Source organism: Peromyscus californicus, unplaced genomic scaffold (genome assembly GCF_007827085.1).
Source record: "Peromyscus californicus insignis strain IS unplaced genomic scaffold, ASM782708v3 Scaffold_7__1_contigs__length_154581171, whole genome shotgun sequence".
In the NCBI taxonomy this organism is placed as follows: domain Eukaryota; kingdom Metazoa; phylum Chordata; class Mammalia; order Rodentia; family Cricetidae; genus Peromyscus; species Peromyscus californicus.
Genome location: NW_026294595.1, coordinates 139,481,424 through 139,542,371, shown reverse-complemented (window position 1 = coordinate 139,542,371; position 60,948 = coordinate 139,481,424). Strand labels below are relative to the sequence as shown.

Here is a 60,948-nt window from a genome sequence, read left to right as displayed (position 1 = left end):
CCATCTGTGGGGGACCTGGGTCCAGAGCTTGGGCCTACTGCACAGCAACTGAGCCTCCCCATCTATGACATGTTAGAAAGTAGGTGTCTGGTGCTCCCCCCCACTACACATTCTTGAGCTTATGGGTCTGCTTTATCCCCATCTGTAACCCAACTGGCACTGTTCTTGACAGTCACTGTGTGTTCACAGTTCATGCTGTAACTCCCCGGAATGGACATTATTTCTGGTGCTGGAATTGAACCCAGGACTTCACAGGTATTTGAACACGCTCTCTGCCAGGGAGCTGTACCTCCAGGCAAATAAGCATTAATTATTGTGACAACCATTTTATAGGTGAAGAACATATGCAGAGTGATTAAGACACAGGTGGCATCCTAGTGACCTGCCACTCAGCCCCACTGTCCATCAGCTGCTTCCAACCCTGTAGAGAACAGGCCAGAGCCCAGATGTTAAGCTAGCCCATTTCTTGTCCTGAGTACCTCCAGCCGAGGGGAACTTTTTTTTTTTTTTGAGACAGGGTTTCTCTGTGTAGCTCTGTAGACCAGGCTGGCTGGCCTAGAACTCACAGAGATCTACCTGCCTCTGTTGGGATTAAAGGTGTGCCCCACCCCTCCCACCCCCAGCTGAGGGCAACTTTGAGGCAGCAATTTATACAAAAACAACCAACACGTATTTATTTAATATACATTGTAAGGGCTCAAGCAGACTTAATTTAAAAAAAAAAAACACAATAAAACAAAAATAACAGCACAGCTCAGAAATCAAGGAAAGGACAGACCACCTAAGGAAGACGAGGACACACGAGAGAAGCTGGACATCTTGCGTCAGGGCTCTTGACTGGAGACCTGCTTTGAATACGTTTCTTGCAGGTACTTCTTAAATGCTGGAAGAGAACATGCAGGTCTCAGGTGAGTGATGGGATGGGGAGGTGGGCAGGGCCAGTTCTCCCTGTACAGTAGATACACCCCCGCCCCCTTGCCATCTAGTTAGCTCCTTGATAGACTTATTTATTTCCAGAGTTCAGGAAAGGTACAGGAGACAGCTTCTCTGTGTAGCCCTGGTTGTCCTGGAGGAACTCTCTTTGCAGACCAGGCAGGCCTTGAATTGAACTCAGAGACTTGCCTGCCTCTGTGTGTACACCCACCACACCCCCACACACCCCTCCCCTGGGTCAGGAGATACTCCTAACCCAAAGATCCCTTAATCTATCAGAGTTTGGAGGAAGCAGCAGGGCGGATGCAGAAGGAGCCCAACTCGGTCTGTAGGGCCCCTTTGAAGGCTGGAGAAGAACCTACCTGTGGGGTTTTTCCAGAGCTCAGCAGCATGTGTGTTCAAAGGGCTATCGATGTTGGGTTCTGTGGAAGAATTCAGAATGGTCAGAGGGAAAAAGGAGGTTGATTCAGGGGAGCCCTAGCAAACTGGTGGTCTCAGAAGTTACCTCCTAGCAGGCTCTGGATAGAGAGCAAGATGGTTCTGACGTCGTAGAGTGCGGACCACTTGTCCTTGAGGATGTCCAGGCAGATGTTACCCTGGGTGTCTACGTTGGGGTGGTAGCAGGGCGTGAGGAACTTGACCGTGGGTGCGTTGTACGGGTAGCCACTGGGGAACTCGAGTGAGAGCTTATACCTCAGGTCTTCATATACCTGGCATTTGGGGAAAGAAGGGCAGAGTAAGTCCCTTGCTCACCTTGTGCACCCTCCCCCAACCCACCCCTCCAGCCCCACATTCCATCCAAGTCCCAAATAAGGGCCATGGAGGCAGTAACTTTTGAGTCTGAATCTGGCCAGCAGACAATGTGTTAAGTTGGTCCCTGGTGCTTCCTTCCTATCTGGGGGATATCAGTGACCTTCTGGTCAAAAGACTGAGACCCGGCATCCTGAGGGCTACCAGAGTGTTGCCATTAGTATCTTAGTCAAGAAAGTGAAAATTCAGATTTGGCTCAGATCCAATTTCTGACTTAAAACCAGATCTGCAGCAATGGGAAACGCTTGTTGTACCTTCCCTCCAGCCTTGTGGCCTACAGAGGGCGCTGCTGCCTCAAGAGCCCCTTTCCATTGAACTCGAAGAACATTGGCACAGGCACAGGGAACTGAAGCCAACCTAGTCCTTGGAGTTCATCTCCTCTGCCACACTCAGCAAAGTGACACACCCACTCCCACACCACACTTACTGTGCCGGCTGCTCCATGGATGGTCCCTACCCATTTGAACAGGTTGTCTGATTCAGGGAAGGCGGAAATCCCTTTGTCACCAGACATCTGGGGGGAAGAAAACACTTTCAGGCATAGCAAAAGGGATCACCGGGTGAGCGCCGGCCCTAGTATCACTATAGCCAGGCCCTAAACAGAGCAGCTACAGAGCCAAATCACAGGTTGGTCACTAGGCTAGGAGGAAGGAATGGAACAGGGAAATACATGGAATTCAAATATTTAATAAGGCATTAGAATATGTGGATTAATATTTAGAGTAATGTAGCAAAGAACCACCAGAAGTGAGAATTCCAAGGTCTGATGAGACTAGAAATTCTAAGAAGGGTGGGATGGGTGAGGTTAGAGCTGAGGCCCAAAGTAGGTAGGGATGAGACCAGATAAGCCTTCTATGACGGAGAAGGCAGCTGCTGTGATCAAGGGAGGGTGGGTGTTTAAAGGATTTCCCATAAGAGAGTAAGTTACACCCATGGGATTAGCAAGGAGCCTGAAGTAGGAAAGAAGGCTACTGATAATTGGGTGGGGGATGGGAGGGTGGGCCAATTGGTCTTAGAACATGCCGTCACTCACCATGAGGGTCATCAGCTCCTGCTGTAGCCTGAAAAGAGAAGTAGAGGTCACTTGAGGGTATCCCGAGGAGCTGTCACGGAGGCCTCGCCCCTTCTTCAAAGGCAGGTTAACCTGGGGCACACTTATCTACAGCAGGACCCGGGTGAACTTTCCGCTGCATGTTAACCCCAGCGCTCCTAGGGCGTCTTCTGAGAGCCGCCTGGCAGCGCCCCCAGCCTTTCATCTATCTCCTGCGTTCCTGGTGCCCCTCTTGTATCCCAAGTCTCACCGACTACCGGGGGTGAGGTGTTCCATGCAAGTCTCACCGACTACCGGGGGTGAGGTGTCCCAAGGCTCACCGGCTACCGGGGGTGAGGTGTCCCAAGGCTCACCGACTACCGGGGGTGAGGTGTCCCAAGGCTCACCGGCTACCGGGGGTGAGGTGTCCCAAGCAAGTCTCACCGACTACCGGGGGTAAGGTGTCCCAAGGCTCACCGACTACCGGGGGTGAGGTGTCCCAAGGCTCACCGACTACCGGGGTGTGAGGTTGTCCCAAGCAAGTCTCACCGACTACCGGGGGTGAGGTGTCCCAAGTTTCACCGATTACCGGGGGTGAGGTGTCCCAAGGCTCACCGGCTACCGGGGGTGAGGTGTCCCAAGGCTCACCGGCTACCGGGGGTGAGGTGTCCCAAGGCTCACCGGCTACCGGGGGTGAGGTGTCCCAAGGCTCACCCACTACCGGGGGTGAGGTGTCCCAAGGCTCACCGGCTACCGGGGGTGAGGTGTCCCAAGGCTCACCGACTACCGGGGTGACCTCCGCATTGCTCACCTCTTGCCCACAGGGCCCCGGGCGGCGCCCCCGCTGGGCTCGGCTCCCTTGCGAACGGCGGCGACGCTGGCGGCAGCTGGGTCGCGGTTCTGCGAGGCCATCCCGAGACGCTGGGACCTGTACAGGAGGTGAAGACGAAAGGGCAAACTGCGGGGCTGCGGGCCGCCGCCCGCGTTTGAATCGCAACCCTCCCGCAGCGAGAGCCAATCACAGGCTCGCTTGGGTTTGATCCAGCCAATGGGACGCCCTGGAGCGCTCTGCCTCCGCGCAACCGCTTGGCCACCCAGTAACGCGCCGCGATTGGACAGCGGGGCCTATGTCGGACAGCCGATTGGCGGAGAAGACTGCCATTAACTAACGAACCGGTAGCGGATTGGTGGCCTTTGGACGACGCCGACCATTAAAGGGCCAAGGACTCGTCCACGTGGATACAATCCCCCCCCCCCCACACACCCAGATCTTTTTGGGACCCCGACTCCTGTTGCTATCCTGTAATTAGGCTGCACAGCCAGGTATGAACTTGACTTCTTGATCCCTCTTGCCTTCACTTCTCAAGTGTTGAGATTACATGAATGAGTGCACCACACGCCCGGCAGTGGTTGGACCTCTGTCCAAACCCCTGGTCCCTCAGGCACACGCCCAGCAGGGCTGTTTTTCGCCCCCGCGAAAAGGGTGTCTAAGAGCTTGACAGTATTGTCTTCCCCCAAGCCAGAAATCTTTTCTCTTCACCCTACTAAAATAACTTAGTTGCCTCTGTTTGGGTCCCAAGGATTTAAAAAGCCTAGGAAGGCAGGTGAACCTAAGGCTGCCGGTTGGAGCAGACTCCCTATTAGAAAACGTGGGTTCAGGTGGTGCATGCCTGTAATCCCTTGGAAGGTGGAGACCCTCAGGTCATCTCTAGGCTAGCCTGGGCTATATTAGACTGTGTCTCAAAGAAACAAAAATGCCTTTAATCCCACCACTCGGTAAGGAGAGGCAGGCATATCTCTGAGTTCGATGTCAGCCAGGGTTACACACAGAGATCCTGTGTCAAATACCCTCCTCTCCCCAAATGTAACTCATACTATGGTTCTCCAGCAGGTTTGCTGTGCTACCTCTGCAGGTCAGTGTGTTAGCCTGTAACAGGGTAACACAGGGCGAGTGCACCTGTCCTTGGGTAGGTCATCAGACCCCCATGGTGCTAGACGACACACTGCAACATTCCTAATTGAACAAGGATGGGGAGACGGGCAGGTGCTCCTTTTCTGATGTGCCTAGTACTTCAGCCTTTGTTCCATCAGCCCCCACAAGGCAGTTATTACAGCAGCTCACCATCTGTGTTTATTACAAACTGTTTAATTGCCCCGTAGTCCAATAACTTTAAAAACATAGAACCACATGCCAGTCTGGGTGCTCTGCAGTGAGTCACTACAAACTAGGTCATGGACAGCTTAATGCTGCTAAGATCCAACGAGACCCAGTCCCCAGATGGCCTCAGCCGGTCGGCGAAAGAGGTTCTTGGAGGCAGGCTGCCAAGTGTAACCAGAACACCTGGCTCAGGTCTGGGGAGGAGCTTCAGCAGCACGATGCTCATTTTCAGTCCGTAGTGTCTCCATGTACTTCCGCATCTTCTCAACCATCCAGGATGGCAGGACAAACGATTTCAGCTCCTCCAGCTTCAGGTCCAAGCATCCCCTGGGAGAGACATTGGGGAGGTGTTAAAGGGAGGGTGACGGCCTCATCCGTGCCCACTGGGGCGGATGGGAGGATAAGGAAGGGCCCCTCCGGTTTTTTACCTGTAGTCATCACTGGCAGCCAAGTCTCGAATGTCCTCCTCAATGAGAAGGTAGGCCTGGAGGCGAGGGAGAGTCATTAAGGCCTCTGAAGCATTTCCCACCAGTTCAGAAACACTCTATTAATGTGTGAGGCCTGCTACTAGGCAGACTTGGGATGCAGCTTACAGCTTGCCTGGGAAGAGTACGGAGGAAGACACTGGGGGATGGCTCCTTGAGAGCATTTTACTCAAACAGAAACTCTACAGGGGAGGAATAGATACCAGTGACTAAGGAAAATAAGTTACTCAGGCTGTCCCTGAACTTCATGACTCAAAATTGACCCTGCCTCCTCAGTCTTCCGAGTAGCTGGATTTCAGGCATGTGCCATGGAGCCTGACTTTGGTGATTAATTTATTTATGTCTCTCTGTCTGTCTCTGTCTCTTTCTCTCTCTCACACACACACACACACACACACACACACACACACACACACACACACACACACACACGACTTGATGTGGTTTATGACAAACGGTGAGAGCTGGCAGAACACGGAGGAGACAGGAAGAAGTGGCGTTCCCCCGGGGACTCCGGTCAACAGGCTGCTGTGCAGAGGCTGTAGCACTGAGTCTCCTGGGTCTAACAGTGCCATAGCCTCCACTCCTTGCGCTCACATACAGTATCTGTTTTTGTTTCTGTGGCTGGGATTGGCCTGGAACTCTTGTAACCCAGGCTGGCCTTGAAATTGCAGTACTCCTGCTTTATCCTCGAAAGTGCTGGGATTATAGCATGTGCCACATACATAGACAGACAAAACACACTAAATAATGGGATCAAAAAATTTTAAATTAGTATTGGAGACTAAACCGGGTGTCTCTCTCACACACAAACCAGGCAAGCACTCTACCTCTGAGCCATATCCCCAGCAGCCTGCCTCATCTCCTTTAATTGCTTTTTTGAGATATGGTTTCACGAGGCTAGCCTCAAAAGTTGTCAGATAACAGAGGCTGGCTTTAAACTCCTGATTCTGCCTCTACTTCTCAAGTGCTGGGATTACAAGTGTGGTACACCATTCCTGGCCTTTTGGAAAAAAACAAAACAAAACAAACAAACAAAAACTATTTTAAAAATTTGAGACAAAGCCTAGCAGTGGTGACGCTCACCTTTAATCTCAGCACTCAGGAGGCAGAGGCAGGTGGGATCTGCAAGCCTGGTCTAGAGAGCAAGTTCCAGGACAGCCAGGGTTACACAGAGAAACCCTGTCTTGAAAAGTCTTGTAAACAGTCTTTCCTATGGGCATCTGATCTGACTGAAATCTTGTTGGAGTAGATGAGAAGGTGAGAGGGAGAGCAGGTGCCCTAGGAACAGGACTCTCAGTCTGCTCTTCAGCATGGAGAAGGCTTCACAGATCTCCCTTTCCATATTTTTTGCTCTTAGGGACTCTACCAAATTTGGAGACAAGCTGTGGCCAGGAGCTGGACTCGTGGCTCCTGGGTTGGACGGGTCTTTGGCAGTGGTACATGTGAAGAGAGTGCTCACCATTTTTCCACCTGTGGCTCTCATATGGTGCTGCTCGGCTAGCCAGTGCTTGTCCTGAGGATCTGCTGCATACTGTGAGGGGTAAAGTTAGCGGGGGACACATTAGCTCTTGGCCCTTTACTAGTTCTTCCAACGAGACTGTCTTAATTAGGGGTTTTATTGATGTATTGATGTGCAGAGACACCACGACCATGGAAGCTCTTACAAAGAAAACATTTAATTGGGGTGGCTTGCTTACACTTTCAAAGGTTCAGTCCATAATTATGACCGGGAATATGGCGGCATGCAGGCAGATGTGGTACTGGAGTTGAGAGTACTACATCTTGCAGGCAACAGGAAGTTGACTGACAGTCACACTGAGGGAAGCTTGAGCAAAGAGGCCTCAAAGCCTGCCCACATAGTGACACAATTCCTCTGACAAGGCCACACCTCCTAATAGTGCCACCACCTTTAGGGGCCATTTTCTTTCAAACCACTATAGGGACCCTGTCCTAGACAGGTGTGTATGCCCAAGGGCTCATAAATCTCTAGAGAGCAGGCTGAGCCAAGCCCAGAAAGCCAGGGGTTGCAAACTAGTTGTTAGAGATTGGGTACGTGTCCATTCTCTCTTAAGTCCCTGAGATAGTTTAAATATAATTGGCCCCCACATAGGGAGTGGCACTATTGGGAGGTGTGGCCTTGTTGGAGTACATATAGCCTTGTTGGAGGAAGTGTGTCACTGTGGAGGTGGGCTTTGAGGTCTCATATAGGCTTAAGCCATGCCCAGGATTGCAGACCACTTCTTGTTGCCTGTGGGTCAAGATACAGGACTCTCAGCTCCTTCTCCAGCACCATGTCTGCCTGTATGCCGCCATGTTGCACCATGATGATAATGGACTGAACCTCCAAACTGTAATCCAGCCCCAATAAATGTTTTTTCTTTATAAGAGTTGCTGTGGTCATGGTCTCCTCACAGCAATAGAAACCCTAACTAAGACACCTTTCTTAAAACATAGCGTCCCTGGAAACAAGTGACAGTTGTTTTAGAGTCTGTTTAAAACCATCACAGTGCCTTATAACACCTGTAGTTATCATGGGGTCAGTATTTTCGTTCTTTCTTTTTGGTTTCTGACAGGGTATCACCATGTCGCCTGGGCTAGGATTAACTCTGGATCTCCCTGGCTCTGCCTCTGAGTCCTGGGACTTGAGCATGTGCTAATACCTGGTAGGACCATATTTCCTAAAACAAAAGGCAAGAAATAGCCTCATGTAAACCACCTGATTCTAGAGTTTGACAAAGACAAACAAGGTTTAAATTAAACTTCTCGCCGGGCGGTGGTGGCGCACGCCTTTAATCCCAGCACTCGGGAGGCAGAGCCAGGCGGATCTCTGTGAGTTCGAGGCCAGCCTGGGCTACCAAGTGAGTTCCAGGAAAGGCGCAAAGCTACACAGAGAAACCCTGTCTCGGAAAACAAAACAAAACAAAACAAAAAAAAAAAAACAAAAAAAAAAATTAAACTTCTCACCACTTTGTAGATGATAGACGTCTGGGTGGTAACTTCCTCCAGACTCAGTTTCCTCATTTGTCTTTTGTTTTGTTTTTCATTTTTCTTTCTTTCTTTTCTGGTTTTTTCGAGACAGGGTTTCTCTGTGTAGCTTTGAGCCTTTCCTGGGACTCACTTGGTAGACCAGGCTGGCCTTGAACTCATAGAGATCCGCCTGCCTCTGCCTCCCAAGTGCTGGGATTAAAGGCGTGTGCCACCACCGCCCGGCTTTGTTTTTTGTTTTTCAAGACAGAGTTTCTCTGTGTAGTTTTGGTGCCTGTCTTGGATCTTGCTCTGTACACCAGGCTGGCCTCGAACACACAGAGATCCGCCTGGCTCTGCCTCCCCAGTGCCGGGATTAAAGGCGTGTGCCACCACCACCCGGCCTCAGTTTCCTCATTTGTAAAACGAAAAGCAGTACAACCAAGCATGGCTGTCTTAGCTAGGGTTCTATGGCTATGAAAAGATACAATGACCATGGCAACTCTTAGAAAGGAAAACATTTAATTGGGGTGGCTCCTTATAGTTCAGAGGCTTAGACCATCATCACTATGGCAGGAAGCAAGGCAGTGTGCAGACAGACATGGTGCTGGAGCTGAGTGTCCTACATCTTGACCCAAAGGCAACAGGAAGTCAACTGTCTTACTGGGTGTGGTTTGAGCATATATAAAACCTCAAAGCCCATATCTACAGTGACACACTTCCCCCAACAAGGCCACATCTCCTAACAGTGCTGCTCCCTTTGGGGGCCATTTTCTTTCAAATCACCACAATCCCAGTATTAGGTGGAGGTAGGAGGATCTGGAGTTCAAGGTCACCCTCAACTTTATGGTGAATTTAAGGTCAGCCTGGCCTAAGACCTTGTCAAGAGAGAGCCAGTATTTATTTTACAGGGTTCTTTTTGTTTTTTTTCAGACAGGGTTTCTCTGTGTAGTTCTGGCTGTCCTGGACCTTGCTCTGTAGACTCACAAAGTACAACTGCCTCCTGGGATTAAAGGTGTGTGCCACCACACCTGGATTTTCTTTCTTTCTTTTTTTAAAAACAGGGTTCTTGTTAGGAACAAATGATAGTGCAAAGTGGTAAATGCACACACAAGTGCTCCAAAGAGCTAGGTCATAAAGTGGGCAGGCTGTTGAAAGAGAGAGGTGGGGATCTCAGCTACGTGGCTGCTTGCTTGGAGGTGGGGTCTTGCTAGATGGCCCAGGTTAGCCTGTCCAAGAATTTATGGCAATTCTTTTGCCTCTGCCTCTCAAGTGCCTGGGCAACATAAGACCTACGGAAAACGTCTGGAAAAAGTCCTATACATTCTATACCGTTGTTAAAAGTAAGATGAGGGAGAGCTCTTCTAGTATAGATAAGCTACTAAAATGTCATCTATCAGATTGACAACAAGTCTTTCTGTAAAAATACCAGTCAGTTGTCAGGTGGTGGTGGCACACACCTTTAATCCCAGCACTCGAGACAGGTGGCTCTTTGTGAATTTGGGGCTAGCTTGGCCTACAGAGTGAGTTCCAGGATAGCCAAGCCTACACAGAGAAACCCTGCCTCAACAAACAAACAAACACCCTCATGCCAGTCAGTAAGTAATTTAGGCTTCCTAGTCTCATCCTTCTGTCTTTTTTTTTTTTTAAATCTTTAACTGGGTGGTGGGGGCACACGCCTTTAATCCCCAGCAATCAGGAAGCAGAGGCAGGAGGACCTTTGTAAGTTAGAGGCCGGCTTGGTTTACATAGTGAGTTCCAGGACAGTTAGTACTATAAAGAGAAACCTGCTTCAAAAAACAAAACAAACAAGTAATTTTTTTTTTTTGAGACTGGGTCCCATGCAGCTCAGGCTGGCCTCAAGGTCACTAGGTAGCTGAGGCTGGCCTGAATCTCCTGCTGCCTCTTCCCAAGGGCTGGGACTATAGGCATGTGCTACCAGACTCACTATTTTCTTGTTTCCCCTTTTTGAGACAGGGCTACCACCTTGGTTCTATTCCACTCATTGCTTTATGTCCAGCATTGTGTGAGTGTTCAGCACTTAATATGCACTCAATACATATTCACCCAATGCTTGTAGCAGAGCATGACCTTGAACTCCTGATCCTCCTGCCTCTGCCTCCTATGTGCTAGGATTACAGGTGTATATGTATCATACCAGGTGAGAGGGGTCTATATTTCCATGATTAAAAAACTAAAAGCAGGGCCAGACATGAGTGCATACCTTTAGTCCCAGCACTCAAATGGTGAAGGCAGAAGGGTCTCTGAATTTGAGGCTAGCCTGGTCTATAGAGCCAGTTCCAGGACAAGTGGACAGACAGGTCTACATAAACCCTATCTCGAAAAACAAACAAAACAAAACCCTACAAAAAACTAAAAGTAGAAAAGAAGTTGGGCAGGGTGGATCGTGCCTGTGTTCCCAGCCTTAGCTTGAGTACTGGAGTGCAGGCTATTGCTGTGGGATGGTCTGTATGTCAAATTATTCTGATTGGTCAATAAATAAAACACTGATTGGCCAGTGGCTAGTCAGGAAGTATAGGTGGGACTAACAGAGAGGAGAAAAAGAAAGAACAGGAAGGTGAAGGAGTCACTGCCAGCCGCCACCATGACAAGCCACATGTGAAGATGCCGGTAAGCCACAAGCCACGTGGCAAGGTATAGATTAATAGAAATGGATTAATTTAAGCTGTAAGAACAGTTAGCAAGAAGCCTGCCACGGCCATACAGTTTGTAACCAATATAAGTCTCTGTGTTTACTTGGTTGGGTCTGAGTGGCTGTGGGACTGGCGGGTGAGAGAGATTTGTCCTGACTGTGGGCAAGGCAGGAAAACTCTAGTTACAAATGTAGGCAGGAAAACTCTAGCTACAGGCTATTATACTCCTATTTCAGGGATAATCTCATCAATCAGACAATGGAGTTCTCCAAACTGGGCTTGGCACAGCTGGGCAAAAGGTATAGGAGATGGCTAAAGGGAACTAGAACCCAGATGTTTTGACTAGCAGGCCAGTGTATGTCCACGCTTCTCTGACCCTTGCAGTTTCTAAGCCATCTACAACCATGCAGTGGTATGTCTCTGTCCTACCTTAAAAAGGTGTGGGTGCTTGATGTAGATTCTCCCTCTGGTGCCTCCCATCCCTAAGGCCCTGAAAAATGAAAGATGAGTGGTAGCAGGTGCAGATCCTATTAATGGATCCTTGAGCTAATCCCCTCCCCATTAGTACTGAGGGTCTCAGACTTACTTGTTGGCTCGAGACCCCAAAACAAAGGTGGTAGATTCGTTCAGCCGAGCTGGGTCCCACTGAAAGAAACAGGACAGCGAAGTGGGGTTTAATGTGCTGGGCAGGGCAGAACCACCTCTCCCACCCTTCCCTCCTCCCACCTTGTCCACTGTCAACAGCTTACACTGGAAATAGAGTAGTTACAATATGTTAGGATAGAGAGGAGTTAAGATACAGACTGTTCCCCAGGAGTCCCAGACACATAGACTGAAAGAACACTGTCTCATGGGGCCATGATGTGGCTGGGTGCAGGCCATGAGAGGTGTCAAAGGGAGGGATGGAATAGCCACAAAGTCTCTCTTGAAGAGATAATGCCTGAAGTTACTTCTGGGAGGGTGAGTGCAAATCAAACAGGTAGTGGGAGGAAGGAGGCACCCGAGACAGAGTGTGGTACATAAAACGCTGATGAGTGTCAGTTTGGAATACTGGAGAGACTGTACTTTCTGTGTCTGAAGGAGAAGTGAGTGGCAACCAAAGAGGCTGGAGAGAGAAGCCCAGAGAACTGGAGGCCCTCAGCCACACTGATGTTTGTGTCGTATGATCCAGAGCCCACAGGGAACCACTCAAAGTGAGAGCCCGGTGTCCTTTCCTGACAGTTTACTCTTTCAGCAGTGTGGAGGATGGACAGGAGTGCTGCTGGGACAAGTCAGAACTTCCAGTAATTAGGGGCCTGAGCTTCGGCAATAGTAAGGAGGAGAAGAGGGGACAGGGACTGTAGTACATCCACAGGGGAAGGCTTGCCTGCATGCAAAGAGGGAAGACAGCAGGCAAAGATGGCCAAGACAAGGAATAGGAAACAAGATTTGGAGAGTGGGCTGGGCTGTAACTTAGCAGAGAACCGTTCACCTAGCATATACAAGGCCCTATGTTCAATCCCTAGCACAATCATCACCACAAAAAGTGGAGCCTTTCATGGTAGTACACATTTATAGGCCCAGAACTGGTGAGGCTGAGAAGGATCCTGAGTTCAAGGCCAGCCTGGGCTACAGTGAGATCCTATCACAAAATAACAAAACAACAACAAAAACCGTTTTTGAGGAAAGATCCTCATTACAATTTTTCTTTTTTCTTTTATTATTATTATTATTGTTAATTTATTTAATGTGCATAGTTGTCTGTGTGAGGGTGTTGGATCCCTGGAATTGGAGTTACAGACAGCTGTGAGCTGTTGTGTGGGTGCTGGGAATTGAACTCAGGTTCTCTGGAAGAGCAGCCAGTGCTCTTAACTGCTGAGGCATCGCTCCAGCCCCTCTTACTACAATTTTGGATCTGCCGTGTTGAGAGCTTGTGGGGGGCATAGCTACTGAATGACCTTCCTCTGCCAAGGAAGGTTGTCCTCTTGGAATGAGAGTGCAGCTTCAGGAGGGGTGCACATGGAGTGGTGAGCGTGGTACAGGCCATCTGCCTAGCCTGCCAGATCACCTTAACTCCAGTGACCAATGGGGTGACATATGTTGTAGCCAGATTGCCCTGGCTTCCTAGATAAGCTGTGTTTGACCCGCCCATGCAACTTCAGGCAGAGAGGACTACAGACAGGAAGATACACAAGGTTTAAGCAGACAGGTATGAGAAGGACAAAGAAACTTGGGAGATATAAGACCTGAAATCACAAGTGTGGATGATTAAGATCCCTGTGTCCACCTGGAGAGATGGCTCAGGGGTTAAGAGCACTTGCTACTTTTGCAGAGGACCAAAGTTAGAATCCCATCACTCATATCAAGCAGCTCACAATCACCTATAATTCCAGCTTCAAGGGAATGTAACACCCTCTTCTGACCTTCATGTGCATCCATGAACATACACATAAAAATTTATACTAAAATAAAAAAGACAGAGAGCCAGTGAGAGGGCTCACTGGGTAAAAGCACCTGCTCTGAGTCTGATGACCTGAGTTTGATCCCCAAGACCCACAGAGTGGAAGGAGAGAACCAGCTCCCTTGGGATGTCCTCTGACCTCCACACGATCATCTGTGTGCACACTCAATAAATAAACGTACATCATACAGAGCAGCTTTAGGTGAAGTGGGCTAGGGAGACAGTTCTGGGGATGCCTATTATATAGGTCATGCTGAGGAAGAGCTTGGTCTTAGGACCAAGAAGGGGGGCTTAGAGAGAACAAAGTTTCGGGAGAATGTAGTATCAGCAGCTCTAAGTTTTAGAGTTCTAGAAATTTCTTGAAGATTTTAGAAGAAAATTCATGACCACTATAGGGAAGTAAAGGGCTATATGAGATGGCGGTGTTGGCTAGATAATGTCAACTTGACATAGGTTAGAGTCTTTTGGGTAGAGGGACTCTTGAACTGAGAAAACGCCCCTATCTGCCTATAGAGCATTTTTTTAATAGTGATTTATGTGGGAGGGCCCAGCCTATTGTGGGTGCTGCTGTCCCTGAGCAGGTGGTCCAAGGTGCTACAAGAAAGCAGGCTGACAGGCATGGTGGCTTATGCCTTTAATCCCAGTACTTAGAAGGCAGAAGCAGGTGGCTATTTGTGAGTTTGAGGCCAGCCTAGTCTATATAGTGAGTTCCCAGACAGGCAGACCTACACAGTAAGACCTTGTCTTAAAAAAAAAAAAAAAAAAAAAAAAAAAAAAAAAAAAAAGCAAGCAGTCGCAGGCCACAAGGAGCAAGCCATTAAACAGCACCTCTCCATGGCCTCTGCATCAGTTCCTGTCTCCAGGTTCCTGCCTTGAGGCCTGACTTCCCCTTGATGATAGACTGTGTTGTGGAAGTGTATGATGAAATTAACCCTTTCCTCCCCAGGTTGCTTTGGGCCATGCCATTTTACCACAGCAATAGACACCATAACTAAGACAGTAGCTAACTTTTTTTTTTTTTAAATAAAGTTCTAAAAAGGAGAGGGGATACCTTTACCTACCTCACTAGGTTTCCACATTTCAATAAAGAATTCTGATCATAAAAGGAATTGCAAAAATATCCTGGAGTTAGTAGAGGTTAAAGGTGTCACCAGATTTTGGGTCTGAGACTTGGCTCCATCACCCATTAGCTATATGACTCGGCAAACCTCAAGTGTGTTGGGAGGACGAGATAACTCTAGAAAACAAGCTCACTTCTGCCCACGGGGTTGGCAGGAAAGGAAGCAGATGTCCAGAACAGGAACGCAATCTGTATCTCTAAGACCATCGCAGAGAGTAAGTGAGACAAGAGACAAGAGATTCTGGATGGTGCCCTCACATACGAAGTAGTGCTAGTGGCTAAGTGAAGACTCGACCCTCTCACTCAGAGACTCAGTTTCCCCCTTGAACTTGCAGTGCTCCCCTACCTCTGCCTCCCACATGCTGGGATTATAGGTATGCAGCACTGTGCTGACTTTTACATCTCACTCTGGGCCTCATGCATGTCAGGCCTCCAGCCCAGCTTTTTAGTTGCTGGGAATTGAACTCAGGACCTCTGGAAGAGCAGTCAGTGCTCTTAACCTCTGAGCCATCTCTCCAGCCCCAGCCCAGCTTTTTAGTTTCCCTCTAATTCCAATAAAGAATGAAGTCATGTCATCTGCAGGAAAATGATGCAGCTGCAGCTTATGACATGAAATGAATTAAGTCAGTCTCAGCAAGATAATACTGCATGTCTTCTCATGTGCAATTCCTAGATTTTATATAGATACATCAAATCACGTATGTATAAATGACAGGAAGAATGTAGAAGAGAAACTGCTTAGGGGAACAGAGGGGCAACCGGGGAGGGGTCAGACAGAGAAAGGCAAAGCAGCAGAGTATGGAGAGCGGCTTGTTCACAGTATATCATACACGTGTGCAACGGGTAAAAATAGAGCAGAACAAAAAGAACTATATTTTCTTTTCTTGGCCATGCTAGGGATTAAACCTAGGGCCTTCCATATGCCAGGCAAAGTATTTTACTACCAAGCTATCCCAAGTCCAGCTCTTCATTTTGCTTCTAATTCCAGCTCCTCCGTGGAATACTGTCTGGAGGCCAAGGTGGCTAAAGGCAGAGATGGGGAAGACGGCTCTGGAGTGGTGTGAGCATAGCATGTATCACCTCCGACTTCTTTACCTCACAGCGCCCAGAGCCTCACCACTGTCACATCAGACAAGCATACCTTGGGGCCTTCTCGGCGAATTGGTTCACAGGATTTTGGTTTCCATCTGCTTGGGAGGAAAGAAGACAGGTGAATGCTCCAAGCGATGGAGGGAGAGAAAGAGCCTGGAAGTTTACTAGGGGTGAGGATGGCGCACTGTTGTCTGGCAACTCATTAGAAATATCTATCTATAAAAAGCCTGGACTAGAAACCACTTTAGAACCTAGTGATGGGCAAGTCCAGGATTCTCCAAGTTGCAGCTTTCTCATCTGTCAAAAGGAGATAAGGGCAGCAGCTGCCCTGCCCACTTTGTGTTCAAGAGGAATGAAAATGCCTGGTCTACTTAGTGAGTTCCAGCTCAGAAAGGGCTACAGAGTAAGACCCTGCCTCCAAGACAGGACAAAAAGGCTTCAGGAAGGATGCTGTAACTGGATACAGATCACGCTAACTTTGTGCAAACTCAGACTCACAACACCAGGAATGAACCCTGCTTTAGCCCAGAGGCTGGATGATGGCGTTAAGACACGGTAAATTCATCAACTGTAACAAATGTGCCACTCGGGTGTCAGGTGTTGTCAAAGAGAATCTTTACCCATGTAGGGGGCAGGGAGGGTTTCAGATAGCTCTGTATCTTCTACTCAGTTTTTGATGTATCTAAAATGTTCTAATGTTCTATAAATAGAATTTAAAAGTGCTTTTTGATAATGACCAATCTGTAGTAGTGCTTTGCCTTTTAATAATTGTATGACTAATTCTTTTTTTTTTTTTTTTTTGTGAGTGTCTCATGTAGTTCAGGCTAGCCTTTAAGTCACTATGTAGCTGAGGATAACCAGTAACTCCTGCCCATCCTGCCTTCACTTCCTAAGTACAGGGATCTCAGTAGTCTACTACCATGCCCCACTAGGGTATATAATCTGCTAATTGCCCTGTTCTTTAGAGACTAGCTATGAGCTGGTACCTAGACCAGCTCTAAACGTTCAAACATGAATCAGGTCTGGTATTGAATCAAGCTGGAACTGTTCTGGGTTGTAAAAGCAGCATAAAACAACTCCATCTCGCAGCCCCATCCCTAACCTATATTGGACAACCCTCTCCCACAATACCTTAGACCAATGGACCTGCGTCCACCACTTTCACCTCTGGTCTCTTCCCACTCATGGTCACTCCCTCCCTCAGTTCCCTTCAGCTCTTACAGCACTGGTGGCCCCTTACTCACACCATGCCAGCAGCTGCCCGGTCATTTGACAGGACGTGTCCAGGAGGCCGACCTTTCCTCTGCACAAAGAAGAGCTGTCAGAGCCCTCACCCATGGGTAGCATCCCTGCTCTAGTGTGCTGGGCCAGTCAGTTAGTGGAGACAGTTGTCCAGAGAGAGTAGAGCCTTGACCATGGGTAGCATCCTCGCTCTAGTGTGCTGGGGCTAGATCAGTTAGTGGAGACTGTTTTCCAGAGAGTGTAGAGCCTTGACCATGGGTGGCATCCTCGCTCTAGTGTGATGGGGCTAGATCAGTTAGTGGAGACTGCTGTCCAGAGAGAGTAGAGCCTTGACCATGGGTAGCATCCTCGCTCTAGTGTGCTGGGGCTAGATCAGTTAGTGGAGACTGCTGTCCAGAGAGAGTACAGCCTTGACCATGGGTGGCATCCTCGCTCTAGTGTGCTGGGGCTAGATCAGTTAGTGGAGACAGCTGTCCAGAGAGTGTAGAGCCTTGACCATGGGTGGCATCCTCGCTCTAGTGTGCTGGGCCAGTCAGTTAGTGGAGACAGTTGTCCAGAGAGTGTAGAGCCTTGACCATGGGTGGCATCCTCGCTCTAGTGTGCTGGGGCTAGATCAGTTAGTGGAGACAGCTGTCCAGAGAGAACAAATGACCTTGGGAGTGCCCTGGAAAGCAACTGTTTTTCACCTTGCCGCGCCATGCCTGGAAAAGCCCAAGCCTTCTTTTGAAACAGAAGGGTCCTTTCCCAGCTGTAAGCTCCAAGGACATGCTTGCTCACCTTTTTGGGAATAGGGCTTCCTCGGTGGGACTCCTCTTCTGCTTGCCGGCCACGCTGAAGGGAACAAATGGAAAGGAGTCAGTATAAGGCCAGTGCCTGGGAGCTGCAGGGCCCTTGGACCCCACCCTCTAGCTAACACGTGACCCAGCTCTCAGAAGTTCTTTGGGACCTGGCCCTACCTGTGATGGTGTGACATTTCCTGGGTCCACATAGTTTACCTGCCTCCCACCGGACTCTCCCCTCCCAAGGCCTTAGGGCACAATGATTCTGACCTTGATCCCTGGAAGTTCATGGGTCAATCTGGGTATTACTTTTTCTCCATCTGAAAAGAGTAGCTTTGCCTGAAAGGGAAAGACCAGTGTTGCCAGTCATTAGCTTAGGGGGGAAGTACAGCAGTTTGTAACCACAACTCCAGAATGGTTAACTTGCCCATAATCAACACAAAGGCATGGACACTCACATTTATGTTCAAAGATGAACAAGCCAGAAAAACATTAGCACATGTGTCCATTTATAAAAAGTGGCTATGAAACACATTCTGTTTCTGCTTGTTGACCATGGAGGAAAGGGGAAGGAGCTGGTGAGACTCCTACTTACCATCTTTTGTCCTGATCATCGCTGAAGAGCTAGTAAACAAAGGCTGGAGTGTGCTCAGTGTATGTGTGCTCTGAACCTGACTCGAAGCCTAACAGCCAGCTCACATTAACATCAGCACTCAGGAGGTAGAGGCACGAGGATTGCTGCATGTTCAAGGCCAGCCTGGGCTACAGTGAAGCAGTGTCTAAGAAAACCAAAGAGGGGTGTGTGTGTGTGTGTGTGTGTGTGTGTGAGTGTGTGTGTGTTCTGGCAGGGAGGGGTGAAAAACCCCAAGGAGAGAAGACTTGGCTTGACAAACAGGGAGAAAGAAAGGCATAAGAGCCAGAGTTACAGATGGTTGTGAGCTGCCATGTGGGTCCTGGGAATTGAACTCAGGTTCTGTAGAAGAGCAGTATGTGCTCTTGACCACTGTGCCATTTCCCCAACCCCCATACTTTCACATTCTTTTAAAGAAAGATTTGTTTTTATGGGTGTTTGTCTGCATATATGTCTATACCCATGCCTGATGCCCCAAGAGGCCAGAAGAGGGTATCAAATTTCCTAGGGCTGAGGTTCTAGACAGTTGTGAGCTACCATGTAGATACTGGGAATTGAACCTGTGTCCTCTGGAAGAGCAGCCAGTGCTCTTAACCTGAGCCATTTCTCCACCCTCTACTTTTACATCTTAATGCAGAAAGTTATTGCTTCTCAGTCTTTTGGCTAAGATCAAGTACAATATCTACTCTATCAGTAGGATGCAGTAGGGAGCTCTTCCTGAGTTTGTTAATCCCATCAACACATTTAATCCTCACAACCTTTGGAGACAGAACCTTTATTTACAGCTGAGCAAACAGTAAGTGAGGTGAGTGAGGGAGTGCCTAAGGTCACAACTAGTCAATGGATTTGTACTGGGGGGTCTAAAGCAAGAAAACGTTTGCACTCCTTTTTGTTATATTAATTCACTGTGTGTGTGTGTGTGTGTGTGTGTGTGTGTGTGTGTGTGTGTGTTCACGCAATGGAGTTATGTGTGGAAGCCAGAGGACAACTTACAGCTGTCAGTCATCTTCTTTATCATGTGTTGTCAGGCTTGGGCAAGCACCTTTAGTTACTGAGCCATCTTGCCAACCCTTGTTTTGAGACAGGGTCTTTCCATGAAGCCAAGCTCACCTGGGACTTAGCCAGGCTGGCCTCCAGGTTAAAACTGCCATGCCTCTGCCTCCTCATTGCTGGGATTATAGGCTTGGAATATGCCCAGCTTAGCCTATACTCTTAATCATCTTGCAAACATCTCGTTATATAAACCAGGCTGGTCTCAAACATATAAACATCTGCCTGGCTCTGCTTCCTAAGTACTGAGATTAAAGGCATACTGAGATTAAAGACATGTAGAAACATCTCTTAATGAACATATGCTACCTGAAAAAAATAAAACCAACAATAAAAGCAACTACCTTCTAGAAGAAAACCAAACAATTAAGAGAAAACTCAAGGCAACACTTGGCCACTGAGCTCAGCCATTTCCCCCTAAGGAACCCGGGAGGAAGGGTCAGGGAGGTTAGGAAACACACTGCAAAGGGCAAGGTGGGGCACAGGAAGTCGAAGCAAGTGCACCAGTACCCACCCACCAAAGCTAAAGCTGGGCAGGGGAGCTGGCTGGGTGGGTAAGGGTGCTTGCCATTCAACCCGACCACCTGAGTTCACCTTGGAACTCACAAAGGAGAGGAGAGCTGACTCCCGCAAGCTGTCCTGACCTCCTGTCAGTAATATAAAATCAACCACCACCACCACCAAAGTAAACCAGTCCTAGTGTGGCCGCCAGGGTTAGTCTGAAGAGTCCCCTTCTCTCTCTCTCTCTCTCTCTCTCTCTTTTTTTTTTTTTTTGGTTTTTCAAGACAGGGTTTCTCTGTGTAGCCCTGGCTGTCCTGGAACTCACTCTGTAGACCAGGCTGGCCTCGAACTCACAGACATCTACCTGCCTCTGCCTCCTGACTGCTGGGATTAAAGGAGCACACCACCACGCCCAGCCATTTATTTATTTATTTGTTTGTTTGTTTATTTATTTATTTATGTGTGTGGGTGGGTGTTTTGTCTGCACACCAGAGGAGGGCATTGGATCCCATGGGACTACAGTTATAGACTGCTGTGAGCTGCCATGTAGGTGCTGGGAATTGAACTCAGGACCTCTGGAAGAGCAGCCAGGGCTCTTAACTGCTGAGCCATCTTTCCAGCCCATTTTTGTTTTTTTAAAGACAGTATCTTACTGTGTAGCCCAGGCTGGTCTAGAACTCACTATGTACACCAGGCTGGCCTCAAACTCACAGAGATCCTCCTGCCTCTATTTCCTGAACCCGGGTACTACATGTATATGCCATCACATCTGGTTTTGTGAGGAAGAATCCTTTCTGATATGACTGTAACTGCAATGTAGTTAGCATCTTGTATGTTCGTGTTGTCTGTGCCTGTGCCGGGCTGTGAGTTTAAACACATGTGTGTTCCATCCAGTGCCCCAGCAAAGCCCTGATGATAGGGCGTGGCTCTATTTCCTGCTTCAGAGATGAGAAAAATGAAGCTTAGATGCTGAAGGAACTTGTTCTAACTTTCCTGTGCCTTCTGCTCTGACTCCAAGTGATCCAAACCTCCTGGGTTCCACATCTGTGCTTCTCAGCACTTCAGCACTGCTAGGCCGATCTGGAAAGCAGCAATGCAATGATATGGATCAGGACCACTTTTTAAAAAAAATTATTTCAGCCGGGCGGTGGTGGCGCACGCCTTTAATCTCATTGCTCGGGAGGCAGAGGCAGGTGGATCTCTGTGAGTTCGGGGCCAGCCTGGCTTTTCTTATCATTTGTGTATGTGTTTAGGCATATATACTTTAACACACATGTGGGTCAGAGGGCAACTTTGTGGAGTTAGCTGGGTTTGGGGGTTGAACTCAAGTTGTCAGGCTGTTGTGAAGTGCCTTACCCACTGAGTCATCTCTCCCATCCCTTCATCTTTACCTCTTATCTAAACTCCTCAGGAGTCTCCAAATCCTTCTCCAGTCTTCCTTTTTCCTTCTGTAGTGCTAGGGATAGAGCTCAGGCAAGCACCGTGCTGCTGAGTTACACTCCAGAAGAGTCTTGTGGAAATGCAGACCCCCTCAGGCCACTCCTGTGGTCACACATCCACATCTTCCACTGGGCTTGAGTGCTCTGCCTACTTCTGCAGCCCCTCATGTACTACCACTCTACCCCGTGAAACTAGCAACACCTGCCGCTCCTGCTCCTTAGATGCACTAGACCCCTTCTGGCCCTGGACTCCTCATCTAGCACTCTCACCAGACAACCATTGCCAAGTACTATCAAGGGTAAGGACTGTGCCCATTCTGCACATTGCTGGGGCCCGATACTAAGACACACAAAGTAGTTCCTCCATAAATACCAAGTGGAGAGAGAAATAAAAAGATGGGGACCAGTGAGAGCTCAGGAGGTAAATGCACTTGCTGCCAACCTCATGAGCTGAGTGAGTTCATGCTCAGGACTCACCTGGTGGAAGGAAGAACTTCAGAAAACTGCCTTCTGACTCTATGTACTTGCCATGGATCATGTGCACATGCACTCAGCACTTCCCATGGCGCGCGCATGCGCGCACACACGCACGCGCACACACACACACACACACACACAAACACAGGAGAGGGATTTGAGAGCCACATAAGTGAAGATCTTCTCAATTTAGTACTGCTTTGGCTCAACCTTATGAAAACACTATTAGCAAATGTCTGTTGTTAGCAACTGTTACAATTGCTCATATTCAACACTCCTTCCCGGGGTAAAGAAGCTAGCTTCTCAGGAATTTGGTAGCTTAGACTTCAGTCTCTGAGAGGCAGGTCTGTTTTCACTGTTCTGCAGGGTAGAGCTGTGCCCTTCCAGAGCTCAGGTCCAGGCAGTGGCTTTGCTCCTTTCTGAGGTTCTGAGTAGCTTGTCTTTCACAGTCAAGGAAAGCATGTGGTCCATGCTGACAGTCCCTATTAATAGCAGCAGCTGACAGATGAACAGGTTCTCTAGTGTCTTGGAATACAGTCATTTATAGAACTGTGGTCAGCTCTCCTGACCACACCTGAGATACGGAAGATGCAAAGGGTGCTAGATCCCACAGGCCCTGAAGGGACTAAGACTACTTCAAGGGACCCACCAACCACTTGCAGAGACGAGGTGCAACATGAATTACAACTTGTTTTCCTGACTTGCCTTTTTAAAAAATGTTTATTTACTTACTGTGTGTGTATATGTGTGTGGGTATTCATGTGTAGGTCAGAGGACAACTTCCAGAAGTGGGTTCTGGGAAATTAAACTCAGGTCATCTTGCTTGGGGGCAAGCATCTTATTGGCTCTGGTTTGCCTTTTAAATTTTTTTCTAGCTTTATTGTGGTAAAACTGACAAACAGATATTACATACATGAGGGGTACAATGTGTATGAAATGACTATCACCGTTTTATATCATCACCACACGCAGTTCCCACTGTGTGTGGGCACGTGTGTACACTTAAGAAGTACCTTCTTAGCAGGCATCAGGTAAACAAGAATGTCCACAACTACTGTCACTATTCTGCGTATCAGCTCCCAGAATGAACCCACATGAACCCACCCTACAAGTGTCAGCTTCCTCAGCTTCCCAGGTAACCACCGCGTCATTCTGTGCGTCTGTGAGTTTGCTAAGCACAGTTCCTCATGTCAAACAGGGCTGGACACACAGTCCTTACAGGGCTTTTCCCAGACCTAAGGAGATGATGCACGGGGCACACACTTGAGCTACTCTTCCCCCCCCCCCCCCCCCCCCCCCCGCTGCGTCAGCAACTGTCCTGCGCTCTTCCTGGGTAAGTCTTCCTGACGCCCCAAGTCCCACTGGTGAGGGAGCACTTTTCTTACTGACGTAGTGACGTACCCCGTCCGCACTCCTTGGCCCTCACCTGCTCCAGGCAGCTCCGGCAGGCCTCCTGAATCAGCTGCTCTGCGTCCACTTCTTCCCCGACATTGTCTCGCACATTCAGTGCTGCCTTCTGGAAGAACTAGGGGAGGACATCAGGACAGGGTCAGCAGACCTGAAGTCGGCATTAACCAGAGGGAATATATGTCATGTGCTAGTACTGTGGGTGACTGTTGGCTTTGCTTATGCACAGCCTCTCAATTTCATAATCACACCTAAAGAAAGAAGGCTGTGCCTGGAGCAAATGGGTCAATGCAGGCACAAAACATCAAGACAGTGGGAAGTCATGGATTTTCAGTACTCAGTCTCTCATCTGTGGGACAGGGAAGGTGACCTGTCCAAGAATCCCAGGATACCCGCAAAACCAGCAGAGGCTTTCTCTGCTGGGTGAGGGTTACAGCGTGATTCTAAAAATACCAAGGATCACACGATGAGGCCCCAAACATCTGAGAGGTGCCTGGGAACACATTTATTTAACTGTCCGATCAAGGAGATGCTTCAGTGGGTAAACACACAAATACAGCTTTTTTTTCTTTTTTTTTTTTGGTTTTTCGAGACAGGGTTTTTCTGTGTAGCTTTGCGCCTTTCCTGGGACTCACTTGGTAGCCCAGGCTGGCCTCGAACTCACAGAGATCCGCCTGGCTCTGCCTCCCGAGTGCTGGGATTAAAGGCTTGCTCCACCACCGCCCGGCGACAAATACAGCTTTTTAAAAAACACCCAAATTGTATCTCTAAGAGAAAGTATCGGTTCTCTCTTGGATACAGGAAAATTCTGGAAACTACAAACAACACCTTTAGTCCCAGCACCGGGAAGGCAGAAGTGGGTCTCTGTGAGTTCCAGGCCAGCCTGGTCTACAGAGTGAGTTCCAGGCCATCCAGGACTATGCAGAGAGGCCCTGTCTCAAAACAAAGCAACAACCAACACAACCAGGGAGAGCACATGAAGTGACTGCACATGGCACCACCATCTGGAGAGCAACTTCCTTTCCCTAGTACTCCTTAATTCCACCTCGAGGAACCGACCCCTCAGAAACGCTCTCAAGTGACTAAAGATGAATAAAGATGTGTCAGTGCAGTATATTTTTAAATTGAAATTACATTATCTATTTATGTATTTATTTAGTATGCATGTGGAGATCAGAGGACAGAGTGCAGGAGTTAGTACTTTCCTTCCACGATGTGGGTCTTGGGGATTGAACTCAGGTCTTCAGTGTAGTGGCAAGTGCCTTTACCTGCTGAGCCATCTCATTAGCCCCACTGTAGTATTTCTTGGACATGAGAAAAACTGTAAACAACCGGAATTTCCTAGGAACTAGCTAATTAAGTTACGGTATATTGACGAAAGACAGACTCTGTAACTATTATCAAGAAGTAGGGTGAGCTACTGTGACGATCTAGAAACATTACCAACATATATTAAGTGAAGTCAGTCAAGAGAAGAAGGGTGTGTGGAAGAGACATAGCTGGAGGACTGTTCGGTCACTGTTGGCAGTTAGCTATTCCTGGAAGGCGAGTCTTAGTAACTTCAGCTGTTATTTTTAAAATATTTAGATTATTCCAGGAAAGGCGCAAAGCTACACAGAGAAACCCTGTCTCAAAAAAAAAAAAAAAAAAAAAATTTAGATTACTTTGTAAGGAATCTTTTCTCTTTTGCTTTTAACATCTAAAAATCAGTACTATTGTGCATGTGTTTTGGAGCACGCTGGTGCGACAGTGTGCACAGAGGGCAGAGGGCAGTTCTGCGGAGCTGGTGCTTTCCTTCCACCATGTGGGTTCCGGGACCCCACTCTAGGGTGTCAGGCTTCAGGACAAGTTCCCTACCCACTGGGCTGTCTCAGTGGCCTGTTTTCTGTTTTAGAACAGGGCATCACATCGCCCAGGCTGACCTCCAACTGGACATGTAGCTGAGGATGAGTCTGAACTCCTCATCTTCTTGTCTCTAACACCTTCCAAGTGCTAAGATCACAGGCATGCACACATCCGGCTTTAGAGAATATTTTATCAAAAATTTGAACTAGAAAAGTTGAATTATCCAATAACTATCTAATACCCTTCCATCCTACACATACACAGTCCAAAGTCTTTTTTAAAAATATCTTTTTAGCCGGGCGGTGGTGGAGCAAGCCTTTAATCCCAGCACTTGGGAGGCAGAGCCAGGCGGATCTCTGTGAGTTCGAGGCCAGCCTGGTCTACAAAGCGAGTTCCAGGAAAGGCGCAAAGCTACACAGAGAAACCCTGTCTCGAAAAACCAAAAAAACAAAACAAAACAAAACAAAAAAACCCAAAAACTTTTTATAACATTTTAGATTTATATGTTGTGTATGAGTGTTTTGCCTGCATGGATGTCTGTGCACCACATGTGTGCCTGGTGCCTGAGGCATCAGAAGACATTGCTGGTCTCCTGGAACTGGAGTTATGAGAAGTGAGCCACCATGTGAGTGCTGGGAATGGAACCTAAGTCCTCTGCAAGAGCAACAAGTGCTCTTAACCACCAAGCTGTCTTATGGTGATATTTTATTTGTATTAAAATGTTATTTGTATGTTCATAAATAAAGTTGCCTGGGGGTCAGAGCTATTAGCAAGCCATAGGAAAGCAGGGCAGTGGTGGCGTACGCTTGTAATCCCAGCACTTGGTAGGCAGAGCTAGGTAAGTCTCTGTGTGTTCAGGGATACAGCCAGTATTGGATACACATGCCTTTAATTTCAATACCAATCATAGAAAACCTGGAGGTCTATACAGACAGGCCGTGAGGAGGCGGTCATGTGGTTGGGTTTACAACCAATGAGAAGGCAGAACAGGAACTCTATATAAAGACTTTAACACAGGGGTAGTTCTGGTTCAGAGAGGTAGGACCACCGCAGGAGGAAGGGTAAGGTTTTAGCTCTTAGCTCTGACCTCTTAGCTTTCTTCTTTGCATTGGTTCTGTGTTTCTTATTTAATAAGAAGGTTGGTTACATCTATACTGTCTCTCTAGCCCTGACTTTTTTTTTAATCTTAAATTGATTTATTTTTATTTCAAAGGTATTTCTGGCAGTTGTAGGGATGGTAGGCTTAAAAGAGGAAAGAACAGTCATATCTGAACAATAGCAGATGTAGACCAGACTGGCCTCGAACTCACACAGATCTGCCTGCTGGGATTAAAGGCGTGCCTGGCCTTTTCTTTTTAAGATTTTCCCCCCAAATACTTATATGTACATATCTGTGGAATATACACTGTGTGTATATCTGCAGAGGCCAGAAGAGGGCACTGGATTCTGGACCTGGGGTTACAGGTAGCTGGGAGTGGCTGGATGTGGGTGCTGGGAACTAAAATGAGTACTTTGCAAGAGCAGCAAACACTACTACCCACGAAGTACCTTTCCAGCCTCCACTCCTTTCTTCCTCAACCAAGGGGTCTTCCCATGTTGTCCCAGCTGGCTGTCAACTGCTGCAGCCTCCTGAGTAGCTGGTCCCCCTGACCCTGGCTGTACTGTTTGTTTTAGCAGTGCTGTTAGCTTTAATCCCACGCTCCTCTCACCTTCATGTACTTGTTGAAGACACTCTGGATCTCCTCATTGATGCTTGGCTGCAAGACCGCACGGAGGAGATCCATAGAGATAGCGGGATCTGTGAAACTGCATTGAGGAGGCAGACAGAGTTAGGGGGAGTGTCCCAAACATACTCCCCAGATTGTCCAGCAGTACTGGACAAAACCAGCTTTGTGCTCAGATTCTGGGCAGATCACAAAGACACATCATTTTATTTCATCATAACTCTCTCTGTGAAGTGAGAATTACTTTAAAAGTGTTTAATGAGCGCTGGGCGGTGGTGGCACACGCCTTTAATCCCAGCACTGGGGGGAGGCAGAGGCAGGCAGATCTCTGTGAGCTCGAGGCCAGCCTGGTCTACAGAGCGAGCTCCAGGACAGACACCAAAACTACCCGGAGAAATCCTGTCTGGAACCCACCGCCCCCACCCCCACCCCCGGAAAAAAAAAAGTTTAATGAAATACATATATTAAGACAGGGTCTCCCTGTGTAGATCAGGCTGGCCTCAAACTCAGAGATCCATCTGCCTCTGCCAAGTGCTATGATTAATAAATGATTTTCAATACCCCAGGCCAAAAATACAACTAGAATACCAAAGGCCCATCCTGGGTTCTTTTCCTTCCCTAGGCTAGACACTTAACTAGTAGCCCCACATCACAGCTGAGAAAATAGAGGCTAAGAGAAATTAAGGGATTGTCCAAAGTTATCCGGTTAATAATCGTCAGAGCCTGCATTACAACAGTTGTCTGAATCTTGGTTTTATGTTCTCTGACTTACAGATCTCAATCACAGAGACGGGAAACGTTAGAGATCTTAGTAGACGGTTGTTTTTCTTTTGGAAGTGGAACTGACTTATGGTCACAGGAAGAATCACAGCCCTAGTTCCCCCCCCTCCCCGCCCCCCAGTGCTCTTTCTGCGGGTTGCTGATATCAGACTCCTGCAGTGGGATTCCCAAAACACTCGCCCAAGTCCACATAACCGGATACAGGTCTTGCCCAGGGCCAGCCTTACCTTGTGGTCATCTGAGAGCGGCGGCCCCTTCGCTGCACCTGCCGGTGTTTTATCATTATGTTCCAAGGGTTCTGCGGGGACCAAGTGGGCAAATGTCACCGAGGCCCCTCATAGTGGGGACGAGGAGAAAGTGGATACAAAGCTAAACCTAGATGTTTTTGCTTCTCACTTTTCCCACCATGGGGTGAAATGGAATTCAGTGGCTGGAAGACCTTGTCAGGGTGGGGGACCTGGGAAAATGTTTTCTGCCTCAAACGTCCAAAGCTCGCTTGTTCTGGAAGGGCAAGAGGAAGAGCAGCAGTGTTTACCGAAGGTCTGCTCTGTGGCGGGTGATGCTAGGGCGCTCTACCCGCCTTTATCAGCCCATCCCACCACAACTCCATCAAGCTGGGGTTACTGCTGTTCATTTCACAGAAGAGAAACCTGGCGCTCAGAGATGGTCACATCAGGCCCACGTCACCTAGCTAGAATCTGAATCCAGGTCGTCGCACGGAGAAAACGGCACCCCCAGGGCCGCACAGCCGCCGCGTTCTCTTGCCCGCGGGCCCGGAGCCCGGGGGGAGCCCGAGGCCCTGCCCGGCCCGAGCCCCGGCCTCGCCCGGGCGCCCTCACCGTAAGAACCGGCTGCCCCGCCGCGCCCGCGTCGCCCAACTCCAGGCCGCCTCGTTCCGCCACGCCGGGGCCCCGCGGCTGCTCGGTGTCGCCAGTCGCCCCCATGGCGCCCCCGGCCCACAACAACCTCAGCTCGGCTCAGCCACCGGAAAGCGGCGCCGTGACGTCACGGGAGCGCCCTGGCCACCCGGCCGGAAGCGCGACGCGGGTGCCCAGTGCAGTTGCTATGGGAACCGAACTGCCGCCGGGGAGCCGCGTCTCGGTGGATTTCCGGATCTTGGGTGTGGGGGACGAGGTTGGGGCTTCCAAACCCCTGGAAGACGACGGCTGGGGACCGAGTGTGGGTGTTCGGGTACCATCCAGTCAAGGGACCAGTGCGGGTGTGAGGAGCTTAGACTGCAGCTGGGGAGCACCGGGTTTCGGATGGGGGCTGTCCGAAGTTCAGTCGTGAAAACTGCAGGAACGTCTGATGATTTGGTACAAGGCCCCAGAAAACCAACAAAAGGAGGGCCGCTCGTGCCGTTCCAAATACCCATTAGCCTTGGGGGTCTGCCTCTTTTGTCTGAAGACATCAGAATGAAGGTTGAGTTTTGGCTTGTGAGCTAACTTGCCCTGTTCCGGAGAGCTGGCTCTCCTTTCCCTAGATGGTTGATTCTGGGATAGGTTAGGGATGAAGGGTTTAGCAACTGTGGCGTTCTCTAGAGCCCCGCTTAGCACTGTCTCAGAGGTAAGCTGTGTCAGTGAGAGAACTGGATTTATTTATGGGTGATAACGTTACTTTGTGCAGGTTACAGTAATCAGGTAGTGTAAAGTGTTTGAGTTTTGCATTAGGAGAGATGTAGGTTCAAACCTGTTGTGATATGATTGCTAACCTTGTCTATGGGCAGGTGTGATGTTGTACATAATCCCAGAACTCAGGAAGAAGTAGCAGGAGGCTGAGGAGTTTGAGGCCAGTCTGGGCTGCATAGCAAAACCCTGTCTCAAAGCAAAGGGCTAAGAACATTGACTGTGGGACTGGATCTTTGTTCTCCTGCATACTAATTGCACAGTCACTCTCACTCTCTTCCACAAGCACCAAGTTATAAACTGTTTGTGCATTTTTATTGATGCTGGAACACTTGGATGCTGCTTTTCTGTCGGTTCTGACAGTTCCCAAGGATGGGACAGAACGCTCCAGTTACAACACTAGCTTAATTATTTTCTTATTAAGTTGTCTTTCCAGTTCTTTCCTTTGTCAGGGGCTAGGTAGGACCAAAGGCCCTTCCAGATCCTGTGGACAGAAGGAAGAACACTGAGCTTTTGTTCCCTGCCAGGGCCATTCTGGTGCCAGCAATGGTCTGGTGCCAGGGCTCTGGGGGGCCGAGGCCAGGGCCCAGAGATCGACGGTTCCATGTAAAGTTGTAGTTAAATATTACAGACCCTGAGATATGAAATATTTTGCTTACTGTACCAGAATGTACCTTGCAAAAGAGGAGCTAGAGTTCCCTGTAATTCTCCTGCTAGGTGAACTTCACTGATTTGTTTTCTGCCTCCCCATTTGAGGGGTATGTAAAGAGCTATGATACTAATAAACTGGCTGGCTTGAGTCATCAGCCCTCACAGCTCTCCTGACCCTGGACTTTATTTTTCTCCTCTCTGGTCTGCCCCCTCAGAGTCCCAGTGTGAACCCAGGAAGAACAGGTGGTCTAGTTTACCCTCTGTCATTTTCTTTCCAAAGGTCTCTCTTTGACCTTTAACCCAATAGCTACCTCTCCTTTTTTCTAGCTTCCCATTGGGATCCTCATCATTGTCTAAGAGTACTATGCATATTGTATGGCAGTATTTGGTCCCTCCCATCACATGTGCCCTTTGGCAGTGCCAGGAAAATTTCCACACTCCCGCAGCCAATCACTGTTCTTACTGTGGAGGAGAACACATTCCTGGGGGGTTATTATGTAAGAAACCGTTGGGATTGGATTGTCAGCAGTTGCCCAGTCCTGTCCTTTCCTCTGCTGCTCCCTCTGCTCTGAACTGAGCTCTCAACTCAACATCAGCAGGATGCTAAGCTACTTCTTCCTCATGAAGGCACTTCTTGCTCTTGGGTCCCTGGCGTCCTGGGTAACAGCAGGAGAGCACGGTGAGCTATCATTTGGGGTCCTTGGCTAAAAGTAATAGAAAGTTTCTGCGGGAGAGATCATCTCCTGCCTTCTAAGGTTTCTCATTTGTGGAGCCAATCATCACCTGTAGGAAGAACTGGATGGAAAGCTTGTCGGGACAGTGAGGATAGGTTGGCTTGGTTTTTGGTGCACTCTGCAACAAGGAGTTAGGTCTTATAAGGATATACTTCCAGCTATCTTCTAGAGCTCATAAAATGAGGACAGGGCCACACAACAGCCCCCTTTGTCTGTTTGTCTGTCTGTCTCTGCAGCACTACTGGTTTGCCTGTTTTTTAGTAATCGTGGGGTGTGTATCTGCGTGGCAAGGAGAGAAGGGGCTGCAGAGACAATCTGCATAGGAATACATGGAGATGCTGAGCTCCTCGACATATGTTTGACTCTCATTCCCTATTTTTTTTTTTTTTTAGATTTGAGTAGATGGCCGGGCGGTGGTGGCTCACACCTTTAATCCCAGCACTTGGGAGGCAGAGGCAGGTGGATCTTTGTGAGTTCGAGGCTAGTCTGGGCTACAGAGCGAGTCCCAGGACAGGCTCCAAAGCTACACAGAGAAACCCTGTCTCGAAAAACAAAACCACAACAACAAAAGATTTGTGTAGATGTTTCTCTGTATGTATGGCATGTGTGTACGGGTGCCTGCAGAGGTTGGAAGAGGAGTAGGATCCCCTTGAACTGGAGGGATAGGAAGAACATTAAGTGTTCTTAACAGCCGAGCCATCGTTTCGTCAGCCTCCACTGGTAGAGGCTGATCCCCATCTCCTTAGGCCTGGCCAGTTATCTCAATTTCGTATGAAGTCTCTTTCAGTGAAAAAGGAACAGTGCCTTCCTGATCAGAACCCATGCAAATATCTGTGCCAACTTGATAGGTCATGTCCTACTGGGCAGGAGTGCCGCAGCACAGGTGTTCCAAGGCCCACCAAGCAGACCTCATAGGGGTATGTTGTCACAAGGGGCAAGATCCCAATGTGTTCCCGGGCCTTATCTCTTAGATGGATAGAACCAGAGAACTTTCCACATTCTAGATTGTCTCCAGACACCTAGCTATGTAGGTTACCCCTTTCCCCTTCGCAGTCTTTGTCCATTCCGTACCTCAGCTCTCTGTCTCCTATCAGGAAAGAGAGCCCCCTTGATGATCCACATCTTTTACTTTGGACAAGCACTGTTGTGAAGGAAAGCCTGCTTAAGATAGTGGTGAAGACATCCTGGGAAGGTGGGTTGGGGAGATGGCTCATCAGGTAAAGGTGCTTCCTGCCTGATCTGCAAACCCAAAGACTGAGTTCTGTCCCCAGAATCTGTGCAAAGGTGAAAAGAGAGAACCCATTCCACAAAGCTGTCCTCTGAGCCCCATGTGCATGCCATGATGCACGTGCCTCCCCTAAAATAGTAATAATTTAAAAAAAGGCACTAAGGACTTAGGGACGTAGTTCAGGATCTCACTATGTAGCTCATTCTGACTTCATACTCAGGATCCTCCCGCTTTTGCCTCCTGAGTGCTGGGATTGCAAGTGTGCGCCACCATGCCTGGCCTTCTTTTTTCTTCTTCTTCTAAAGTCAGGGTCTTTCTGTGTAGCTCAGGATAGCCTGGAACCTGCAGTCCTCCTGCCTCCTCTTTCCAAGTACTGGGATTACAGGTGTTAGCTCACAAAACCTCTAGCTGCTTTTCTCACTCTCAGAAAGCAGGCCACGTCTCCCCTGTGGCTCTGGTCCCTACCTCCTTTTGGTATAGCAAGGACTTGTATACAGATGTTCCTCCTTGTTTCTATAAACAGCTCTGATGCCTTCCCTGAAACTGGCTTTGAGTTGTGGTCAGGCTCCCCACTCCCTGGGAACACTTCTAAAACCAAGAGGTTTCTCTGAAGAGCCCTCCTCCTCCCTGCATGCTGTTAACTACAGCTGTCTTGTCTTGTTTTTCACTTTAAGCTGTCCCTCTTACCCCTCCCACTCCCATCCCAAGGCCTGATCATGGCCTCCATGGTCCTAGGTATTCCTTCCCAGTGGAGCTCATTTTGAAGAGTAATTGGTCTCAACTTCTTCCCCCTCTTTAAAAAAAAATTAAAAACTTAATTTGCTTTTATTTAGTGTGTGTGCATCATCTAGGGCATGCATGTGTAGGTCAGGCAACAACCTGTGGGAATTGGTTCTTTCCTTCCACTGTGTGGGACTTGAGGACTTACCTACTGAGCCATCTCACCAGCCTGCTTTTTTATTTTTAAAATTATTATTATTATTGTTGTTGTTTTCAAGACAGGGTTTCTCTGTGTTACTGCTCTGGCTGTCCTGGAACTCTATTTGTAAACCAGACTGGCCTTGAACTCACAGAGATCCTCCTGCTTCTGCCTCCCAAGTGTTATTATTTTTTTAATGTGAGTGCTGGGGATCCAAACTCAGGTTCTCAAACTCAGTTCTTCATGCTTGTTCAGAAAGCACTTTATTGACTGAGTTATCTCCCCAACTTATGCCTTTTAAAAAACATATTATTTTAATCTGTATGTGTGTGTGCTTGCTCAAGTTTATATGCACCACAGGTGTGTGGGTACCCTCATAGGCCAGAAGAGGGCACCAGACCCCCTTGAACTGGAGTTGCAGACAATTTGGGAACTAAACCCAGGTCCTCTATAGGAATAGTAAGTGCTCTTACCCATGAGCCATCTCTCCAGCTCCTGTGTGTCTGTTTTTGAAACAGAGAGGAAAAGAGGTAGTCACAAAGTTATTCAGAGACATTCTGTTCTAACATGTGTACCACACATACGGCATGTCCAGTGCAAAGATCAAGTCCTTGCTATACCAAAAGGAGGTAGGGACCAGAGCCACAGGGGAGACGTGGCCTGCTTTCTGAGAGTGAGAAAAGCAGATGTTTGGCTGCAACAAGAGATGTGTAGTCTCACTCTTCATACAGAAGCTGGGTAAGTCCCACTCTTCATGCTCCATGGGTAGATTAACTTGCTCCTTTGTCAAACACACACACACTATCTGCTGCCAGGGTAGTAAATCATTCCCTGATAACTGGTTTTAGTTTACTTTGAGAAACAATACAAATGCCAGCTGTATTCTGAGAACTGAACAAAGACATGCAGAGTACCCAAGTCACGAGCACTTGTTGGATTAGTCCTAGCCAAGCGGAGCAGGATGCCAAGAGGCCATGCCACATATTCTGTGGAGGCCGAGTAGGAAGTTGCTGACTAATTCCCAATTCCCATGTCAGTTGAGAGACTCTACTAAAATGTACCCCAAGAACCTATCCAGAGACAGCAGAATAGAATCTTGATGTCTGCAGAAGACAGCACACACTCTCCTATTCACCTGCTTCCGAGACTTTCTGCTCTCTCTGCACACATGCAGGCTAGTGTCTTGTTAATAGTCGAGGCAGATTTTCTTTTATTCTGCAGTGTTAGGGAGGCTTCGGAAAGAGACCCCTTCTTCCTCTTACAGGGTCATCGTGACCTACTTCTCTTCTTATATATTTTATCTTTTCCCCACAAACATCTATTGGATGTTTATTGTTTGCTACATCCAGTGATGAGTTCTGGGTACACTGTGTTGGACAAAGCATGCAAATAAATACATGATTTTGAATTGTGATAAGGACAACAAAGAAGCAATGAAGGATGCTGAGAGAATAATGGGCACTCACATTGGGTTGGGGGCTTAAGGAAAGTATGTCTAGGGTAGTGACACTTAAGCTGAAGCTGGGAGGAGTTAAAACCAGCCAAGGGAAGGGTGTGGCTGGATATTGAAGAGAGAATCCTATGTAGAGATCTTCAGAGGACAAGTCACCTGCATGGCTAGGGACAGAGACGGAGGATAATGCCAGTGGAAGACAGAGACCTTTGACACCAGGGAGGTGCCAGTGGGAGTGGAAAGATGACGCATTTCTGCTGTGGCCATGCTTCCTTTACCATTTCTTTAAGAGTCACTCAAAGTTATTAGAAGTTGGTGGTGTCACTGGGTGGTGGTGGTGGCAGCATCGGCGGCGGCGCACGCCTTTAATCACAGCACTTGGGAGGAAGAAGCAGGAGGATCTCAGTGAATGCAAGGCCAGCCTGGTCTACAGTGATTTCCAGGACAGCCAGGGGCACACACAGAGAAACCCTGTCTTGAAAAACCAACCAACCAACCAACCAACCAACCAACCAACCAAACAAACAAACAAACAAAAAAAGAAAAAAAGAAGTTGGTGGTGGTGTCTGTGTGGAACTAATTGTTTTCCTGCTATTTTAGATTTTTCATGGCTACTTGTGCTTGTTTATACTTCTCAGTATTCTCATGATCACATTTCCTGTCTCTCTTCATTCTCCAAACTCCTTTTCTGGGAATGATGTTAGATGTATACAATGGCTTTTGGAGAGCTAACCCAGATATAATATGCAACCTTATGTCTGCCTGTTGCTCAGACTTTAGGGTGTTTTATAGATTTAAAATATTTCTTGATACATTTTTTCTTGGGTGGCTTATTTTCTGAAATGAGGTCATTTATTACTTTACTTTTGTTCTGAGACAGAGTCTCAGGTAGCCCAGGTTGGACTCCAATACTCTGTATAGCCAAGGCTGGCCTTGAACCCCTGGTCTTCCTGCCTCCACCTCCTGAGTCCTAGGATTACATGCATGCACCACCAAACCTAGCCCTTTTCTTCTTTCCTTTATGTCCTTTCCTCTTTTGCAGACAGAGCCTCACTGTTTGGCTCAGGCTTGCCTGGAGCTTGTGACTCCCTTGCCTCTGTCTCCTGAATGACATTCTGTTGTCTGCAGAAACTGGAGTCAGTCTCTCACCTGAGAACAGCAGTGTGTTAGGGTTGCGAGCGTAGATTTGGGTTGTCTGAGCCAAGCCGGTCCTCAGGCAAGCCTCTTGTGCTTCTCTTTCTGTTTCTTTCCCTGTGAGGTGGAAAGAGCCTGGAGAGTTGTTATAATGAGTTAAAGGGTGTGTTAGTCCTTCAGTATACATTAGGTTCTTTTCTTTAGGCTCCTAGGGCGGGCGGGGGGGGGGCTGGGGCTGGGCCATAACATTCTCTCCTCCTCCTCTTCATGTCTGACCTTCCCTCCTCCTCTTTAATAGTCTGTCTATGTAGCATACTGTGGCTTTGAACTTTTAGTCCTCCTGCCTCAGCTTCCCAAATGCTGCACTTATGGGCACATTTGACACTGCAGCTGGCCCAGGAGTACAACAGTCCCTCCTCCCCACCCTGCTGATCACCCCCTCTCTGAGATCCTGAAACTCCACAGCACATGTCGTCTTCCCTTCCACCGTATCTCCCTGGTGACAAGCTCCTTTGCAGTACCTAGTGGTGTGATCTGTACCTGGTTTAGGCAGCTGTCTTGGAGAGACTGCCCAGAAGAGAGACTAGAACATTGTAGTCCTTGTCAGGACGCTCAGTTCCCGGCTCTCAGAGCAAGCCTGGGAGTCTGTTGTGGACAAGGCACTCACTGTCCGCTTGTAGTGTCTCATACAGTCTTCTCAGTGTTGGAAGCTCAAGTCTGAATTGTGGGGCTTGAGGGTGAGGCTGCTTCCCAGGTGTGGTACCTTTGTGAGCTACCCTGGCCTTTGGCCAGTAGAGGTGGGACTTCCTTTTCCCTTGGGGTTAGGCAGGCAGGCTGGAAGTAGTCTGAAGATCCCAGGGAGCCCACAGGCTGAGCAGGACCTGGTGGAGTTAAGTCTTTAACAACTACTTCAGCATCGATAGCTCCTGCTGTAGGGCAGGGTTGCTCTTGATGAGACTGATTCCCGGGAAGCTCTCCTTCCTGAGCTGTGACAAACCTTTGACATCCTCACAGGTATACTGCAGCAGAGCTGGTCTGTTTGACGAAGGCGGAGTGCCTGTCAGCTTGCCTGAGGCAGACCTGGACTGTGCTCTCAGGGATAAGTTCTGGTCTGAACGTGGCCTGTGGTGACTCTTCTGTTTGCTCAGTGGGCTTTGGGCAAGTGTCTCATCTCTTTGAATCTCCCTTTGTCATCTTCATAGAGTGATGACGAAGTTTGCGGGAAATGTATTCGAAGAGTCTGCATTATGGCTGCCAGGTAATGCTCAGGACCTCCAACAGTTAGTCCAGCGCCAGCTGGTCTGTTTCCCTCTCCACGCATCTGCATTTTGACCCGCCCACTTACTCATCAATCACTCATTTACACCACGTACAGAGAGTCAGCCCTACCTGGCATGTGGGTGTCGATGGTGAACAAGCCCCACCTTTGGGGGAGGGTTGTGAAGAGGGAGCCCAAAGACAGAGGCTGTGAGGGAGGGAGAGCTTTGTTCCTAACGAAGTGAAAGGCTATTGTGAGAAAATCAAAGACGGTGGGTCCAGTTGAGGTTGGGGAGGTGGCAAGGCTCAGAGTCGGGCAGCTTTGGGCTTCCTTCCCAGATTTTATTCTAAGCGCAGAAGGAAGTAATTAGAGCCAGTGAGTTGGCTTATCGGGTAAAGGCCTCACAAACCCGAGGATCTGCGCTCAGCCTAGTGGTGGGAACAGAAGACTGACTAGAAGTTATTCTCTGACCAGCACAGGCACACTGTGGCATTCATGCCCTCACAGTCACACAGATCACACACACACACACACACACACACACACACACACACACACACACACACACACAATAATAAACACGAATTAAAAAATATTTGTAAAGAAGTACCTGTTGTTTGAATCTTAGATGGTCTTTTAATTAAAAAAAACCCAGAGCCAGATATCAGGGTGAAAGCTGAAAGATCAGAGAAGCAGAACAACCAGCCACTAGCTCTTACCTCTACGAAATCCTCAGCCTAAAGAGAGCGAGTTCCTGTTTCCTCACGCCTTATCTATCTATCTCTGCCCGGTCATATTACTTCCTGGGATTAAAGGAGTGTGTGCTTCCCAGTGATAGGATTAAGGGTGTGTGCTACCACTGCCTGACCTCTATGTCTAATCTAGTGGCTGCTCTGTTCTCTGATCCTCAGGGAAGTTTATTAGGGTACACAATATATCACCACAAATACCTAAGCCATGTGTGGTGGAAATGCTCATAATCCTAGCACTGGGAAGGCAGAAGCAGGAGGATCAGGAGTTCAAGGCCATTCTCAGCTATATGGTGAGTTTAAGGCAGTCAAGGCTGCATGAGATTTGTCTCAAAAAGCCAAAAAAAAAAAAAAAAACATCATTGAGGGGAGTCTAAAGAGGGAGAGGTCTATTCCAGTTTTCACTTTGAAAAGGCTGTTCTGGTGTGCAAAGAATGGATGAGGGCAAGTGAAGGTGACGGAAGACCAGATGAGCAGCCATCATGGCAGACTGGGTGAGAGATGACCATGGTTTAGGCCAAGGAGCTCACCATAATGCTGACATGGAAAAGCAGAGACTAAAGGCCGTTGACAGGACCAGGTAAAAAAGTAAACGGCTGTGGACACTGAGGTGCAGGGTGTGTCAAGGATGGTGTGAGGTATCCATCTGAGGGACAGGGTGGCAGTGATGCTCTTTGACAGAAGGGGATTCTTGGGGAGGTAAAACAGGAAGCTGATGCAGGACTAAAGCCCGTTTACTGACTACAGCTTTCCTGCTTTTTGGTGATAGGTGGGGTGTTGGGAGAGGTGAAGATGGAGGGTGGGGGTGATCATCCCAACTCTAGCTACCAGTCCTGTTTCTTGTCCTGATCCCTGGCAGCGTAATTAGCTGTTTGTAACGGCTGAGTTCACACAGGTCAGAAGAACCAAGACATCGAGGGCAGAGCATCCTATCCAACGGCATCACAGGCACCACGTTTTACAGGGTTCCTGGGGACAGGACAAGGATGGGCGATTAGTATGTCTCAGGAATCTGGTTTCAGGAGAGCATGAGGGGGTACAAACACTGTCTAGCTTAAAAATGAAGGTGGAGGCCAGGAGGCAGAGGCCAGGCTGGTCTACAAAGTGAGTTTCAGGACAGGTTCCAAAAGCTACACAGAGAAACTCTGTTTTGAAAAAACAAACAAACAAACAAACAAACAAACAAAATGAAGATGGTAGGGCTAGAGAGATGACTCAGCTGTTAAGAGTACTGGCTGTTCTTCCAGAGGACACAGGTTCAATTCCCAATACCCATATGGTAGCTTATAACTGTCTGCAATCCCAGAAGGGATCTAATACCCTCTTTTGGCCTCTTTGGGCATCAGGCATGTGTGTAGACATACATGCAGACAAACACCCATACACATAAAAATAAAAACGCCTGTGAAAGTATGGGGGCTGGGGAAATGGCACAGTGGTTAAGAGCACATACTGCTCTTCTAGAGAACCTGAGTTCAATTCCCAGCACCTACATCGGGCAGCTCACACCTGTCTGTAACTCCAGTTCCAGGGCTTCTGCCACCCTCACACAGACATACATGCAGGCAAAACACCAATGAACATAAAATTAATAAACAAAGCCCCAAACAAACGAAGATGGCATAGTCTGGCTTAGAGGTAGTGAAGTCCCATTGAGTCCATGTGTTTGAGCTGACAGGAGTTGTTTGACATGGATTTGAGTTATGAAGGACGATGGTAGTGCTGGTCAAGGGGATGTGATCTGATCCTCAGGACCCCAGCCTGCCTCACAAGGGGTCTATTTCTTGCTTTTGAAATTTGGCAAAACTCTAGGGAGCTCAAGGGAAGCTGGGCTAGGAGAGAGCAGAGGTAAGGTCTCTGCTGTGTCTGAAGAGCAGAGGAGCAGAGTCTCCTGGCTTTTGTCCCAGCAGAGCTAAGCTCGTTAAAATGTCGACTCCTGCTAAGTATGGTGGCTCTCTTTTTAGGTTCATTGTTTGACACTCTAAGAAGCTGGTGACAGTGCAATTTTCCTCTGGGGTGATTGCTATCCAGCTCTCTCAATGGTGGAGTAAAGTTTATTTTTGTCAAGTGTGTTGCAGTGTTCGTCAAGTAGATGATGAGTAGGTGTAGTGAGATACATCAGGTAGTTACAGTAACCATGTTCTCCAAATTAAACAACCAGGGCATGTAGTTTTGATATGACATCATAACAACACAAAATATTCCTGTGCAGGAAAATCCCAGAGCACAAGACTATTATGGTTCATCTTTGAGGTCCAACACTTGCTCTTTCCATCATGGCAGACTCCCTGGAACCAGCCATGTGTCATCATGCATAACCTGTTGCTTTGGAGGCTCCGGGCTAGGCATGTTTTGATTTTCTACAAAACTTAATTGTTCATTACCTCCACATTTAAAGAACTGGAATGAATCATGGTGAATTAGTTTTGGCTTGGATGCAGTCTTCTTTGGGTGTGCCTGCTCCTGGGGCCAAGTTGCCTGCATCTTTTAAGAATGGCGTGGTGGAATGTAATTCATTGCAAGTCAGGGGCTGAGTTTTGTCCTGCTTAGCTGCCAGCTTACTCTAGTTCTGGGTCAGCCCCCCGCTCCTCTCTGGATTTTGTTATTGTCACAGCAGTGACGAAGGGGCATATCCAGAATGTATTTGACTATGGACAACAGAACATTAACAGAATAACGATTCACTGTCCTCAGTTTACAAGAATTGTGAGGTGGATGTTAGAGCTGCCATGGCAACTCAATGATGCTACCAAGAAGAAAGCATCTCCCTCTCACTTTGCCAGTCCTCGACTTGGTCCTCACGCTAGTGGCTTCCTACTGCAAAGAAGGCTGCCTTACATCTCCACAGCATGTACATCTTTGGGAGAAGAAAGAAGTGAAGTGGCAGTTTGTATCAAGAATACAAAAGCAGGGGCTCGAGAGATGGCTCAGTGGTTAAGAGCTCTGGCTGCTCTTCCAGAGGACCCAGGTTCAATTCCCAGCACCCACATGGCAGCTCACAACTGTCTGTAACTCTAGTTCCAGGGGATCTGGCATTCTCACACAGATGTACATGTAGGCAAAACACCAATGCACATAAAAATAAATTATTAAAAAAAGGATACAAAAGCATCTTATTTTGTGGTCACCTCCAGTTACAAGAGAGTATGGAGGAAGCGAATCATTTGGGCCAGACTCATTGCTTCTCAGACCAGACCTGGGGTTTTATGAATGGGTCTCATTTACAGTATAGCAAACTGTCCCCAGATATAGTGACCAGAGACAATAGTTAATTCCTCATCACATCTGTGAGGGTGGCCATGCTCTACTGGATAGTTGATCTCCCCATGTGGTTTAGGTGAGGTCATTCATACACGCAGCTGTGAGCTCAGTAGAGCTGGAATGTGTGGGATGGTATTTCTTATTTACTTATTTGGTTTTCTGAGACAAGGTTTTACTGTGTAGCCCTGGCTGTCCTGGAACTCACTCTGTAGACCAGGCTGATCTTAAACTCACAGAGATCCACCTGCCTCTGCTTCCTGAGTGCTGGGATTAAAGGTGTGCATCTAGCTTATTTATTTATTTAAATTAATTAATCAACTAATTTGTGTATTTCTGCATATTTGTGTGTATGTGCACATGTATGTGGAGACCAGAAGTCAACCTGGAGTGTCATCCCTCAGGAGCTGTCCACCTTGTGTTTTTTTGAGTCAGGGTCTCACTTGCTGATTCGCCTAGGCTGACTGGTCTGTGAGCCCTAGATGTCTGCCTGTCTCCACCTGGCCCACAGTCAGGACAAATCTCTCTCACCTGCCAGTCCCACAGCCTTTCAAACCCAACCAAGTAAACACAGAGGCTTATTTTGCTTACAAACTGTATGGCCGTGGCAGGCTTCTTGCTAACTGTTCTTACAGCTTAAATTAACCCATTTCTATTAATCTATACCTTGCCACGTGGCTCGTGGCTTACCGGTATCTTCACATGCTGTTTCTCATCGTGGCAGCTGGCAGTGTCTCTCTGACTCAGACTTCTACTTCCCAGCTTTATTCTCCTCCTTGTCCCGCCTACACTTCCTGCCTAGCCAATGGCCAATCAGTGTTTTATTTATTAACTAATTAGCAACACATTTGCCATACAGAACTTCCCACAGCACTTCCCCCCCCCTTTTTTTTTTTTCAAAAAGGAAGGTTTTAACCTTAACAAAGTAAAATTACATACAATTTGGGAATTTGGGCGTAGCTTCTCTTACTACTTCCTGCTGGAGGGGGGCGCTGTATCTTGTGGGGATACAAAGAAAATTTTAGGATCATAGAAAAGTCCATGAGGGTGTATCGTCTGAGCCAGTTGCCTTCAAACCATTCTGGATGTTGGATCATCTGGGCCATGGTGTCATCGGAGACCTTTCAGGGGGTCTTGGCTGGTCAAACCTGATGTATCTTAATCTGGAACAAATCCATAGCCTCTGGCTTTCTGTGGGAACAAAAGCAGAGTCTCCTTTCCAAAGTAACATATCCTTATATTCAAATTTTGAAGTCAAGGTACCTTTAAAGTATACATTTTGACATAACTCAACAGCTTTTACAATCAAATGTTTTTCTGCAGTTAAAAGTCCCAAAGACAACACAATCCAGATTCTCTGTGTAATATCCATTTTTACGTGGCTTATTTTTTATACTACCTTTACTGTCTTTTTAAAGACTTTATTTTTTAAAACTATGTATTTGTTTCTATAACTCTATATATCATCTTTTTTGTCTCTTTCAAGCCTACGTATCTTTTACACACATTGCAAACTATTACATCTGAATCTGTCTTTTTTTTTTTTTTTTTTTTTTTTTTGGTTTTTCGAGACAGGGTTTCTCTGTGTAGCTTTGTGCCTTTCCTGGAACTCACTTGGTAGCCCAGGCTGGCCTCGAACTCACAGAGATCTGCCTGCCTCTGCCTCCCGAGTGCTGGGATTAAAGGCGTGCGCCACCACCGCCCGGCTGAATCTGTCTTATTGTGAATCTCTTGCTTTAAACTGCAGCAGCTGTGGCTGCTGGCTCCGCCCACCTCAGCTTCCCAACATGGCAGTGGTTTACCGCCAGCTCTGGGAGCTATCAGGGGTCTATGCTTTTATCCAAGCAGCAAGTAGCCCAGAAACCTCTTTTTTTTGTTTTGTACCTGCAAAGGCTAAATCCACCATGCAGCTTAATGTGCCACTTGCAGAGGCCTCATTCCCGCCAAACTGCAGGTCGAGCACGCACAACAGAAACCCACAAGTAGCTCAAACCGGCAGCTGCCGCTCATTTGAGAGAGACAATTAGGAAGCTGTTTTTAGCTCTGTTTTAGAATCTTTTTTTTCTCAGTTTTTAGGTGGAAACTCTTGCCCCACGTTGGGCGCCATTTGTAGGTAGAGTTTTCCTGCCTGGCCCACAGTCAGGACAAATCTCTCTCACCTGCCAGTCTCACAGCCTTTCAAACCCAACCAAGTAAACACAGAGGCTTATTTTGCTTACAAACTGTATGGCCGTGGCAGGCTTCTTGCTAACTGTTCTTACAGCTTAAATTAATCCATTTCTATAAATCTATACCTTGCCACGTGGCTCGTGGCTTACCGGTATCTTCACATGCTGTTTCTCATCGTGGCAGCTGGCAGTGTCTCTCTGACTCAGACTTCTACTTCCCAGCTTTATTCTCCTCCTTGTCCCGCCTACACTTCCTGCCTAGCCAATGGCCAATCAGTGTTTTATTTATTAACTAATTAGCAACACATTTGCCATACAGAACTTCCCACAGCATCCCACTGCTGGTGCCACCACACCCAGTCTTTGGCATGGACTGTGGGGATCAAATTCAGGAAAGCATGGCAAACATGGCGCCCTGCTGTGGGATGTTCTGTATGTCAAATGTGTTGCTGATTAGTCAATAATTAAAACACTGATTGGCCATTGGCTAGGCAGGAAGTGTAGGCGGGACAAGGAGGAGAATAAAGCTGGGAAATGGAAGTCTGAGGCAGAGAGACACTGCCAGCCGCCAAGATGAGAAACAGCATGTGAAGATGCCGGTAAGCCACGAGCCGTGTGGCAAGGTATAGATTTATAAAAATGGATTAATTTAAGCTGAAAGAACAGTTAGCAAGAAGCCTGCCATGGCCATACAGTTTGAAACCAATACAAGTCTCTGTGTTTACTTGGTCGGGTCTGACGGCTGTGGGACTGGCAGGTGAGAGAGATTTGCCCTGACTGTGGGCCAGGCAGGAAAACTCTACCTACAGCGCCCGAACCTTCTCTCTAGTCCCCGGGAATGCATTTCTCTATGTCCCCGTCTGTAGAGAATCTCATCACGCTGCACTCTACCTCAAGCTGCTTTGCAGCTCTGTGCCTGACTTCTGAGAGGGTTATTCCAAGAGGACAGGCTCCTGTGTGCACCATGTTTCTGCTTGCACCATGCTTGCTAGTGCCCCTCTGGTAAAAGTAAGTCACAGGGTGAAGTGTGGGAAGGGCCTTCGCCGGGGCACAAATCCCAGGAGATATAGTTGATTGGGGTCAAACACTGTATGTTTGTCACAGTGTGAAGGAAGGGAGGGTGAACATAAGGTCTGCCATTCGTTTGTTTGCTATGGTGGATTGGAGCTGAACAGTGTTTTCTTCATACTGCAAGCACCAAAGCCACTGTAGTTCATGGCCAGAGAAGTAGAATGAACGGGGAATATTGGCGTGTATTGCAAGTTAAAAATCTATATTTACATCCACTGAAAGATGTATTTTATGTTCCTGGCTTGAGCACATCTGAGTTTCGATGCTTTGATTCTATGGCAGAATTAAGTGGTGGATGTCCTGCTGACCCTCTTCCCTGTAAGGAGCTGTGTGATGGGGACACATCTTGTCCCCAGGGACACAAATGCTGCAGCACTGGGTGTGGCCACGCCTGCCGAGGAGACATTGAAGGAGGTACGTTGGTTGTTTGGGAGGAGAGTCACAAGTGCCCGCTGGGTGCCAGGTGAGTTTGGAGGAGCTTCCTGTGGACACCTGCCTGGGGGAGCCAGGTGTCATCTTTACCATCCCCAGGCCTCCAACCCAACGCAACCCTTTCTTCTAGGGTTAAAGGTCAATGTTGGCATGGAAAGAACTAGAGGAAGGAGGTGGTAACGAAGCTTTGGTCTGGGCTCTGCTTTGTGCCTGGGGTAAATAATCCCCTCTTTTGGGGTGTATTGCCTCTGTCCAGTAAAGAAGCTGCCCACTATCACTGGTTTTTCAGATCAATTTTTGTTTATTTTTGAGAAAGGGTCTCATTATGCAGCCCAAGCTGGTCTTAAACTCAGAGCCCTGGCTTAGTCCCTATGTGCTGGCCTTACAGGCCTGAGACACTTATTGATCTCAGATCTCTCTGTCTCTCTGTCTCTCTCCCTCTCTCTTTCAATTTTTTTTTTTTTTTTTTTTTTTTTTTTTTAGACAGGGTCTCATGCAACCCAGGCTGACTGAACTTCCTATGTAACTCATGATGATCTTGAATTTCTGATCTTCCTATCTCTATTACCCGCATGCAGGGGTCCCGGGTGTGTACCACCACACCCAGTTTATGCACTGCTGGGGACTGAACCCAGGCCTTCATGAATGTGGGGAAACACTCCATGCCGAGCTACATTCCCAGCCCATTAGTCTGTTTATATTCCTATGCAATGTCCAACTATTTGTCTGTACATACATGCGGCTTGTTAGGGAAGACAAATGAGGAATTACAGATGCTCCTTGATTGTAATGGGGTCTGACCTGATAAATTCACTGGAAATGGCAAATCTTGTAAGTTGAAAGCCCATTTAATACTCTTGTCCCAGTCAGGGTTACTATTGCTGTGATGAAACACCATGGCCAAAAACAAATTGGGGAGGAAGGGGCTTCTTTGGCTTACAGTTCCACATTGAAGTCTATCATGGAAGGAAGTCAGGGCAGGAACTCAAACAAGGCAGGATCCTGGAGGCAGGAGCTGATGCAGAGACCATGGAGGGGTGCCGCTCACTGGCTTGCTCCCCATGACTTGCTCAGCCTGCCTTCTTTTGTTTTGTTTTATTCTTTGAGGCAGGGTTTGTCTGTGTAACAGCCCTGCTGTCCTGGAACTCAATTTGGAGACCAGGCTGGCTTCCAACTCACAGAGATCTGCCTGCCTCTGCCTCCCGAGTGCATGCACCACCATGCCCAGCTCAGCCTGCTTTCTTATAGAACCCAGGACTGCCAGGCCAGGGGTGGCACCACCCGGAATGGGCTGGGCCTTCCCACATCAATCACTGATTAAGAAAAAGAGCTGGGCGGTGGTGGCGCACGCCTTTAATCCCAGCACTCGAGAGGCAGAGGCAGGAGGATCTCTGTGAGTTCGAGGCCAGCCTGGTCTACAAAGTGAGTTCCAGGAAAGGCGCAAAACTACAGAGAAACCCTGTCTCGAAAAACCAAAAAAAAAAAAAAAAAAAAAAAAAAGAAAAAGAAAAAGGCCTACAGTTAGATCTTATGGAGGCATTTTCTCAATTAAGGTTCCCTCCCTTCAGATGACTCTAGACTTGTATCAAGTCGACATAAAACTAGCCAGCACAACTCTCAACCCACCAAAACCTTCTACGTTTGCAACACACCCAGCCCACTGTAGAGTGTCGGTTGTATGTGGTCCTATGGCTGACTGTGTGTTGTGGCTGCTGCTGCCCAACACCGAAAGCAAGTATCCTATTGCATATTGCTGATCTGGGAAAAGATAGACATTGAACATTAAAGGACCATTCTTCCTGAATCTGTACTGTTCTTGTACCATTGAGAAATGATACCATGACAGGTACACAGACATATACACACCACATACATACATACACATTCACACACACAATACATACACCACTCACACACACACCACACACACACTTATGCACAACACATAACACACACACACCACACACACATACACTACACACACACACACTTACACCATAATATACCCCCCCCCCACTGATGCACAGAGCAGGGGCATCAATCTTCTTCTAGAGTACCAGACCAGCAGTGACATAGAACTTAATCATAGGGAGAAGGCAGGACCTTGTCTCTCTGCATTCTACCAACCTCTCAGGAACTGGCTTTGGGAGTTTAATACCTCCTGTGTCTGAGGTGTCTCAGCCCTCCAGCTTCCCTGCCTCCAGCCCCATCTAGTTGGGAGTCAGGGTTGATTCACCTGGGACCTGAGTCTAGAAGCTGTAGATGGGAATTTGGGAAGAGAAGAGCCAGCTCCCTGTGTTTTTCCCTGTGCTGGTGTTCTCCCCAGGGCGGGATGGTCATTGTCCCAGAATTCTGGTGGGCCTGTGTATTGTCAACTGCATGGTGGATGAGAACTGTCAACCTGGGGAAAAGTGCTGCAAGTCAGGCTGTGGCCGCTTCTGCATCCCCCGACTCCAGCTACTCCACCTGCCCAAAGACTCCAACTTCACCAATCGGTCTACATCTGAATCAGGTGAGTATTGCCCATGATGATCTTTGACCAGCTATGAAGTTAACAGGTTTCACTGCTGTTAACACTCCCCTGTTAGCTCCTGGGAAGGCAGCTTCTGAAGGCCATGAAGAATCTAGTTAGAAGGATCATGAGTCATAGACTACACCCCTCATATGGACACTGTGGGATTACCGTGTTTACAGTGGGTGTGGCTCTCTGGTGAGGTCTTTCTGGGAGAGATAGGATTTGATCCAGGTTCTAAAGCCTAAGCAGATGTGACATGTTCCAGAGGGTGGGAATACATGTGATGTGTTGGGGCCATGAGGGCTGGGGGCAGGGCAAAAAAACAGAGCAGATACCATTCCTATTTGATAACAGGAGATATGAGACCAACTTCTAAATGATAAGAGTCTTTAGAACCAGTTAGGAAGTCCATCGAGGCTCCCCAGGGAGGAAGGGAAACAGCTGGGCAGCTGGAGCTGGAAAGGTACAGCTGTGACCTGAAATGTCTTCTCCTTGCAGAATTTCAAGCACCCTAGCTGTTCTGACTTGTCTGGAATCTTCTGGAAGCCAAGAAGGGGTGATGTCCTGGGGCTTGTGACACTCCCACAGATATCAGGCCTTTTCCTCTTTGCTTCTGCTGCCTGGAGCACACAGAACAGCCCTGGGGACAGGTGCTTCTCTTTCCCAATAAAAGACTGGCATGGACCCTCTTGTCTGTACTGTGTAGGGGCTCAGATGAGGTGGGGGAGCGAGTGGGTCTACCTGTGCATGGCTTTGGCATTGTGAAACCTATGGACTAAAGAAAGAGAGCAGATTTTTTAAAATGTAACATGTATAAAGAAGAGTATTAATGTCCCACGTGAAATGACTAGTTAAATAAAATAGCCATTGCATGGAGTTCTAGTAAAAGAGTTATGTGTAACACCTTAGGCAGTCTTGTATGAGTTTAGTCATCTTTGAAATAATACATCCTGACTTGTTTGATGCATAACAAGGTAAAACAAATCTTTTCTTTTAAATGTTAAAAAAAATAATTGGTGTGTGTGTGTGTGTGTGTGTGTAAGTTGCATGTGCACAGTGAAGGTGTAGCTTTCTTTCAGACAACAACTTTGAGGAGTTGGTTCTCTCTTTCCATTGTGCGGGTCCTGGGGATTGAACTCAGATCATCAGGCTTGTGTTCATTCCTGTCTCTTACCAACGCCACCACACATTTAAAAAAGGCTTTCTGCTGGTTAAGGCGCTGCTGCTGGCAGAGGGAGAGTGCTGATCGGAAGCATGGTTACCTTTTTAGAGCTTTATTGCGGGGGGGGGGGGGGGGGGGGAGGAGAGAGGAGAGATGGAAGGAAGTAGCAGAAAGGAAAAAGAGGGATGCACAGAGGGCCCACCTGCTTTTTAGGCTGGGGCGCCATTGCAGGCTGATGACGTATTAAGGACAGAATCCTTTCACTTTCTACTTTCCTCTTTTGTTTTCTGTCAGATATTAAAAATGTCATTGTCTTACACCAAGTGTGTTACAAGATCGTTTTTGTTTGCTTTTTTGCTTTTTGATTTTCATGTATCCCAGGTTAGCCTCAAATTTCTATATAGCTGAAGCTGGCCTCGAACTCCTGACCTTCTTACGTACACTTCCCTAGTGCTGGGATCGCAGGTGTGCACCACCATCTCCTGCTTTGGTTTTCATCCGTTATACTCAAGGTGTGTTTCCACTGTGAGTCTTAGCTGAGGGTGATCTTTGGCATGGTTTCTGATTCTTCCACCTTGTGGACCAAACAAATCAGCATGTTATCTCCGAGAGCTGAGATTTCCTGGAGATTGTAGTGTCACACATAACTCTTTACTAGACCTCCATGGGATGGCTAATTTATTTGACCAGTCATCTCATGTTGGACATTGATACTCTTTTACACACACACACACACACACACACACACACACACACACACACACACACACACACTCACACACACACTGTAATAAATATAAAAATGTTAAGTGAAATTCTGGATATTACTGTGTTGAGAACACTTATTTTTCTGAGTAGACATGTGTTGGAGTTGGCTGATCTGATGTCAAGTGGCTACATTGTGCCATGAACTTTATGGTTGCTGGCCCAGGACAGTCATGACTCTGGGAAGGGCTAATATTTGATGGACTACTGACCAGTTGCTAAGATCCCTCATCCACTGTTTTGCTTATCATTTTATTGTTTTCTTAAACATCAGAATAAAAAAGCATGCGTTTTTCTTTTGAGATGGAGTGTTGCTCGTGTTGCTCAGATTGGCCTTGAACTCACGGGCTCAAGTGATTCTCTTGTCTCCTGAGTCCCCGAGTGCATGGCACCTTGTCTAGCTTTATGCACATAATTAAAAATCAGTATGAATAGAGACTTCAGTGAGAGTAGTTGAGGCTGTCTGCCTTGGGAACCTTCAGATGCTGTAAGGTCCTTTTCTTTCAGATGAGAAGGGAACCGGAGGGTGGGGCCTGTGAGCCAGATCTCTTCTTTCACCAATGAGGGCTAACCTGTGCAGCCTGAGTTCATAGCAAGGGAAAAAGGGAAGGAGAGAGAGAGAGAGAGAGAGAGAGAGAGAGAGAGAGAGAGAGAGAGAGACAGAGACAGAGACAGAGAAAGACAGAGAGACAGAGAGAGAGACAGAGAGAGAGAGACAGAGAGAGAGAGAGAGACAAACAGAGACAGACAGACAGACACACATAGACAGGCAGACAGACAGGCAGACAGACAAACGCACACAGAAAGAGAAAGGGAGAGAGACAGACATATACACACACAGAGGGAGAGAGATAGAGAGGGAGGGAGGGAGGGAGAGACAGACAGACAGACACAGAGAGACACCCACCCACCCACACAGAGGGAGAGGAAGAGAGAGGGAACACGAGAGAACTTGAATTTCACAGGTCTTTCTGAAACCTCTAGGCTGTTCTCTCTTTTGTTGTGTCGTAAATCGAAGAAGACTCGCACAGCTTTCCTTCCTCAGGGTTAGTTAAGTCCTTTCAGCCTGAATTCTGTGAAGCAGGTCCCTGTGAATCCTGATCCTACCAGCTGTCTGCCATCTTTGCACCCCAAATTAACCTTTGACCAGACTACAAAGCCACCCTCACTTGGCACCCTCAGATTCCTTGTAGTGGGCGTCTGACCCCGATGTCGGGGCTGGAAAAGACCCGCACTCTCTGCCTCTTTCCTTGACCATCTGAGTCCTCGGTACCCTTCCCCAGCAATACCAAGGGGCACCAGCACCTCTTGCTGCTGTTCAGAATCTCCTTCTTTTTCTCCCATGGGCGTGACATCAGTGGTAAGTGGGGGTGTAAGGTGATAAGGGTGGGAAGTTGCTCTTGAGTTGAGTCAAGATCTTTTGAGTCAAGGGAGTCTGTGTAGACAGACCAGCTTCACACAGATTGACAAACCCAGGGATGAGTAAGCCCCTAACACAGTGAAAGGATTTCTTTTTGGGCTCTCTGGTTTCTGAGCCACCAGGGGGCAGCAGAAATTTAGGTCATAGACCAGGAAAGGACAGGTTAGAAGCCTAGATAAAGGCAAACTCTGGTCTGAGTTTCTATATCCCTACTGAAACACCTAGTAAATCAGGGTAGCAGATCATGCCCTCTCTATTCATGATGTGACGTGTTTCTTCTGGTGGGCAATATTTATCTTGGGAACATTATCCATCATATGTTTCATTTCAGTGTTTCTTTTTCTTTTTCTTTTTTTTTAAAGTATTTTTTTAAAAAAATTTATGCCGGGTGGTGGTGGCGCACGCCTTTAGTCCCAGCACCTGGAAGGCAGAGTCAGGGGGATCTCTGTGAGTTTGAGGCCAGCCTGGTCTTCAGAGCGAGTCCCAGGACAGGCTCCAAAGCTACACAGAGAAACCCTGTCTCGAAAAAAGCAAAAAGACAAAAACAAAAAAGTATTTATTATGTATACCGTGCTCCATCTGCATGTGTGCCTGCAGGCCAGAAGAGGGTGCCAGATCTCATTACAGATGGTTGTGGGCCATCCTATGGTTGCTGGGAATTGAACTCAGGACCTCCAGAAGTGCTCTTAACTGCTGAGCTATCTCTCCAGCCCCCTTCAGTGTTTCTTATACAAGGCCACAGGGTCAAATTGTTGAGGTCAAGAGCAGGACAACCTTTTTTCTACGCGCGGAGGTGAGATGGGCACGGAGTGACTTGCAGGCATGCACGCTCCTGCAGGCTCTCTGGTTGGTGCTTTCTAGATCGGATGCTGGCAATTAGGAAGCCGGGATGCACATTCTGGGGTCTTCTTGTTAGTAACCATTTTCCCTCCTCTGTCTCCCTTTCTTCAGTTTCTCTGTAACTTCAAAGCTCTTTATGTGTCTGGGACTGTGAGTCTTTTTCTGTTTTCTCCTCTTTAGTTTTAGGAAAAGGGCACATGATCATTGCTGGGATATTCAGAACAATGTACAGGAGATCTTTTCAGCCGCAGACATCTGTTGCTAACATGCTAGTGAATGTCCCTCTAGACTTCATTTATGGGTGGTGATTAGTTCATTTGTCATTGCTGTAATGACATACCCCAAGGCAGGCTACTTTATGGGAAAAAGAATTTTTTTTTTTTTTTTTTGGTTTTTCGAGACAGGGTTTCTCTGTGTAGCTTTGTGCCTTTCCTGGAACTCACTCGGTAGCCCAGGCTGGCCTCGAACTCACAGAGATCCGCCTGGCTCTGCCTCCCAAGTGCTGGGACTAAAGGCGTGCGCCACCACCGCCCGGCCGGAAAAAAGAATTTTACTTTGGCTCTTGGTTCTGGAGGTTTGAGATTAAGGGGCCACATCTAATGACGGTTGTGCTGAGATGTTACAGAACATCAAAGGGTAAGAGAAAAGAGTGCATATCTGTCTATATGTCTGACTATTCTCTCTTCTCCTCCTCCTCCTCCTCCTCCTCCTCCTCCTCCTCCTCCTCGTCCTCCTCCTCTTCCTCCTCCTTTTCGTTTTTTTGAGACAGGGTCTCTCTGTGTAGCCCCAGCTGTCCTGGAACTCACTTTGTAGACCAGGCTGCCCTTGAATTCAGAGATCTGCCCTCTCTGCCTACCGAGAGCTGGGACTAAAGGCATGCACCACCTCATCTGGCTTATTTCCTTTTCTTACAAGTGCACTAGAATTCAATGAAGGGAATGCTACTCTTATCCAAATCCTATTCACCTTCCAAAGGCTCACCTCTAAGCACTATAGTCAAATGAAGTTTGAAGTTTGTCTTAATGTGGGCAAAACCTCAGCATGAGAAGTCTCTGGGGCCATGCAAACTACAGTCAAAGCACAAGAGTACACCTCCGAATTCGGCTTGTGTAGCAATCACAGGAGGCCGTTCCTGGTGTTCTCTCATAGACACTTGTCATTTGACAGTGTGCCATAGCTAGACCTGTGTTTTCATTGTAAAGGGATTTTTATTTCTTTAAACATTTCACGGCTTCTGTTTAACAAGATCCTGTAATTCTGTAGCTACCGCTTGTCCTGTGTCTTAGTTACTTTTCTATTGCTATGAAGAGGCACCATGACCAAATACTTACAAAAGAAAGCATTTAATTTGAGGGCTCATGGTTCCAGAAGGTTAGAGTTCATGACCACCACGGTAGGGAGCATGGCAGTAGGCAGCACACATGGCACTGGAGCAGTAGCTGAGACCTTATATCTGATCCACAAGCACTGGGCAGAAGACAGAGCTAAAGGGCTGGCAAAGGGTGTGGAAACTCCAAAGCCCACCCCCAGTGAACACACCTCCTCCAACAAAGCCACGCCTCCTCCAACAAAGCCACGCCTCATCCAAGGCCACACCTCCTATTTTTTTCCAAATGGTTCCACCAACAAGCATTTAGACATATGAGTTTATGGGGGGCCGTTCTCATTCAAACCACAACATCCTGTTGCTAAAACCTTTACCAAATGTTTCAGAGACTTCTATCTTATTTCAGTTAAGTCCATCGGCACACTAGACAATAAAACCTCGGTTCTTAAGCCAGCCAGTGGTGGCACACGCCTTTAATCCCAGCATTGGGGAAGCAGAGGCAGGCGGATCTCTGTGAGTTTGAGGCCAGCCTGCTCTACAGAGTGAGTTCCAGGACAGCCAGGACATGTCACAGAGAAACCCCAAAAAAGAACATCAAAAACCTCCATTCTTTCTGCAATACTTTTTGGATTAAGGATAAATTTTTATTGATATTTCTTGATGCATAGTTTCTCAATTGTAATTAGGTTTTTCTGTTCTGTTGGGGTCATACCATAGATTACATCTTCCCATTTTTGGTTTTTTTTTTTTTTTTTGTGTGTGTGTGTGTGTGTGTTTTTGAGACAGGGTTTCTCTGTGTAGCTTTGCATCTTTCCTGGATCTCACTCTGTAGACCAGGCTAGCCTTGAACTCACAGAGATCCGCCTGCCTCTGCCTCCCGAGTGCTGGGATTAAAGGTGTGAGCCATCACTGCCCGGCTCCATTTTTAATTTTAATATTATCTAAGTTTTACTATTTTTTCCTTTCAATAGATGTTGTTCAAATCTCAGATGGGCAGGGCGGTGGTGGCACATGCCTTTAATCCCAGCACTCGGGAGGCAGAGTCAGGCAGATCTCTGTGAGTTCGAGGCCAGCCTGGGCTACTAAGTGAGTTCCAGGAAAGGCGCAAAGCTACACAGAGAAACCCTGTCTCAAAAAACAAAACCAAACAAATCTCCAATGGTCTTTTAATAAAAAACCCAGAGCCAGATATCAGGGTGAAAGCTGAAAGATCAGAGAAGCAGAACAGCCAGCCACTAGCTATCACCTCTACGAAGTCCTCAGCCTAAAGAGACTGAGTTCCTGTTTCCTCACGCCTTATCTACCTTTCTCTGCCCTGCCATATTACTTCCTGGGATTAAAGGTATGTGTGTTTCCCAAGCAAAGGCATGAGATCTGAAGTGCTGTGTGGGAGCCTGTTTTCAGGTTCCTCGTGGCTTTACCCAGCAGATCTGCATAGAGAGGATGATTTGGGCCACGGGCCTGAGTGCAGGTGTCTGAGATGGTCTGCACTTGGCTGTGCTGGGGGAGGAGGTCTTTTGCTCCACCCCTTGGCGTCTCTATAAATACCCTGGGGCAGAGACAGCCAGGGCCTGTTGGAAAAGGTTCCGGGCCCTCTCGAGGCTATCCTGTATTTTCTATCTGTTTATCTCCACAATATAAATCCTTCTATCTAATATTTCCTGCTACTCACACTCAAGAAAACTCTGGGGAACTGTGGGGTTGGTGGGTAAACGCCCCACAGAATGGCGCCATGAACAGGGACTTGAAAAAAAAGGGACTAAAGACAAAAAAAGGGGGGACTAAAGACAAATGAACAGGGACTAAAGAAAAAGAAAAATAAGGTTTTTTTTGATTTATTTATTATGTATACAGTGTTCTGCCTGCATGTACGCCTGCAGGCCAGAAGAGGGCACCAGATCTCATTACAGATGGTTGTGAGCCACCCTGTGGTTGCTGGGAATTGAACTCAGGACCTCTGGAAGAGCAGCCAGTGCTCCTAACCGCTGAGCCATCTCTCCAGCCCCAGGAAAATAATAGTTTTATGTAGCTAGAGTTTTTTGCCTGGCCCACAGTCAGGACAAATCTCTATCACCTGCCAGTCCCACAGCCACTCAGACCCAACCAAGTAAACACAGAGACTTATATTGGTTACAAAACTGTATGGCCGTGGCAGGCTTCTTGCTAACTGTTCTTACAGCTTAAATTAATCCATTTCTATTAATCTATACCTTGCCACGTGGCTTGTGGCTTACCGGTACTTTACATCTTCCTTGTCCTGATGGCGGCTGGCAGTGTCTCCCTCACCCAGCTTCCTGTTCTCTCAATTCTCTCTGTTTGTCCCGCCTATACTTCCTGCCTGGCCACTGACCAATCAGTGATTTATTCATTGACCAATCATCAACACATTTGACATACAGACCATCCCACAGCACTTCCCCTTTTCTTTTCTTAAAAAGGAAGGTTTTAACCTTTACACATCTCCAAAGTCAGCTTGGTATATTTGGGAATTTGGGCGTAGCTTCTCTTACTACTTCCTGCTGGAGGGGGGCGCTGTATCTTATGGGGACACAAAAAATATTTTAGGGTTATGGAGTAGTCCATGAGGGTGTATCGTCTGAGCCAGTTGCCTTGAAAAGGTTCTGGATGTTGGATCATCTGGGCCATGGTGTCATCGGAGACCTTTCAGGTGGTCTTGGCTGGTCAAACCTGATGTGTCTTAATCTGGAACAAATCCATAGCCTCTGGCTTTCTGTGGGAACAAAAGCAGAATCTCCTTTCCAAAGCAACATATTCTTATATCCAAATTTTGAAGTCAAGGTACCTTTAAAATATACATTTTGGCATAACTCAACAGCTTTTGTAATCAAATGTTTTTCTTTAGTTACGAATATCAAAGAGAACATAATCCAGATTCTTTGTGTGGTAGCCATCTTTACGTGGCTTATTTTTTTATATTAGCTTGAGCCTATTGCTTTGAACTGCAGCCTTCTAAGCCTGAAACGGCACTGGCGCTGCTGGCTCCGCCCACTTCAGCTTCCCAACATGGCGGTGATACGTTTTCTGCCAGCTCTGGGAGCCATCAACTCTCAGAAATAGTGGGTCTATGCTTCTATCAAAGCAGTGTGTAGCCCAGAAACCTCTTTTTTGTTTTGTTTTGTTTTGTAGTAGCAAAGGCTAAATTCACCACACAGCTTAATGTGCCACTTGCAGAGGCCGCATTCACACCATACTGCAGGTCGAGCATGCACGCACGCTAGGAACTCACCAGTAGCTCAAACTGGCAGGCTGCCACTAACTTGAAAGAGACAATTAGGAACTGTTTTTAGCTCCGTTTTAGAATCTTTTTTCTCAGGTTTTAGGTGGAAACTCTTGCCACCATGTTGGACACCATTTGTAGCTAGAGTTTTTCTGCCTGGCCCACAGTCAGGACAAATCTCATCCTGATATCTATCTATCTATCTATCTATCTATCTATCTATCTAATATCTATCTATTGCAGGACCAATCAGCAACACATTTGACATACAGACCATCCCACAGCAGTTTTATTACAGAGTTTTTGGCAAAAGTGAGAGTCAGCCCTGCCAGTGGAAAGTGGCATGCCAGTGTTATGGAATATATATATGCCATATATGAGGGGCAGGGGTTTTATCCTCGAGAGAAAAGGAAAATGGACTGGAAGGATGTCTGATGCTGCAGCTCAAAATTCTCTTCTGTCAAAAATTTCTATCTTCTATCCCTTTCTCAATTTCTATTTGTGAAAAATAAGTATAAGGTATAGTGTAGTAGGGCTGGAGAGATGGCTCAGCCATTAAAGGCTAGGCTCACAACCAAAAATATAAGGTATAGTGTAGTAATATAGTATAGGAAAAACTTATAAGTGTAAGATTGTGTAGAAAAAATAAGGCAACTAGACAGAAAATCTCTTCAATTTTCTAACTTTGGGGGCTATGAACGCAAACTGGGGAAAAAAAAGCTTTCTTTGAGCTTTACAGATAGTAAAAAAAGCTCTTCTTTGAGCTTATGGGGAAGAAAAAGTTTCCTATGGAAGCTTTTGTCCTAGGGACAGCTGAAATGCTAAGTCTGAGCAGCAGGAGAAAGTGTTTTCGTCCTGAGGCAAAAATGGGGGTGTAAAAAGCCAAAAAGTTTAAAGTTCAGAAGTTTTGGGAAAAGTTGGTCTTTCTCTCTTGGGAAAAAAAATCTTTCTCTTAAACTAAAAAGCTTTTCTTGGAAAATTTTTTTTGGGGAAAATCTCTTAAAAAGCCTTAATCTTTCTCAAAAGCTCTTAAAAATCTTAAAAACTAAAACCTTTAACTTTCTCAAAAGGACAAAAGTTAGAATCACCTGAAGATATTAGTATGGGGACCACCTGTGACTAGCTCTAAGGGACAACAACAAACCTCTTAAGACAGCAAAACCTCTCCAAGTTCTCTTTCAAACTTTAAAAATCCTCTCTGCAATGAGGGAGGCAGCCTTGATTTCCTAAAAACCTCTTCTAAGCTCTGTCTCTTCAAGCTAGTAAAAGACAGTGGGTCAAAGTCCCCTGAGGGAAACACTTGGGAGAGTGTGGGTGAAGAGCTACAGAGAGCCCAAAAGGGCAGGAAACTTTACCTGAGAAAAGCAAAAAAAGCCAAGCTTTTCAGTTACAGCCAAGCTGAGGCATCAAGGGTTTTGTTTGAGTGTTTCAGAATGAAAAGGTGCTCCTAATCATCCTAATGCAAAGATCCCCTGAAGCAATGCAAACTGTTAGCATTGCATCCTCGCTTCAGACCAAAAAACCCAGAGGTGACTGGCCAGCGTCTCCAAGTTGGAGTGCATTTCGGGATACTAGGGTTCCTGCAGTTGCAAACTTCCTGGAGCACAGAGCTGAGGCAGGAAGGTGCAGGACCCAGGGGAAGATTGCTAATGAACAACCAAAGCTAAAGCCGGTGGGAACAGCACAGTTGTCTGTTTTCCTACAAGTCCCGGGTTGATGGGTTCACAGCTGCAAAAAGAAATCTGAGAAAAGCTTTCTTATCAGAGAAAGGACCTTTCTGGGAAAACAGTAAAGCTGAACTGTGTCTGAAGCAGTTGTGCTGCTGAGTCAGAACGCTGTCTGGGGAAAGAGCCCAGCCAGGGCAGAAGAGAACGATCCAGGAGTAAAGCTTTCTTTTCTGTCAGAGAAAGCACCTCTTTGAGAAAAGCTTTGTTTCAACTGACTCCCTGAGATGAGGGAGTGTAGCCCTGAGGGACAATTGCCTCTGGCATAAGCTCTGTCCTTGAGCACCCAGACAAGCAAATGCAACCCACTGGGGGACTGGGTCAGGTGAAGGCCTGATGAGGCAAAACACCTGTCCTAATGGGAGTTTAGAAATGGCAAAAACCTCTCTTGTTAGATTTTCAGTCTGTATGTAAACCACACAGACCCCGAAAACAGAAACAGACAAAAAGCCCCTACCTTCAGTAGCAGGGAAAGCCGCCACTGTAGTGTCGGAAACTGTTTCTGGGGTAGAGGGGATAAACTGAGACCAAACTGGGTACTGTCAGGGAGAAAGACTCTGAAGAAACAGAGAAGGGACAGATTCCTCCCCAGAAAATGCAGGACCTGTGAAAGCTGCTAGAGTTTGAGGCAGACTGGGGGGAAGAAAGCCCCTACCTCCAAAGGCAGCTAGCAGAGGAACAGAGCCGCAGACAGATACCTGAAGCTCTGCATCTGGGGGTGGGGGGAGGGGAGGGAAGGAACAAGCAAAATATAAAGATCTATCAGCCGGGCGGTGGTGGCGCACGCCTTTAATCCCAGCACTCGGGAGGCAGAGCCAGGTGGATCTCTGTGAGTTCGAGGCCAGCCTGGGCTACCAAGCGAGTCCCAGGAAAGGCGCAAAGCTACACAGAGAAACCCTGTCTCGAAAAACGAAAAAAAAAAAAAAAAAAAAAAAAAAAGATCTATCAGTGGGAGAAAATGTCTCTGAAGGAGCTATGGAAAAGCTGTTGTAAATGATCTTGTTTTTCACTGACTGGCTAAGGCAAACACAAGCCCCGAGGAAAGTTGCTATCAGAAATTGCCCACCTCAATGTGCACTAACGAGGCAGGTGCAGTTCTGATTTGGGGGCCAGTGTATGATGAAGGAGAGACACCTGTTAAAGCCAGTTGAGGAGAGAATAGAAATCTCCCAATGTCCCATAGTTGAAAATGTAAAACACTTGTTCAAATCTCCCGTTGCAAAAGCAAAAAACTTGGTTCAAACCTCCCAGGCAAGAATTTGTAAGCAAGTCTGGTAAGAAAGAACTTAGAAATTGACTCTCAGACCCAAAAAGAACTATGGGAAATGGAGTCCATAAGCTAGCTCTTAACAGTGAGCTGATGAAGAGAAATGCATTCTGGGAAATGTAGTATTTCAGCTAAAGATGGCGATACTGTCCAAAAACTTTTCAGCTCAGAATGAAGTTTCTTCTCAAAGCAAGCTAGAAAGCTCAATGTTACCTCTTGAGAACTCAGATCAGACAAAAAGCTACCAATAAGAGCAAACAAGCCATTTTAAAATCCTTAACAAGGCAAAGCAGTCCATATACTGAACACTGTGTTAGAAGAAACGTATGGGAAATTTAAAAAGTTTTTGCCTTGAATGAACAGCCTGCAATGAGTGATTCCTTTGCAAATCTAATAAAGAGGCAAGGAAACAGGCATTCAAAAAGAAATGACTGCTTTATAGATGGGAACAAACTTCAGAAAAATCTGTCTTAAAATAGTTGCTTCACCTGAAATTTCCTTGTAAGAAATCAATGTTAAATATTACAGCTGCTAATAATAACATCAGGAGTTAAAGCTAATGAAGTGAAAATACTAAATCCTGAAAATGCTTTTTCTCAAAGTAAGCTAATGAGGGATATGTTTCATGAAAGAACATCTATGAATAGTAACAGTTTTGGTGAAAATATTGGAACTAACAACAATCAAGTCAAAATGTGTCAACAAACTCAAGACACTATTCCACAAAAGAAAACTGCCATGCTTTGTGGGCCATATTAGAGCTCACTCCAATCTTTCTGGTCCTTTAGCTGAGGGTAATGCGCTGGCCGATAAGTTAACAAAGATAGTAGCATTATCCCAAGTGGAAATGGCTCAACAGTCACATGCTCTTCATCATCAAAATAGCAAAAGCTTAAGAAAGTAATTCAATCTTACCAAAGAAGCAGCAAATAGTTAAGTGATGTGGGATATGTCCAAAATATTTTCCTGTCCCTCACTTAAGGGTAAACCCTTGAGGTCTTCTTCCTAATCATCTATGGTAAATGGATGTTACTCATATTGCAGAATTTGGCAAATTAAGATATGTACATGTGACAATTGACACTTATTCAGGATTTTTTTTTTCTTAAAGATTTATTTATTTATTATGTATACAGTGTTCTGCCTGCATGTATGCCTGCAGGCCAGAAGAGGGCACTAGATTTCATTACAGATGGTGGTTGTGAGCCACCATGTGGTTGCTGGGAATTGAACTCAGGACCTCTGGAAGAGCAGTGTTCTTAACCTCTGAGCCATCTCTCCAGCCCCCTTATTCAGAATTTTTAATGGCTAGTGCCATAAAATGGCTAGTGCCATAGCACAACCTGGGGAAGCTACAAAACATGTAACCAAGAAGTGTATAAAGTGTTTTTCATATATGGGTATACCAAAAATTATTAAAACTGATAATGGTTTTGGATATAGTAGTAAGGCATTTCAACAATTTTGTACCCAATGGGAAATTGTACATAAAACAGGTATTCCTTATAATCCTCAGGGACAAGGTATTGTGGAAAGGGCTCATAGCAACTTCAAAAAGTAAAAATAAAAAAGGAAGAAATTTACTTTCAATCGCCACATAATGCATTAAATCATGCTCTTTTTGTTGTGAACTTTTTGAATATGGATGTCCGTGAGCAGTCTGCCGCAGACAGTGGCATCCAAGCGACTTTTGCTTAAGTGAAATGGAAAGATCCCTGCTCGGGATTATGGAAGGGTCCCGATCCTGTGTTAATATGGGGTTGAGGACATGTTTGTGTTTTTTCACAAGAGGAGAATGAAACTCGGTGGTTACCGGAGCGTCTGGTAAGGAGCGTGGGACTAAGAAAGGTCAGCTCTTGCCGGGCAGTGGTGGCGCACGCCTTTAATCCCAGCACTCGGGAGGCAGAGCTAGGCGGATCTCTGTGAGTTCGAGGCCAGCCTGGACTACCAAGTGAGTTCCAGGACAGGCGCAAAGCTACACAGAGAAACCCTGTCTCGAAAAACCAAAAAAAAAAAAAAAAAAAAAAAAAGAAAGGTCAGCTCCAATGACATTCCTATAAAGGAACCAGAATGAAAGTGGCCCGATTAGTGTTTCTGAGGTCTTGTCACTGGTTAATGCAAGCAGTGAGGAAATAAAGTTCGGAGCTGTTCTGCTTTTGGCTTTACTAGCTCCTTTAGAAAAATACTTTATATCACCTAATAGCTGTGCAGTATTTTGCGAGGGTTTTACAGCAACTAAATATGGTAATTTCACCCCCAACGTGAAGTTTTTCGGTAGAACAAACCAAAAGTACTGCTGTAATAGAAACATTTGTCTGAATTGAAACACTTAGGGGAGCTATTATGAATTTGGGTGAAGGGACAGCCTCTAGTTAAAAACCGTTTACCGCTGACAGTGCATCTCTGCTGGTTCGGAAAGGCTGAGAGAACTGGCAACTTTGGGGTG

General features: G+C 47.1%; 3 protein-coding genes across 5 annotated transcripts; 1 reads left to right on the top strand and 2 right to left on the bottom strand.

Annotated features, from left to right (window-relative positions):
- Positions 1-647: 647 nt before the first annotated feature.
- Positions 648-3,913, bottom strand: Ube2c (ubiquitin conjugating enzyme E2 C). Its single transcript, XM_052724672.1, has 6 exons — positions 3,585-3,913; positions 2,777-2,804; positions 2,171-2,257; positions 1,439-1,643; positions 1,296-1,355; positions 648-883 (listed from the first exon to the last, which is right to left on the bottom strand). Exons 1-6 carry the CDS (start codon positions 3,683-3,685, stop codon positions 825-827), a joined length of 540 nt encoding a protein of 179 aa, XP_052580632.1. The 5' UTR covers positions 3,686-3,913; the 3' UTR covers positions 648-824.
- Positions 3,914-4,899: 986 nt separating this feature from the next.
- On the bottom strand, positions 4,900-28,577 carry Dnttip1 (deoxynucleotidyltransferase terminal interacting protein 1). 2 transcript variants are annotated; one of them, XM_052723323.1, is made up of 13 exons: positions 28,404-28,577; positions 27,792-27,862; positions 26,770-26,866; positions 23,235-23,333; positions 17,981-18,049; positions 17,709-17,762; positions 16,934-16,992; positions 15,739-15,787; positions 11,624-11,682; positions 11,467-11,527; positions 6,879-6,950; positions 5,360-5,415; positions 4,900-5,258 (listed from the first exon to the last, which is right to left on the bottom strand). In XM_052723323.1, the coding sequence occupies exons 1-13, from the start codon at positions 28,506-28,508 to the stop codon at positions 5,120-5,122; spliced, it is 990 nt and encodes a 329-aa protein (XP_052579283.1). In that variant the 5' UTR covers positions 28,509-28,577; the 3' UTR covers positions 4,900-5,119. The 2 variants fall into 2 exon arrangements, with proteins under 2 accessions (XP_052579283.1, XP_052579284.1); XM_052723324.1 differs by having other exon boundaries at positions 15,739-15,784; positions 28,404-28,576.
- Positions 28,578-28,642: 65 nt separating this feature from the next.
- Positions 28,643-47,443, top strand: Wfdc3 (WAP four-disulfide core domain 3). 2 transcript variants are annotated; one of them, XM_052723326.1, is made up of 5 exons: positions 28,643-28,743; positions 30,440-30,519; positions 44,095-44,226; positions 46,571-46,756; positions 47,258-47,443. In XM_052723326.1, exons 2-5 carry the CDS (start codon positions 30,441-30,443, stop codon positions 47,272-47,274), a joined length of 414 nt encoding a protein of 137 aa, XP_052579286.1. In that variant the 5' UTR covers positions 28,643-28,743; position 30,440; the 3' UTR covers positions 47,275-47,443. The 2 variants fall into 2 exon arrangements, with proteins under 2 accessions (XP_052579286.1, XP_052579285.1); XM_052723325.1 differs by having other exon boundaries at positions 28,655-28,743; positions 30,437-30,519.
- Positions 47,444-60,948: the final 13,505 nt, after the last annotated feature.

Excerpts from the sequence above, each read along its gene's own strand:
- Wfdc3 (XM_052723326.1), top strand. The coding sequence starts at position 30,441 with ATGCTAAGCTACTTCTTCCTCATGAAGGCACTTCTTGCTCTTGGGTCC. Across the intron at positions 30,520-44,094 it reads GGTAACAGCAGGAGAGCACG|AATTAAGTGGTGGATGTCCT; the intron begins GTGAGCTATCAT and ends ATTCTATGGCAG. Across the intron at positions 44,227-46,570 it reads CCGAGGAGACATTGAAGGAG|GGCGGGATGGTCATTGTCCC; the intron begins GTACGTTGGTTG and ends TGTTCTCCCCAG.
- Dnttip1 (XM_052723323.1), bottom strand. The coding sequence starts at position 28,508 with ATGGGGGCGACTGGCGACACCGAGCAGCCGCGGGGCCCCGGCGTGGCG. Across the intron at positions 15,788-16,933 it reads CGGGCAGCTGCTGGCATGGT|CAGATGGAAACCAAAATCCT; the intron begins GTGAGTAAGGGG and ends TTTCCTCCCAAG. Across the intron at positions 5,259-5,359 it reads GCTGCCAGTGATGACTACAG|GGGATGCTTGGACCTGAAGC; the intron begins GTAAAAAACCGG and ends TGTCTCTCCCAG.
- Ube2c (XM_052724672.1), bottom strand. The coding sequence starts at position 3,685 with ATGGCCTCGCAGAACCGCGACCCAGCTGCCGCCAGCGTCGCCGCCGTT. Across the intron at positions 1,356-1,438 it reads TATCCAGAGCCTGCTAGGAG|AACCCAACATCGATAGCCCT; the intron begins GTAACTTCTGAG and ends ATTCTTCCACAG. Across the intron at positions 884-1,295 it reads GCTCTGGAAAAACCCCACAG|CATTTAAGAAGTACCTGCAA; the intron begins GTAGGTTCTTCT and ends GTTCTCTTCCAG.